General features: G+C 45.0%; 4 protein-coding genes and 2 long non-coding RNA genes across 6 annotated transcripts in view; 1 reads left to right on the plus strand and 5 right to left on the minus strand.

Moving 5' to 3' along the window:
* The window catches only part of LOC108614444 (protein phosphatase 1 regulatory subunit 36-like), a 1787-nt gene extending 186 nt beyond the window's left edge, over positions 1-1601 (minus strand). The window contains exon 1 of the mRNA XM_018008573.2: positions 1-1601. This exon is cut by the window's left edge and continues 186 nt beyond it. Within this exon, the coding sequence (XP_017864062.1) occupies positions 1-1432 (1432 nt within the window). The 5' untranslated portion in view covers positions 1433-1601.
* A 2834-nt stretch (positions 1602-4435) lies between these two features.
* LOC149269098 (uncharacterized) lies at positions 4436-5140 on the minus strand. Its single transcript, XR_016269811.1, has 2 exons — positions 4843-5140; positions 4436-4765 (listed from the first exon to the last, which is right to left on the minus strand). It is a non-coding gene; the product is annotated as an uncharacterized LOC149269098 (long non-coding RNA).
* A 28164-nt stretch (positions 5141-33304) lies between these two features.
* On the minus strand, positions 33305-35608 carry Best4 (Bestrophin 4). The gene is made up of 6 exons (XM_018008578.2): positions 35450-35608; positions 35266-35376; positions 34447-35197; positions 34199-34388; positions 33983-34135; positions 33305-33922 (listed from the first exon to the last, which is right to left on the minus strand). The coding sequence occupies exons 1-6, from the start codon at positions 35518-35520 to the stop codon at positions 33666-33668; spliced, it is 1533 nt and encodes a 510-aa protein (XP_017864067.1). The 5' UTR covers positions 35521-35608; the 3' UTR covers positions 33305-33665.
* A 186-nt stretch (positions 35609-35794) lies between these two features.
* On the minus strand, positions 35795-37890 carry Best3 (Bestrophin 3). Its single transcript, XM_018008577.2, has 3 exons — positions 37573-37890; positions 37401-37511; positions 35795-37336 (listed from the first exon to the last, which is right to left on the minus strand). The coding sequence occupies exons 1-3, from the start codon at positions 37641-37643 to the stop codon at positions 35902-35904; spliced, it is 1617 nt and encodes a 538-aa protein (XP_017864066.1). The 5' UTR covers positions 37644-37890; the 3' UTR covers positions 35795-35901.
* Positions 37891-39018: 1128 nt separating this feature from the next.
* On the minus strand, positions 39019-40551 carry LOC149269099 (uncharacterized). Its single transcript, XR_016269685.1, has 2 exons — positions 39633-40551; positions 39019-39573 (listed from the first exon to the last, which is right to left on the minus strand). It is a non-coding gene; the product is annotated as an uncharacterized LOC149269099 (long non-coding RNA).
* On the plus strand, positions 40515-46450 carry LOC108614445 (cationic amino acid transporter 3). The gene is made up of 7 exons (XM_018008575.2): positions 40515-41306; positions 42013-42263; positions 42332-42616; positions 42688-42792; positions 42854-43669; positions 43734-44009; positions 44101-46450. Exons 2-7 carry the CDS (start codon positions 42023-42025, stop codon positions 45585-45587), a joined length of 3210 nt encoding a protein of 1069 aa, XP_017864064.1. The 5' UTR covers positions 40515-41306; positions 42013-42022; the 3' UTR covers positions 45588-46450.
* Positions 46451-70744: the final 24294 nt, after the last annotated feature.

Below are 70744 nucleotides of genomic sequence, written 5' to 3' on the forward strand. Positions count from 1 at the left end.
AGCAGAAGAACTCAGCCCCTTGCTTCCTATGGCCAGTATCGGATGTCATAATTGTTGTGGCCTTCTGCTTGCGCAGCTTGAGCATGACATCGAAATAGTTGGCCACAATCTTGTTAATGTCGGAGCGGTCCTCCTCCGTGACCAGCTGCTCCTCGCCGCGCATGAAGACGTTCTTGAGTATTCCGCCGCTACTATAGTATTGGACTATCTTGTCGCGGTTGAACCAATTGCTTAGCATTTTCTTGCTGCAGGACTCGTAGATGCGAAATACCCTGTAGAAATGATCGTACTGCTTGGCCATCCGACGCATCTGCATCTCATCGATGTTGGGCAGCTGCAGGCCCGGCTGCCGTAAGAGATTGTAGGGATCGTACTGCTTCGAGAAGTTGGCAAAGCGCACCGAGGGCCAGTCCAGCGAGAGAATCGTGTCGTACAGATTCTTTGGGTGGCCGAGAATACCGTGCGAAAGGTCCGCCAGATTCAACTGGGATCCCGGTATCAGATACTCCATCTCGACCTGCGCTATACGTAGATCGGTTCCACGATACTGGCGCTCGCCGATCCACAGAATGGGCATGTCCTCGTCGGCCACGTGCTGCAGCTCCTGAATCATGGGCGAGTTCTGGACGCGGCAATTGAAGATCTTGTTGTTGCGACCATAGAGCAGAGATCGCTCGACCGTCGTAAAGTTCAGATAGTGTATGTTATTCATGAGAAAGTGCTCGGAGCGAAAGAGCCGGTTCATTTCCATCTCAATGATGAAATAGGCGCGCCTGTGCATAGTTATCCAAATGATCTGAGTGGCGACCGCCAGGAACTGCTCGTGAAATGCCCGATCCCTGATCGTGGACGAAATGTTAACCACCTCCTTGGTGTGGTAGAACTCCTGCATGTCGCCCTCGCCTTTTATGATGACGCTGTAGTTGCGGGCCACCAGCATGCGGAAGTGGCTCAGATGGGAGGAGAATATGCGCTTCACCTCGTTCGTCTGCTCGCTCTGCACCTGGGCCATATCGCCCGACAGCTCGTCGCGCCGTATCAGAATGAACTCGACCAAGCGCAGAAAGTACTCAAAGTAGATGACGAGCGCATGCAGAAGCCGGTGCACGGCCGGCCTGTGCATAAAGTCAACGAACTTGATCGACAGGAACTCCTTTGGCATCATGAAGAGCACCAGGTCGCGCACATCATTGACCACCACGACGTCCCCATCGAACGTGTTTTCGGGTCGCGCAAACACCTGACGGTAGATCAGCTCCTCCTCCTGGTTGATGGTGCGCAGGAACTTGAAGCCATTCGTCATGATGAAACGTTCATTAGCATCCTCCAAGTCCGAGTAGGGGTGGAAGCGCAAGCTCTCACTGCCCTCATCCCAGGTCCACTTGCCGCTGTGGTACTTCGGAGCGGTAGTGCCAACGTGAACGCGTTTCATTGTGCCAATATTCAATCAATCAATTAACTAAAGGTAAATACTATTTTAAATATTGTAAATGAGTAAATGTTTTGTTTTGTGGATGAATATTATATGTATCTCTGTACGATCGTATGTATAAGGTGTGAATGATGTTTGCAATTGAACTTTCCTACTGCCTTGGCAGAGCCAAGTCAGCCAGGCCTACTTAGAATCTCTACTCTACTTATTGTAAGCTGTGCTGCGGACAGCTGCTTGAACTGAGTGCTGGGTGCTCCTTAGACACTGCCAAGTGGCCACAGTAGTTGAGCTGGATGCTGTCAGCCCACCTGGCAAGTCGTGAGAACCGAGAACTCCCGGGCCTCGAGGCAATCAGCCTTGTCAAATGTTCACACAAATGGTGTGTGGACATGTGCAATTTCAGGAACTATTTGTGGGGTATATTCAGTGAATGGAAAGCGACCAAAATTAAGATTATAAATAAACAGGCGAAGAATAGAGAAGGTCGAGAAAGTGAATGAAAGAGAGGGAGGGAGAGAGAGAAAGAGTCTTACAGAGCTAAGCCAAAAAGAAAACGATCGATCAAAATAAATCAGAAATGGACAAAAACATTGGATCGAAGAGGAAAACGCTAAGCCAGCAATTGTGCGCACAATTTTCCAATTTTCCGTCTGTGTTTTGGGTAAACAAACGTTTTGCGTAACAAAAGGGCAAAAGGGAAAAGCAAGACAAAACTGCCCGCCAGGCACAACGAATATGCCCAAAAGGACTCGGAGCCAAAGAGGCAGCAGCAGCAGCAGCAGCAGCTGTCAATGGTACAAGACATACGCAAAGAAAAGGTAGACAGATCGAAAGGTAAGAAAATGAGTAACAGTGAGGCATAGGTAGAACGGAATCGAAGTGCACAATCGAAATTACTTTGCTCCGCTGTGCTGGCTAAACAAACTGGGCCCAAAAACAACAAGGATAAAGGACAACGGGACAACAGCTGGCGTGCTGGGCTCTGCGACATGTTTCGAAACGCTCCGCAGGACCCTTGCCTAGCCAAAGACGCCCGACTGAGGTGCCCTTTTCATTTTTTGTTAGGCACGGCCAATTGCTTGGAAATTTGGATGCATCCTTGGCCCAGGTAGTTGGACGGCCGAAATTGTGTGGTCTGTGCTCGCGGTCACTGCGGGCCATATATCAATCCCGACTGTGGTTGACCCAAACACTGACACTAATCATAGCTCAAGCGTAAAGGCGTTGATGGCTCAGCCGAGCCATAGTCGAAAATTCTTTGACTTTTCGCTTCTAGAAACTCATTAGAGTTTTCCTTTAACATGTTTGGAATCTCCATTTCGGCGATGAGCCACAACAGCCGAAAAGCCAAATGCAAAATGCAGAATGCAAAAAAAAAAAAAAAAAGCAAAAAGCAAAAGGCCAGCTACAACAAAAATCTTAATAAATTCATCAAAAATCAGCGGCAAGCATCTCACGACCGAGCAACACTAGAGTTTGCACTAGGGCACCAGGGGGAGGGGCTGGGTGGCCCGAGCCGAGGGTGGCGTGCGGGCGTGTGTCAGGCGTTGGCTCTGGAAATCAATGCCAGGCGATCGTCAGCAACATATTTCAAAACACAAACTTACAAATATATTTCGCCAGTTTGTCGCTGCGCAGACAGCGCGAGGGGCGGACAGACATAGCAGTAAAAGAGCCAAAAAGCTGTTGCTGCTGCCGCTGCTGCTGCTGCAATCGGACACGTTTCGGGCCGCAGCCAGTTAGCCGGTTTCGGACTTGCAACATGCGACTTGCAACCTCGGCGGTGGAGGCGTCTTTACACATTTGCATGCTCAAACAGCAATCGATCACAGGCAGCAGCAGCAGCAACCCAGAAGACAGCGTTCGTATAGCACAATATGAGGAGCAGCAACAGGAGCAGGAGTAGGAGTAGGAGCAGGAGCAGAAGTTGCATGTAAACTGGTTTATGCATGCCAACTTTGCTTACTATTGTGAGTGAGAGAGAGTGAGAGAGGAAGAGCCAGCAAGACTTGAGCTGAGATTTTTGTTGATCGCTGGCTACGTTTTTTACTTTTTTTTTTTTTTTTTTGGTGTGCCAGGAGCAACAACAACACAAACAACAACATGAAACGACGAGCTGCAAAGTGGAGGTTAAAAAAATTTGCAAAAATATTAACGAAACGTAGGCAGCAGCAACAGTTGCTGTTGCGTCTGTTGCTGTTACTGTTGCTGCTCGCCTTTTTCCACTGCAATCTGCAATTATAGCGCATGGTTAAGCAGAGCAAAGGAAGCCAGCGAGCGAGGAGGCTGGGCGAAGGGTTAGGGATGCAGATAGGGAGAGGGATAGGGATAGGAGGCTTTTGACTGGGCGGTTTGTTGAACTTTGACAGGAAGTTGAGAGCCCAGCGAACAGACAGCAGAAGACTGAGGCTAAAACTAAAGCTGTAGTTGAAGCCTGCTGCCTGTTGCTGCTGCCTGCTGCTGCTGCTGCTGCTGAAGTTGAAGCTTTTTCTTCTCGTCTTTTTTGATGATGTGACTTGGCTTTTGTTTGTTGCTGGCTGCTGCTGTGGCTGCTGCTGCTGCTGCTGCTGTTGATGGGTGAAGGTTGTGGAGGACATGGACATGCAGAGTGCTGCAGACAATTGACAATGTGAAAACGATGTCGATTAAGTTGCTGCCGTTGCTTGCATACGACAGACGAACGGACAGACGGACAGGCGGGCAGACGGACAGACAGATGGACAGAAAAGGGCAACACAAAATGCTCTTAACGATCAGCCGTAGCCACAACGCAAAGTTATGCGAAATTCGATTGTTGCCCACCTCACTTTGTCTCTCTCTCTCTCTCTCTGTCTCTCTCTCTCTCTCTGTCTGCCTGGCCTTCGCCTAACTGACTTTGACTCGAGCTGGTGTAAATTGTTTTAACAGCCTTGAAGGATAAGCAGCCACCGAATTGCGGTTGCCGAGCAGCGTTCTCGATTCTCAGGCTTTGCTGTTGATAATGTTATTTGACCTCAGAGCAAAAGAGGAGGAAGAAGAAGAAGAAGAGGCTTTAATTCGAGACGAATTCCAGAACTTATTATCTCATTAAAAGTGCATTGTTTTCAGGCAGCTTCAATGGGGCAGAGAATCGAATGAGAAGATTTCCATTTCAAAGAAAGTTTAACACTTGGAACACTCACTTAGAGTACCTTTAGTTTTAGCTCAACTGGATCTCTTTGATTATGTTTTGCGTGTCCCATGCAGATGGAGCTCATAGATTATCCACGCGCAAGTTCACAATCTGGTGCGAGTTCGCATCTTGTGTCTTATCGCTCGCAATCAGATTTTGCCACATAGTCAAGCGATGTAGCGCTGCACACGGAAAGAGAGAGAGGGCGAGAGTGAGAGAGAGAGGGACAGCAAGATGTTCGGCTTAATTTTGTAATTACTATAATATATCCCTTGTGCCATGACTTGAAGCTTCCAGGCAGGCAGGCAGGCAGTCTCACATTCTCCCCGACGCTGACGCTGGCATCCTTAACGGCCTGCAATGCTCAAACAACTGCGGGGCACAAGCTGAACGCACCGTGCCCCACGCCGCATGCCGCATGCAACCATTTGCAGCAAGTGTAAAAGCAGAAAAAAAATTGAAAACTAACTGCTCCCTGTTTATATTTATATTATATTACGCTTCGTGCCAAGTCAGCAACAACAGCAACAGCAGCAACTGCGACGCCAACTGCGACTGCGACTGCGACAGCAACAAGTGAATGCCGATCTTCTGGGGGGTGTGTGTCTTGGCTAAAGAGCAGCGTTTATGCCGCGCAGCCACTTGAGCTCTTCCCTCACTCCCCTCTCTCTCTTGCTCTTTCTCACTCTCTCCCTCACTCTTTCTCTGTGTTGCTTTGCGCAGGCGCGCGCGCGCACTCGCGTCTTCACCCCAAACAACTCTCGAAATAATTATGGAAAATGCGTTGGTCTGTGGCGCGAAGGGGTGAAGGCGCTGAGCGGGGCACGGCATGTTTCCTTTGCATGGGCATGGGCAATGAGCTATGATGAAAAACAACAAGCTCATAATAAATAATAACCAGGCAGGCAAGCAAGCAAGCAGGCAGGCAGGCAGGCTGGCAGGCAACACGCGGCCAGCGGAGCGCGGGGTAACAAGCGCTAATTATCGACAACAAGCTAAAACAGTGGCCTACAATTACGCAGCGACGTCGCGCCGTCAGCTGAGGCAGCGCAGCCAGCTGAAGGCGCCCTACGCACTGAACGGACTGGCCCAGCCAAGCACAACGAGCCGAGCCTCATTCGAGACTTTACCTGTTGAAAGCTGCTTGCCTGACGACTGACGTTCGTCTTGGAATGGGGCATGAGTGTGTGGATGCTGCTGCGACAGCGACCGTTGCTGCTGCTGCTGCTGCGACTGCTGCTGCGGATGCAACTGCAGCCATTAAAATTTACACAGCTCTTTTTAAGCGATCGTCAGAGACCCAAAGCCTCACAGCCTCACAGCCTCGAAGGCCTCATCATCATCATCGTCGTCGTCGTCGTCGTCGCCGTCGTCATCGTCGTTGTCGTCGACGTCGACGGCCTTTCTCCCATTGGTGGCGACGGCGCAAACTTGTTAACTTCTTGGCATGATGGTCATCATGCAAGCCAAATTCAAGCGAGAGAGAACGCGAATTCAACGCAAACAACATGCAACGGCCACGAGAGGATGCCCGGACTTACAGATAACGAATTGTCAATGCTCTAGAGGAAGTGATATGCGATATGTGATATGTGTGCAAGAGATCATAGCTGAGGTCCAGTTTACTCGCGGGCATAAGTTGATTAACATTTCGTTATGAGTTCATTATGAGGTATGGAAAGTTGGGCATATGCATAATGAATAAAGTATGCATCATATGAGGTATCATATTATTATCATATTGACATGACGACTCTACTTAGTCAAGCTGGTAACTCTAGACATCTTATTTTATAAGCTAAATATTCCATTTACTGTAAAGCAGGAAAAACTAAAAATGAGAAAGAAACTAAGCTAAATATTCGAGAAATCATATCAATATCATATATGATTTCAAATCAAGGGTATGACTATTTATATTGTATATTATTGCTTTAAGATATCATAGCCAAACAGATAATTTTCTCAGATCTTCTCCTATTCACGGCTTCTCAAATTGCTTGACTTAGCGCAAGCTCCTTTGGCATTCGCAGCAGTCAAAGTGTATAACAAGCAGCCGCGGGTATGGGCCGCCGTGTGTATTGGTTGCAATTTATAGGCGCAGGATCGGTTACAAGGCAACGAGCTGGTAACACAAACCGGCGGCAGTTGCCATTCGGCAGCAGCAGCCGCAGCAGCAGCAGCAGCAGCGACGGCGACGGCGACTCCAACTGCAACTGCAACTGCGGACTCGACGACCGTGCGGAGATTTGCAACGCATCTCGTGGCATCTCGACTGCGGTCGAGGCTCTTGCTGCGGCTGGGCGTTAACTGCGAAGTAATTGCGTTTCGGCTATGCAAGTACATAAATTGGATTTGAAATATGTACACATGTTGATGGATTCCTCCAAGCAAAAGCGGTGCGGGTAACTCCGACTCGTAGCTGCCACCGCCTCTATCTGTGGCTGCTATCTGGCAGCGGACGGTCGGACTGCCGCTGAGTGTTGCATTTCTAAACGGATTCGATGCCGATGAAGAAGCGCCGCACCAGCCAAACACAACAGGCACCCAAGCAGGCAGAGAGGTAGCCGACCAGCAAGCCACAGCCAGCCAGCCAGCCAGCCAGCCAGCCAGCACCGTACCATTTGTCTTTTGATAATTATCATTTCACTCTGATAGCATCAATTTCAAAACAGTTGATGATTTTTGCTGCGTGTGTCGCTCGTTAACAAGCCAAGGCGGAGGCAGCTGCCAGCGAGTCGATAACTAAAATACCTATACAAAACGGTAGCCCAACCAGCCGCGCCCTGCCGCCAGAGTCCTAAACAAGTGGCCGGCCCACAAAGTGCTGCATCATGTTCGATTAAACAGCTGCTGCAGCGGCTTCTCGGACAGCAGAATATAGCCAATATTGCATTAATACTAATTATCGGCTTAAATTCGATATCATTATACATGGAATTATTTAAAATGAATTAAAACATTTGAAATCGTTTTCAAATTCGTTTGAAGTGCTATCAAATATAGTAACCAAAAGTATTGCATACTTTCGAGAGCAACACAAAATCAAATAAAAATGTAGCATACTTTTAGCTGCTGCTAGATCAACGCTCTTGGCAAATGTTTGTGTCTTGGGTAAGTGACAGTAGATGGCGCCACACAGCGAGTGAAGAGAAGCAAGGCAAAGCAGCTTATCGTGCACAGTGCTCATTCAACTGTCAATGCCAGTTGGAGAGGCATTGTGAAAGTAATGAAATGTGTAGAAGACATTTAAATGGATTTGATTTTATTTTAATGAACATATACAAATTTCATTCTATTGCTTCAACTGCTTAGGCACGTCCCTTCACTTTCACATGCTCACTTCACCCCATTCACGTGCATTCACGTACTCACATTGTCCAACCACAATGCTCATACGCACAGTAAACTCCAGGCAATGCCAATTGCTAATTAGGTAATTGTAGTCCCTAGCAAGCTGCCAGCTCTGGCGCTCGGCTGGCAGCGTGTGGCATGCATTCAGGGCCGCACGTGGTGTGCGCTGCATCTCAGCCCAAGCATCGACGCCAAGGCGCAGATCAGTGCTGGCGCTTAGGGTTCAGTTTTCAGCTGCCTGCTGGGCGCCATATCATGGGCAACATCAGGTGAATGCGTCCATTGTGCAAATTGCTCGTCACGCGGTGGTTGGGCAGCTGAACAGCTCGCACAGAGCCTGGGGCCGGGTCAATGCGTGCAGTGGCAGTGGAAGTGGCAGTGGAAAATGCCGCAGCAAACCAATTGCCACATGCTGCAAATACCAATCGAAGGACTTGAAATCCGATTTCCTCACAAACTGCTGCAGCTCGCTAACGTTGATTATGTTCGCCTGTGTGCATGATTATTAACCAAGAAGCTTGTGCTTCAATCAAATCATCGTTAGGCGCTTATGGTATTAGAAAAGTTGAATTGTTAAATATGAGAATTGGCCCACACTGCTCAAGCAACGATCAACTCGCTTAAAGCTCAGATCGTGGGGCAGTGGAAGAATGGATTCATCTCGTCTTACTGCTACTTTTATATTCCATTGGCTCAACTGTTGATACTCTGCCAAAAGTAAGCTAAAAAGCCACAAGTCTGATGTCAAAGGCCAGGCCAAAGGGTTACTAAAAGAGTTTCCAGTGAAAGGGCTTATCCATTCATTCTAGCATTGAGAAGCAACTGAAGTGAAGCCAGACGGAGTTTGAGTTAGACTAATCCCGTTGTTGCCTCGAGTCCATGGCCATGGCCAATTTGGGCGTGCTAATTGTAATGTCAGAGCCAATAAACCAATGCACCAAGGGCTCAAGGTATTTGCACAAAAGTGTAAGCCATCCAGGAGTATGTTAAATATTCTAATATATTTCAATTAAAGAATTGTTGCTGAAAGTGTTTTGTAAGGATTAAGCCATTGTCAAATGCAAACATGTCTAAATAACCCTTGCGAGGGGTTTTTGGCAATTTGAATTATGACAACAAAGAAAATCTGAAAGGGAGCGAGAGAGAGCGAGAGAAACAGAGAGCGAGAGAGAGAGAGAAATTTATGACAAAAGCCTAAAATGAACGACTTTTCCCCATTGCCCCAGCAAACAACAGTGAAAAGCCAACAGCAACAGGAACACAAACAGCAAAAGCAACAATAACAAATAACAGCAATAATAACAACAATAACAAGTACAATTTCCCACGGTACAACGTTACGTATACGCCATGTGTTTGCCAACCTGAACATGTGTAGCTATCTGTAAATGTGTGTGGGTGAGCATAGGGACGGAGGAGGGGGAGCGAGAGGGTGAGTTCAGGTGGAAATGTAGTAACAACACATGCAAAACAAAACAGACTGAAATAGCAGCGGCAGCCGTAGACTCGTATGTAGATATCGAGATACGTTTATACGACCGTCAGAGTGGCAGCTGCGAAGGCAGAGGTAGGGGCGTGGCACACACAGTCACACACACACACGCACAGAGATAGTCACAAAGATAGCGAGAAATGTACATTTCAAAAATTTATTTATTTACATTGACATTTTGTGCTACTTGTGCACTTTTTTCCCTCTCCCTCTCCCTCTCCCTCTCCCACTCGCACTCTCAGTCGGTATCTCTCAATCTTTGCTCACTTGAAAAACTGCTAACAAAGCTCTAAACGCTTGTTTAGATGCCACCAGTTAGCAGTCCCAGTCCCAGCCCCAGTCCCGGCCTCCTCGCCAACGAGAGACAGAGAAACGACAATGTATAATATATTGACTCAACTACAATACGGACATTGTCATAGCGAACGGAAGCGAGAGAGAGAGAGAGAGAGAGAGAGAGAGGGAGAGAGAGAGGGAGAGAGAGGGGAGAGAGCCAAGCACCAAGCGGAAGACAGGTCAAGGGAGAGTCTATTTCCGCACCTGGAGTAACTCTCACAAGCCAAGCCAAGCCAAGCCAAACCAAGCCAAGGCAACAGACAGCAGCCACTGGGCTAGGGAAATCAGCACAAATTTATGAGCCACATGGAACGAACAGTTTATACACTAACTGAAACAGAATGTATAATGGAAATTAATAAAGCTCACATATATGAGGCTAGCTTAAAGTTTATGTTTGTATAAATATCATTTAATCAGCATTTACCAACACATTTGATTCGTATGCTACAAGGTTCATAATAGGTCCATTAGAATTCCCAACTGGTTGCAGCTGCTGTGCTTGTTGTTTACAGCGTTGCCACCTGACGAAATTGAAGTACCCACAAGAGTGTGTAACATGCTTGGCCTGCGGATCTGTGCGACTGTCTGTGTGTGCGGGTGAGTGTGGGTTGAGGCTGAAAGCTTAGAAAATGTTTGCAAATGCTAAACATGCCCGTATTTCATGCATATTTACAAATTTCGATAGTATTTACAACCCCATTGCCCTCATACAACAAGGGGGCGGGGAGGGGGGCAGCCTGACAGTCAGCCCTGTCAGGACGTTAGCCAGCAACAAACTGAAGAGTTCACTTAACAGTTTTATTTGTCTTTGGAAAACTTTTGTCTACACACACACACACACACCAACACACATAGACACACAGGCAGGACATTCACAGGACGCACACTTGAATGATTTGTGTGGCATGGGCACAGAGCATAAGAGTTGGGTGGGTTTGTCTGCTGCCGCCGCTGCTTCAGCTTCTGCTGCTGGCTTTGCCTTTGCTTCTGCTTCTGCTTCTGCTTCTGCCTCTGCTCCTGCTCCTGCAGTGTGGTCAAAGACAAGCCAAACGTGGACCAAGTCAAAGTCGTTTGCCTGTTTGTTGCTGTTGTTCCAATATCTTGGCGCACTTGAGCAATTTGTAACATGATAGAGATAAATGCCAAACCAGCTCATTGCATGGGTGTGTGAGTGCGTGCGTGTGTGGGTAGCTGGCTGGGTGGCTCCATCTGCGTGTGTGTCTTTTTATTGTTGTTTTGTTTATGTTTTACTTTGCTTTGCATTGACTTGCTGCTCGGACTCTTTGCCAGCCTCACAGCGTATTCTTTTCCAGCTCAGCTGTTTGTCTAAAATATTTGCACTCAAGTGACAGCAAAGGGATGCCAATGCCATGTCATAGGACAAATGCACCCCCTATTCGTATATATATGCATATGAGCAGGGTAGCTCGAATCTTAAATAATTTACCTGAAAATCGAGAGCAATGCTATAAGCCTGATGAACTACATATATCCTATGCGGGCCTTCGCACACAAATCTCACATCCAACTCTGCAGCGAGCCGAAACTATGACAAAACTATGAATTGCACAGCGCGCAATAAACAATAAATTTTGATGTGGCCTCAAAAAAATTAACCTATACAGAGAGGATAAGGGTGGAAGAGGCAGAGAGGAAAAATATTGGCCTGGAAGTTATAGTGAATTGGCAATGCTCTATTTTAATTGCTTGATCTTCTCAATTTGCAGTAAATATATATTACATTTCAACGATCTGGTAGCACTGTTTTTCTAGAGTGAATTGTTAACTGGACTGCGGCAGTTATTTATATAAAAGGAAAGAGATTAAAGACTTTGTTTCCATTTCGAGAGAGGACTATTTTAATAAATTAAATGAGTATCGATTATAGCTTGATAATATATTTAAAAAAAGGAAAATGATATATTTTAATAATTAATATTTATTCCAAGTATTTAGATATATAACACATAAACAAATCAATGTCATATTTATATAAATTATTATTAAATTATTAAATTCGAACATTTTTCTTTACACTCTCAGATTGTTGATTAGGTTTAAATACCGTAATCGAATATAGGACTTCATATTAAATAAAACATTTATTTATATAATTTATATAAATATCGTAAGCAACCGATATTTCAAATCTCTAGGCAAAGAAGGCAGCTGACAAAGTCGAGATGGTTGCTTTCTTTCTAGCTAAAACGAGTGAGGGTGTGCGTGTGTGTGTGTGTGTATGTCAGTGGGCCATAAAACAAATTGGGTAGGTTGACAACAACAACAACAGCCGCATCAGTAATCCTAGTGTGAGAGGCAGAGTGAGTAAGAGAGGGAGACGCGATGGAGCACAGCCTCTATGCATGCATTTATGCCAAAATCAGGAACAAAACTAGGCCTAGTCCTGACTCGGGCGTTGGACATTCGGCAGCGACATTGGCAGCCATGCAAACGTCAGCGCAGGGACAGGCGGGCAGGGCAGCCGGGGAGGGGGCTGTGCTGCTGCTGTCAAATGCAGTGAAGCTGCGAGCGAAACCAAACAACGATTCGCATTGGAAGTTGTTGTGTAGATTTGTGGCTAAAAGAGTTAACAGATGAAATCAAATATGCACTGTGTGCGGTGGCAGCGACGCCCAAAGCGATTTCGGGCGTCATGCCGTGCCCCGTAGGCTGCCACGCCCACCGCCGCCTGCCACCTCGCCTCGTCCTGGCCAGCGAGCAAGTGGCCAAGCACGAATTTTTAGTTTTTGGGCAAACGCATGCGAATTTATTGTGCGAGACGTTTGCATGCAGCGCACACAGAGGGGGCAATGGACGAGAGAGAGAGAGAGAGAGAGAGAGAGAGAGAGAGAGAGGGAGGGTGAGGAGTGCAATGCATTTGGCAGGACAACTGTGGTAGGCGTGGCAGCCGGCACGCCCCCTGTCACAATCACATATCCAGCAACGGGCGCCCCAGTGACGCATCTGCGTGCGCTCGCCGCTGAGCAAAGCCGAGCCGAAAAGAAAGAAAAACTCTGCGTTTGACCTACAAAATCCCAGCCTGGCAGGAGCAGCAGCAGGAGCGGGTGCAGGGCGGGCTGCTGCTGTGATTCAAGTCCTGTAGGTGGCAGCAGTCGGACAGGCACACAAATCACAAAACTGCTGCAGCTAGCGCCGAGACGAGCAAATCACATGCCCAAAAGTGTTCGCAGCGCAAATACCAGAGCCACGCGAATCATGGAAGCGTGGAGGACGGGTTGACTGGCCTGCGGAATGGAAATTGGATGGCGGCCGGAGAAGGCGATTGTAATGAAAGCGCCAAAGAAGTGAAATCGATTGGCGATTTCTATGGCACAAAGCAGAACCAAAAAGCTAACACTCCAAAAAAGAAAAGCAGCGGCACAATGAAGAAGCAGAGGTTGGCCAAATGAAAATTTGAGCTGTGTGGCAAGCAACGGTATTTGAGTTGTTGTTGTTGTTGTTGCTGTTGCTATTGCCATTGAATTGCTGTTTTTGGTAGAAACTAGAAAGCCTCAACTGAAGGTTAACAGCTCGAAATTCGCATAAAGAGAGCCTCGTTAGGGCGAAACTTAAGTTTTGAATCGGTATTGATTGAAAGTCGCCTGAAAGGGAAAGTTATGAATACAGGACACAGGACTTTGGGTTTACTTATTTACAATATTTATTTGCCTTACTTTAATTTACTTTATTTATTTTATTATGCTTACTTTATCTATTATTTATTTTCGTTAGCTCAAATTCTTAATGTATTTTATTTATTTACTTTACTTTATATTATTTATTTCTATACTTTTATTTTTCATTATATAAATTTAATTTTATTTAATTATTTAATAGCAGACTCAGCATAATGATAAACCAAACCAACCTGAATAACAACTGGCAAATATTTTCAATATTCTCTTCAAACAAACACACAAATAAATGGAAAGAGTTAATGGAAACTTACAAAATTAATTATAAAGAATCTTGAGTGAAATTGATATATAAACACTTTAATAAAATAAAAAGTAATAATTAATAAAACACTAAGGAAAATATGAATAAGCAGCAACAACAGACTGACAAATAGAGGGAAAACCTAATTTATATTATACATATATTTATAACTATATATGTATATTTGTTTGCATTGTCAACTAAGTTGTTTGACACACCCTCAGTCCTTGGCCACCTGCCCTGCCCCCAAGTCCAATAACAATTATACACTCGGCTCTAATGCTGTCTTTTCTATGAGACGTTAATTGCAGTGCATGGGTCAAATATTATAACTAATGCTTACTTCTCCCTGAACACGCCTACCCTTCATTGTGATGCGTGTGTGTGAGTGTGTGTGAGTGTATTTGTGTGCAATTTAGCACCGTTGGCCAAACAATTTAAGAATGAATACTCTCTGCACGCACATACACACACGCACACCCACACCCACACCCACATCCACATCCTCAGCCACATCTACTGCCACATCCATTGGCAATCCCATAAAAGGAACAGCCCAGACCCAAGCGCAGCGGGTTGCATTTATGGAAAAGAGCGTGCAAATTGGGGTTGGGTTTGCCCCAACAACAACAACAGCGACAACAACTCGCAGCAGTAGCAGCAACAATAGCAACAACAACAACAATAAATGACAATAAGAGCGCAGTTCAAGTGTCAGCCGTGGCCTCTTATTGTCACGCGTTGTCGTGGCCCTGGCCCCTGCCCCGGCTCCAGTCGATGCCCAAAGGAATGCCTCCGCATACACATACTCACACTCACACACACACCGACACATGCAGGCACACAAATATGGTGGCATTTCCGGTGCTGCGGATGGGCGCCCCAATGTGCTGCTGGCATAAATTATGAATAAGGCAAGAGGCGCGTGTTGTGTATATTGTGTGTGTGTGGGAGTGCGGGTGTGTGAGTGTGTATTGTGAGTGCGTTTGTGGTGAGCAAAATGAAGTAAAAGCAGCGACCAGAATGAAATGAAAGCAAGTGCTGTAAAGAGGCCGTAGGCCAAGGGAGGCATGAGACAGCTCACTATTCTCCTGCAAGCTAGTCGAACTCTTAATACACTGCAAAAGCTTATAAGAAGAGAGCAGGATAGTGAGCCATATGTTTAAGATAAGGGATCTTATCAAGTATATATTAAGATGACTATCAGCTGGCAAGAAAAAAATGAGGCGCTGCTGAGTTGAGCTCGAGCTACTTTAAGCGCAAAAATTGTCCACTTTCGGCAGGGCGCAGCTGCCGATGGAGACGAGATGGAGTTGGGGTGGGGTGAGTAGGGGCAGGAGGAGCAGTAGGCCGCAGGACATGGACGGGGGTCAGAGGGAGGCGGCCCAGACGGCGCGGCGGGCGGTGCGTTGGCAAAGCAAATGTGCCTGGGCTGTAGGCAACCGCAAACGAGCTTGACTTCGTTTGGCTGGCTGCGGTGCGAGCGAGCGCTTCAGGTTCAGCTTCAGCTCCGGCTACAGCTCCAGCTTCAGTTTGTTTATAGTATCTCAATAATTAATGAGCTCTTAGGAATTTTTGTGGCGTACGCGAAGGATGCTGGCTGCTGGCTGCTGACTGCCGACTGCTGAATGCTGAGAGCAGCCGCAGAAAGGAAGCGAAAGGAACAAAGTCAACTGCCGTCGTATGCTGAGTTTCGCCTTTGGCTGTCGCTGCGAAAACTTAATGTACAAATATAATTTGCCGCACACACAAACACTTATGTGGCCACGCGAAAGCGCAGTGGCTGCGGCAGCCAGTACCCCTAATGGCAACCAATGCGACCAGCATTCTGCCGGCTCCAGGCCCACCCCCCCTAGTGTAGGGCAGGGCTACAAAGCTACTATTAGTTAGTAGCCAGCCAAAAAGGAAACTGTCTCCTGTCTGCCACTTGTCAGAGAGAGTTCATATTTTATGAATATAACCATATTATAGGGCGCGATGCTCGACAGACAGTGAATGTACAGCACAAGAGAGAGAGAGAGGGAGAGAGAGAATGGGAGAGAGAGAATGGGAGAGAGTGGGAGAATGCGAAAGCAAATGGCATTTCAGTTAGAGAAACACATCAAAGCGCTTGACAGACAACATACAATTCAACATGTCCGGCTGATGACCGTCTCCATAGCTAAGTGGATTAAGATGACTTCTTGATACCCTGTAAATTCAATTAACCTACACAGAGCGTAAAAGCTTTATAGCTAAAGAGACATCCCTATTATCTATGCAATATTCATGAGATTTTCTACTCCTGCAGCTTATACACTTTCAACTTATACACAGAACTTCTTAATAGTCGGCCTATATAATGTATACATATACACTGTATTTCATCAATTAAATATTCTTTCTCTCTCTCTCTCTCTCTCTCTCTCTCTCTCTCTTACTCCCTCTATTTCCTTCGCTCTCTCTCTCTCTCTCTTTCACTCAATCTATTTCTTTCTCTCTCTCTATCTTTCACTCCCTCTACTTCTCTCTCTCTCTCTCTCTCTCTCTCTATTTCTACATACGCAACCTCCCATCACGTCAGCTCTACTCTCTATTCACCTATCTTTTTCATACTCGTATTTCGATTTATTTCTTTAACTCATATTATCTTCAGCTCACATTCCCTTCAAATCTCCCCGTTTACAGGGTATTTCAAACAGCTTTACAAAAATAAATGAAATAGAGGGGGCACAACGCTAACATCTCATTATTTATGCATTTGCGACGCTTTTAGCGCAAAACTCTGCTACACTATGCGACCTCTGCCACGCCCACTGGCCCGTTTCGTCCCATGCCGGCCTCTCGCTAATTTGAGCTTTGCCTTTGATTTGCTTAATTTGTAAATGGTCAGGCTGATGCAGCGCTGAGGCGATCCCTTTACATGGCTTTTAAACGCTTTCGCTGGGCAACAAAATGGCCAAAAGGATGCGCCACATAAAATGCGCATAGTCCGAAAAGGACATTAAATGTAAGAGGCATGCAATATTAATGTCTGTGTGTGTGTGTGTGAGTGTGGCTACATATGTATTAGTATAATAAAAATAACAATGCATAACAACAACCGACACACACACACACACACTCAGGGTATACATATTTTATAGCATATTTTATAATCTAATTACCGCGCAATATCGTCCAAAAATAAATGATCGCACAGCTGGGACTGCTGGGCGCAACGCGAAACTTCCGTGTGGGCGTGGCAGGCACGGCAGGCGGTAGAGGCGACGGCGGCGGGGGTGGCATAAAAATGCCACAAAATTAGCTCGACGCGTTTGGCATTAAAAGCGACGCCCGAAGCGTGCGGCATTAAAATAAATTGCACAATACACGCAAGCACACACACATACACACACACACAAACCTACACACACACACACTCACATCGCACACCTCACCAAATCGGCCCGAGGAGCTCGCATCCAGCCTTACCCAATCGAGCGCAGGTGTCGGCGCTTTCAACGCCTTTTATGTGAATCCACCCCTAGCACCGCCTCTCCCCTCCCCTCTCCACTCTCCTCACACCACCCACCGGCACAGCAAAAAGTGTCATATGGAACCACAGCCACAGAGACTCGGCAGCGCCTTCGCTGATAATAACAAAATACAATTTAACGCATTGGCGGCTACTTAAAAAGCGTCGCATGGCCAAGCGATAAGGCTGGCCTGAAGCCGGCGAATATTGCCAGCACGGGACAGGACAGCAGAGGCTAGAACGGGCCAGCCCAGGGCAGGAGGAACAGTGGGCTGGCTCGTGGCTGTGACCAAATGAATGCTAAGCAGCGGCGTCCACCGAGCTGCTAATGTATGTATTATTATTATAAGGAAGGGCACGTGTTGGCCAGGCGAGGCGGTTTAACTGCCAGTTGACAGGCAAAGGACCAAATAACAAAGGAATTTCAGTGCAGCACAGTTTGACAGGCACTGTGAACAGTTGCCAGTGTTGAATTTTTAGGTTTATATTAAATAATTGTAAATAAATCCAACAGCTGCTTCAAGTAGTTGCTGTCTCTCTCTAGCTATCTATCTATAACCTAACTAATATATCTGGCCATTTATCACCCTACTTACCCGTCACTCCTATAATGATCTGCTAAACGCTAGAGACGCCGCTAATAAATGCAGTTTCTATTTTTAAAGGGTTTACACATCATCTGCTTGACTGCGCGCTCGCGCTCTACAAAGGTCGAAGTTCAGCTGAATTGAGGGGTTGGGCTATTTACAATTCATAGCGTCTATGGCATTGCCATTGTCGATATCTACTTAATATGCATTTTCAATTGTTGTTCTAGCTCACACACACACGCACACACGCACATCTGCTTACAGATGAAATAAGTGAAGCGCGTGCACCTTCAAGCATTCAATGCAAACAATACAAAGGCACACAAACACACACACGTACACACACGCGCACACATTTGCATATATTTATTTATTTTATGTCTCTTCTATTATACTATAGAAGAACTAGAGAGGCAGAGAGAGGGGCAGATAGAGAGGCGAAAGGTACAGAGAGAGAGAGAGAGAGAGAGAGAGAGAGAGAGAGAGAGAGAGAGAGAGAGAGAGAGAGAGAGTGGGATAGGCCATCACAAGTAGGCATCAAGTAGAAAACTGCACAATAAAACTCAATGCGGTTGATGACTGCTTTTTATGCCAATGACAAACAAGCACACACGCACACACACACACACATACATAGTGTACTAGCTCTCCCTCTCTCTCTCTCTCTCACTCCTTCTCGCTGCTAGTCTTCGTCTTTCGCATTCAACATTTATTGGTCTATTTTATGATCCTTTTTGATATGTACTTAAAGAAAATTTTACATTTATTGGTTTGACAAGCGCAAACAACGACAACAGCAGCAACAACAATGGCAACAACAACAACCTTGGGCTATAGTTTGCCAGGAATATGATGGGTCAAATTGTGGTCAATGTCTTGTGCCATTTTCGGTTTGTAATCTGCTCATTTGCTTATAAAATTATTCACCTCATTTGTTGCCCCTTTTCTGCTTGCTTGCATCGCTGCCCAAGATTCGACCCGAGATTCGACCCGACCCGACGCGACGCCACGGCCCCAATTCCTGCTGCCTTTGACAACGTTGGTCATTTGATGAATTATGAAAGTGGCTTGGGTTGGGCGGGGGGCGGTGGGCGGGGGCATCTGTTTATGGCCATTTGGTTGTTTTGTTGCCAAGTGGCAACGCACGTAAATTGTGGCCCATAAAAGTTGAAGTGTGTGCGCAAGTGTAGAGTCAACCCAACCCAGCCCAGCCGAGACCAGCCTCCCCCGCCTCGCCACGCCTCTCCTGCCAGGCCTCCTTCAGCCCGGAAACGTTTAATGGCCAATGGCAATTACAATTTGAGGCTGTGGCAAGTGCCTCGGCAGGCAGTTGCAAAGGATTCGCAGCACACTTGAGCTGTAGCAGCAGCAGGAGTCGGAGCTGGAGCCGGAGCACTCAAGTGTCAATTAGATGCACTTCTCTTCATCATATGGCAATGCCAGCCAAAACCAGCCAAGTCACAAGTCTTACGCGCTCTGCGTACCGTCCCCCCTCCTCCGCCACCGCCTCTGACCTTGGAGTTGCCCCAAGTTCGAGCGCTCGCTTTCAAATGCCGTCGCTTTGAAGTGTAGTTGACGTCATGATGAAGCAACTTCCTGTCGTTAAAACCGACACCGCCCTTCATTTGCTTTCCCTTGCTTTTGCCTCATTCTTCTGTTCCCTCTCTTATTTTCTCGTCGTCTTCTTTTTGCTGCTTCGACAACAATTTGCAAACGTTGCGACGTGCGAGGTGGGCGTGGCCGGGCCATGCATACATATTGAGCTGGTTAACGTCTTCGTCCTCGTCTTGGCTGTAGTTTGTTACTCTTGTTGTTGTTGTAGTTGTTGTTATTGTTGTTGCGGCTGCTTTCTTCTATTTAGCTAGCAAATTAAATCAGCGCCATGATTTTCGACATTCAGCTCATTTGTTACGAGGGAACGTAACGTATACGTAACGTATGCGTATGCGTTTGCCCAATGCGGCGTATGAGTAATGAGCGTGTGATGACGATTGGGCGACTCAGTTAAGTGGGTCAGGCAGACTTAATAGTTGTTTAATTAATATATTATACAAATACATATACATATATCTGTATATAAGAGACAGCAGAAGGTCAAGTAGCTTACATAGAAGTAAATCACAATATCAGCTCTCTCACTCTCTCTTTCACTAAATCTCCCTAGCATTTCCTTTTGCTTTTCTATTTGTTATTAATTGACGAGAAGCAAAAACATTTTGGTTTTTGTAAAGTGACTAAACAAAAAACATTAAATAAAAATAAATGAAAAGACAAATATTTTTTTTTATTGCTGCTCTTGTGTTCGCCTAGAGCAAAAGTTTTGTGTGTGTCTCTGTGTGTGTATGTCCTGTATATCCTGCCATATCACTTTGTATGCAACCGTCGCCCCGAAGCGTATCAAATTGACGCATTGATGCGGAAGCGGCGATTGCCACGGCAAATGGCGGCCGCTGCTGTGTGGCAAATGCGGATGCGGATGCGCCTAGCGGGCCACGGAAGAGACAGTCACATACACACACACAGACAGATAGATAGTGAGCTGGAGGAGAGGAGAGGAGAGGAGCGCGGCTCCAGCTGGCTGGCGAGCAAGTCACATGACTTAGACGCCAATTTTTGTTAGCTCAATGGCCTAAACACAAAACGCCTTATAAATTAGCTTGTTGTTGCATGCTGCGTGAGCTGGCAACATTTGCTGCCACTGCTGCTGCTGCTGCTGCTGCTGCTGCTGCTGCTTGCTGCCTGTGGTCGAGTAAATTGTTCAATAGATTTAGTAAAGCTGAGAGGGAGCAACTATGTGGGGAATGACTGACAAAAACGGGCATCATTTTATACAAGCATACAAGAATGAGCTGGCTTAAATTCACTTGAAGCAGGTTTTATGCTTCAACAATTTTGTGAAATTCAATTTATGTTACCCAAGGACATAAAACATATACCGAATCATTACACAGAGACAGAAAGCAACTCAGAGAGAGCGAGAGAGAGAGAGAGAGAGAGAGAGAGAGAGAGAGAGAGAGATGGGCGGGGCTAGAGCGTGAGTTACATGTGTGCTTAGTTGGAGCACGTAAAATATCAGTTATAGTCATGCATACAGCCCTGTGTGTGTGTGTGTGGGTGTGCGTGTGTGTGTGTGGGTGTATGGATACTCCCTTATAACAGACGTGCAATGACGTAGTCAAAGCGTCAAATGCAGCAGCGAGAGCAGTCTGTCAGTCGAAGTCTGGCTGAGTTGCTTTCGTTTTCCATGGCATTGGATACGGCTACACTCCTGCTGCACACTCCAGCTCCTGCCGCTGCACCAGACTCCTGCTGCCGACGATACAACTTCAAAGTCCAAATGCGCAACGATGCCAAGTTTAATGATAACCTCTAAATAAAAAGGCCAACCGAACTGTTTGAGCTCTCGGATTGCAGGTCGACTCTGTAGGGCGAATCCTCGTCGTCCACGTCCTCGCCGTTGTAGTGACACTCACACGTAGCAAACATAAATTTCACTTTATGGTTTGTTAACGAGTTAAATTCGAATACAGTGCAAAACGCACAAAGTTTGTCATTTGCTGGAAGCCGGAAGAAAGCCTCGAGCCGCATCGAGGAAGGATTCGGGCCAGGACTACGACTGCTTGTGCTAGTCGCAAAACGTGCCAGACTGTGGAGCGTGATAAGTATTATTGTTAATGGTGCTAGGGACCGAAACGTTTTAGTGGAAAACTTACTTTGCATTCACAGTCGCTTTATGAAGAGCTTTAACTGGAAACTCTATCTATTTTATTTCAATTAGTTTCAAATTTCAGAGCTGCTCGCTGCGTAGTCTGTTCTGTTGCCTTAGCTAATTAAAGTCTGTTGCAGCATTTGCTCAGCTGCTCCACAATCGTGTTGTGAGGCGCTCTCATATACATATCTCTTTGTTTATGGCTCTCAAACTCGTTTCGCTGCTTGTCAAGTATTTTCCCCAAGGCCTTGCCGTTTCATTTTTTGATACAATGACAGATTACAGCTACCCCCGAGCTGCAAATAATGCTAAGCTCCTGTTTGGGGTATTATATGGCTATAATCTACACAGTTCTCTTACTCTCCATCCCTCTCTCTCACTCTCTCTGTTTGTTTCTCGCTTTCATCTGCATTGATTAGCCTTGGCGAGCCACGATTGCATTTGAAGTTCTCATTCCTTGACGACTTTGCTCATTAGCGTTTCATAAATTTGATTAAGACAATCCCCTGAGTATTTGTTGTGTCTGGCCTGTCTCTTTATTTGTTTGCAACCAGCAGTTGTTGCTGTTGTTGTTGCTGTTGGGGTACAAAGCAACCCTGCAACATCTGTCAAATTAGCACAGAGCCAACCACCAACTGCAATATATGTAGTCGGCCGTTGGCTTATGGAGTGGGGGTAGGGGTAGGGCGATGCAGACTCGGTACCGTCATACATATCATAAGGTCTTTTACAATTTTGACGCCAGTTAAATTGGATTAATTTGCATTAATATTTATTAGACGCAAATGCTGAAGGCAGTCGACAGACATGAGACGACATCACAGGGATTCGGAATCCGGCTGGATGGATGGAGAGCGGGCTACCCTCTGGCCATTTAAGTGGCCATTTTCATATCAGGCAAGGCGGAGGACATAAGGACTGAATGAAGCATTTGCAATGCAGAAAAAGGCGCACACAAAATGGCAAAAAGGATGTAGTATAAGCAGCAGCAGGAGCAGCAGCAGCAGCAGCAGGAGCAGCAGTAGCGACGGCGGCAGCAGCAAAAGATGCAGAAGCTGAAGGAGCGCCAACAACGTGGCTAAAATGTGCACTTGGAACTGTCAAAGCAAATATGTCAAACATCGTCGACGTTTGTCCTTCGTCCTCTCGAGCTGCAGCAAATTTTTCTATTTGCTTTGCTTTCCAACGTTGTTTGCGCACATATTGAATGCGCGTATATATATATGTGTGTGTGTGTGTGTGTGCGTGCATGTCTCCTGGCGCGACTCCTGCTCCTGATGTGTGCATTTGTTTGTTAGCAAACATGTAAGTTGCCTTTGGCCAGCTACGGGTAGCGCACAGCCCTCCAGGGGCTAGGCCATAGAGTGAGTGAGAGAGACAGAGAGAGAGAGAGAGAGAGAGAGGGAGAGAGGCAGAGAGGAGCCAGACAACAGAGTCAGTGTACGACAGGCAGCTTGCTTCAATCATGTGGCACTTGGCTCGCCCCGAAATCGAAAATTCTCCTTTGCTGCTACATCTTCTGCTACGGCTGTTGCTGCTTCTTCTCCTACTTCTTGTTATTCTTCTTCTGCTTCTGTTACAATGCAGGGAAATTCCATTCAGTAGCTTTTCTTGCTGCCGACTCCATTTTTGCGACTGCATTGTGCCCGTTTCGTAGCGTATCTTTTTCCCTCATTCTATACCAATTTTTCTGTATTTTGGCAAATACTTCATACTTTGGGGCCCCGTCTAAGCCCCGCTCCCCCCACACACCGTCGCCTGTCAACTCGCTTTTGGCCGTTGCTGTATTTGATTTCTCAAAGTGCGCGTTTGGAAATTTGATTTTGGCCGTTGCTGCTTCTGCTGCTGTTGTTGTTGTTGTTGCTGCTGTTGCTGCTGCTGCACTCGCAACTGCTGCTTTAGATGCCATCTGTCAACTCATCTCAACTCAACAGCAATCACAGACACACTTCTCAGGCGTCCGCACACACAGCGCACTCCAGACGCCATTCATTGTCATATGAGTGTTGAACTCAAAGCTCCAAACTGCGACAGGATGCAAGCAAATGGCGAATTCCGCTCACATACGCACTCTCTCTCTATCTCTATCTCTCTCTTTCTCTAATAGTCAAGAAAAAATACTTTATATTCATGTAAATAATCTAAATACTAATGCAAGCTTAAGCTATCTCTATAAACTCTCTCTCTCTCTCTCTCTCTCTCTCTCTCTCTCTATGTCTCTCTTTCTGCTCTACACTTAGGCATCTCTGACCAAGTCAAACATTTCTCTATAATGACGTTTCGCAGGTTAAATCTCAGACTCTCCATTCGATATTCATTTGAATAATCTAAGCTCTAATTGCCATACATACCTATAACAATCCATACCTACCTCTCTCTCTCTCTCTCTCTCTCTCTCTCCCTCTGCATTTCATTTAGCCTCGCACCAACCAAAAGCAACTCGTAAGCCAATAATTTCAGCTCCATCAGCAACAATTCCCTGTGTAAGTCCGAGCTGCAGCATTTGAGGTAACAAATGACAGTCCGTTTATGAGGAGCTGAGCAACAAATGAGGCATTCATCATTCCAGGAGCCACCCAATCAATTATACAAGTTCTTTGTTCCACTCTCGCTTCCTCCAACCTTCCCTCAACCACCCTCTCTCTCTCTCTCTCTCTCTCTTCCTCCCTCTCGCTTCCACACAATTAGAGGCATTCAGAGAACTGCCCTTTATGGCAATTAGGAGCTCTTGAATGCTGGCTATGTAAGTGGACGAGTATATCAACATAAATCTCAAGTCCTCGTTTGCCCTGTTGAACTCTAAATATGAGCGCCGGCAGCCAAAAGGCAAATGCCAATCGTCGTGCCTTCAACTGCATTAATAAGCCATGGCCCAAAAATGAAGAGAAAACTTCTTAACTCACTCGCCTCACTCGCTTCTCCCCGGGCCACAGCAACGCAGCTCGTAAACATAATAGAAAACAATCAGGCTAAAGCAAACTCTAAAGATGATACTCTTCCAAAAAGGACATTATGCCTCGGAGTATCTCTGAGTTTTAAGGGCGAAAAGCAGATAAGGAGAATAGTTTATAATATGACTATGAATAGCTTCTCGTTTTCCTATTAGCTTCAGAGTCGGATTATATTTTTTATCAATATAATATTTGCCTCATCAGCTTTTCAGTTTCTCTAGTGAACTGCTTCACTTAGCTGTTGTTCCCGGCTTGTTAGTAAAATAGAAATCCGAGCAGCTCTTCTCTCTTTCTCTGTCTGTCTCTCTCGCTCCACTCTCAGAGTTGGCAGCAAATCATCATTAATATTCCAAAAGTTGTGGGCGAAGCTTTCAGCACAAAAAGTTTTCTCTTTTTTTTTTTTTTTTGGCAAAAACGTAAAATTTTTTACCGTGTTTAACTTGGCGTAAATTGCGCGCTATAATAAGAGGTGCTAGAGGTGCGAGCAGGTGGTTGGGCAGGTGGTTGGGCGCGCTGTACAAGGTTTAAGTCCATCTTCAATTAATAATGAAGGTGTTAAATTGTCGAAATCTGTGCGGTGGCGCCACCTAGCGACCTACATTGAGCACACACTACGAAGCAAAAGCAACAACAGCAACAGCAACAGCAACAACAGCAAGAGCATCAACTATAACAACAGCAACATCGTCGGCTAATTAATGAAAATGCTTTGAAATAATTATGCATAATTTTTAGTGTATACATTGAGCAGTTTATGGCTGAGTTATTACAACAGCTGCTGTCGAAAGTAATTAGCATATGACCGAAGGGCCATATTGCAGCCAGTGGGCGGGCTCGGAGGTGGGGGCGTGGCTATGCGGTAGGTGCGAAATTGTGGGCTGTGCAGGAGCTTTTGGGCCAGCATATTTATGGCATGGGAATGCATTTGTGAATGTCGAAGTCTTCTAGGCGAAAGCAGTTTGACAACTCGATTTCAAAGTAAACAAATGAGCGACACACACTCACACACAGACACTTACACACACACACACTCTCTCATCTACAAGTTGCATTGCTCAACATGTTTTCCATTTCGAGTGTAAACAAAATTCTAATACGTAGAACATATTGCTGGAAAATTGCTTTCCTTTCGGCAACAGCAACAGCTACCAGCAATGGCAACTGGCAACTGTCGATGGGCAGCGGGTAGCAGGAGGCGGAAAGCGGGAGGCGGGAGCAAAACCGAAAACCATTGTTAACAACAACAACAACAGCAGCAGCAGCAGCAGCCAGAGTAGAGCCTGCAAAGGAGAAAAGGGCGGGCAGCCCAAAGGGGAGGCGTGGCGTGTGTGGCAAAACTGAACGAAGAACGTCAAACTTTTGATGTTGCAATTTGTAATTCAAGCAGAAAACGAAGCGAGCAAATTTTTCCTTTTTCTTTTCTTTTTCACTTATTCGTTTTTCCTTTCGTCTTCTTTTTGGCTCTGCGGACGAATATGTGAATGGCTAAATGTGTGTGTGTGTGTGAACGAGTGTGGATGTGTGTGGGTGGGCGTGTATGAATTCTCTTCCAGGAACTCACAAAACACATCGAGTTGAAAAGGAAATGCTCTGCAAAAAGCAAGCTGAATAAAATGGAGAAATTATTTCATAGATATCATAAACAGATGAAGCTGAAGATAAACAAATAGCAGATCAGTTAATATATATGTTAATGTAAATGTATGTACATGTATATCTGTAAAAATGCATTAGAAATTGATTGATCTATACTTGTTGATTTAAGAGATGAAGAAAATCTGTATATATAATGTTATTGTTTAATATATATAATAGTTAATAATTATAGAAATTTATCCAGCCAAATGTATAGTTTACTGAATAGTAAATATTCATGAAAAAGGTTCAATATGATAAAGAAATGTTAACAGCTAAGCGTAATAGTTATATAGTACTTATCTATTATAGTTGTTATGATGAATGGAATATCGAAGAAAACTATTCTATATTCTTTCTATTGATCAGATTGATTGATTTATTCAGGAATTTTCTCATTTTGATATTGCAGCTGAAAGTTTGGTTTACTAAGGACTTAATATTTATATTCCTTAAGATGATAAAAAGTATTATAGCTCAACTATAGCTACAGTTATAGACACACAGTATGAGCTTTAATAAAACTTCAATGCAATTTGTTGTTGTTGCTGCTGCTGCTGTTGGTTGCTGCGGCATGCCTCGGCGAGTGCGCAGCGGAGTCTGCTTGAATTTTCTTCATCAGATTTAGCCCATGGAGTTTTCTTTTCTTTGGGCTGCAAGTGTAGCAAAATTCCCTTCGCTTTTGTTATTGCTGTTCTTGTCGTTGTTGTTGTGTGTTTCGAGCCAACCATAAGAAAACTTTGGCGCTTGAAATATTGTTAGCCCTGCTGCTTGCCTTGCCTCGCCTCGGCTCGCCTCTTTAAGAGGAAGCCGCAAATAAATAGAGACGAAGTGCGGCCCTCTGGATGGGGGGGACACAGCTGGCAGTCCGCCGAGGCATTTCGAAATGTTTTTGCAAGTTTTCAATTTGGCCATAATCCGGGGCACTTGTTTAGCGGTTCAGTGTCCAAATACGACCGGTCCGACCGTGTCTGGCAGTAAGTAAGTATTTTTCATATTTCTGGGATTATCATTGTTAGGCTCTGCCGCCTCAGACCCGCCCCTGTCATTAGACCCGTCCGGGCATTAATTGCTTAAAGATTAAGACTGTTGCCTTTCAGCGTTTCACCTTCTTCTTCTTCTTCCTTCTGCTGCTCTCCTCTCATATTTTGCGCAAACTCAATTGCTGTTTACTTAGGCCGCGTACCTAGCCAGAAGTGGGGAGCGTCTCGATCAAAGGCTTCACGCTTCGGCTGCGCTCTAAGAGCTGCAGCGCAGCTGTCGACGACGTCTTCAACCCTTTTGTGAGAGCGCAGCACAAAGGAGCCTAAATTTCTATTTATTGGCAATTTAAGTGCGATATAAATAATTTGCTATTCAGGTAGCAAAACTTCGCCTGACTTTGATGAAGCATGTGAACGATCCGGCGTAGATCCTGCCAGCGTAGATAATGTTTTTATCATTCTCAATTTGCTAGGGTTGAATTAGCTCGATTTAAATGTTTGCCTCGCCCTCTGAATGGAGCGAAGAATTCACTTTTGTTTGCGGCCAGGCCCTGACGATTGGCTTTAATTGATTACGCGTTATTTTTCATTAAGCATTTAGGGGCGGGTCTGCGCTGTGGCTCACTTACCGCTCCGGCGGTGCAGGGTGGTGCGTAATTCAAGCAATTGATTCTCGTGTGTGCTCATTATGTATTCCCTGTATTTTGCACTGCTCTCTGAGTGATTATGTTCAAGCAAAGCCCGTTGTGGTTGAGTGTAAAGCTTCATTGCCTAGCAACGTCTAAATTGTATAATTAATTAAATTATTTAATTTGGCTTTGTACTACAAATAGATGCGTTCACCCAAGAACTGAAAAAACAAATACAAGGAAAATCCCTCAAAAGCGCCACATCATGCCCGCCCATGCAGCCCAGCCACGCCCCCACCTGGCCGCAGTCAACAAAAACCTTGTTAGTAATTGCGGTAAATGTGATTAGAAACTTTGGTGCAACGTCCTTCTCCTTGGCAATGCTTTCCCCCATTTGATTTTTAGCACCAGAAAAACCAAAAACTTTTAACCTAGACACCCACGCATACACACACTTAGACACTCACCCACGCACACACACACACACACACACACACACATATATAGAGCCGTAAATAGTTGGCCTTTTACGTGCGTTAATGATGTTTTCTCAATCAAAAAGTTAAATCTCTCAGAGCGCAAGAACAAATTTCTCTAGCTGCCGAGGCACGCAAAAATGTGTTGCCACAAGTAAAAAGAGGGGGGAGTGGGGAGGGGCGCTGGCGGTTACCACAAGGCCTGCGTGTTAAGCGTTTTAGGAACTGTCGCTCCAAGGACCGTGGGGTTCGAGCTCTCGCTGCTGCCAGCGAATCGAACAAGAAAAGCTAATTACAAGTAGCGAAAAAGTTGTGCGTGTTGTGCGCCTCAATGGTGGACCAAGGGCTCAGGTAAGTGCGGCACAGACGAGGTGTGAGGAGCGAGCAGCAGACGTCTGATTTAGCACTGAAAGTATATGGAGTACAGGGTGTTTGCTTTGGCTAAAACACCTGTTCGAAACTGTTTGAAACTTTGATTGGTTTTTATATGATGGTGATTTTTTTTCTCGTTCTCCTGGCTCTTCTTCTTGCTCGCAGACAACTTGGCCAAATGTGTCAATAATTGGCCTAGAATGATTTTCGGGGGCCAAAAGTTTGCCAAAAGCAGAAAACTCTTAACACAAACACTGATTAGAGAGCCAAACAAATTTTACAATTTGATAAATATTTCTCACTGAAGCAGCGTAAATAGGGCTCATTAAAGCCCAGCAAAAAAAAAAAAAAAAAAATTAAATTATAATAATATATATATATATATATATATATATATATATATATATATATATATGTAGTCTTCAGCAACTTCTGCTCATGCATAGAGATTCAGTCGCTCAGCTGCAGCAGCAATTATGAATTCCTTTCTAGCTGGTCAACTTTAGTGTGTTTGCCTTCCTCCCGGCCAACTCTCATTCAGTCAGCTATCCACTCACTCATTTATTCATTCATTTTGTGTCCTAAGCTTATGCTGTTACTGCTGCTGCTCCTGCTACTCCTGCTGCTGCTCCTGCTGCAGCATTCCAGCGCTTTGGAGTATCCCCAGTTTGGAAACTCTTCGACTTTGCCATAAAGTTGTGCGCCAAGCAGTTGTGGATCCTTGCTAAAGCCGAGTCGAACACTTACTTAAAATTTGAACCCTTTTTTGCTGGCTGCTCAAAAATCGTTTTCAGCTCAGTTTTCAGTTAGCTTCACTTTTAGTTCACTTGCACTCATTTTGCGCTCTCTCTCTCTCCCCCTCTCTTTCTCTTTGGCTTTTTGGGAATTTTAATATAAGTAAACGCAGCTCGAACTGGAATTTGTGTTGTGCTCCAACTTGGAATTGGGCTAGGGCGGGGGAGGGCAAAAAGTTTTTTATCTACGACCAAATAGTTTCTGACTATTTCTCCATCAATTTTATTGGTATTACTTAGACAAAAGTTTGCCCACATTACAGAGCGATGATATTTGGTCGAAGGGAAAACAAATCTAGCTGTTTTAATTTAAAGGATTTAAGAGGCTCCAACTTTCTTGGCCCAACTGAATGTGAATGTGCCGAATGCTTGAGCCTGATCAAATCTGGCCCGCAAACACACACACACACATACATTTGACAATGCTGAAAGCGAGCAGCTTTAACTAAAGAACTTCAGACTGCAATTTTGTTTGGCTGTGCTCTAATTGCCATTACATTTGGGCCACCGCCTGCTCGTCTTGGCTGCGGCCCTGTAATTGTGACAATTGACTGTAAAAGTTGCTAACTGTAATTATCACCCGCACACCCCTCCCCCACACTAAAAGAGGAGCTTAATTAATAGACAGAACACACGTCTCGTGAACCAAAATCCGCACACAATCCGCCTCTAGCTGGCTTTGGCTTTGGCTTTGGCTCTGGCTGTGGCTTCCTGCCTCATGACGCACGCAACTCTCCGTCCGCAATAATAATTTACATTTTAAGCCAATTCTGAAAATGTAAAACAACACAACGAGCTGGTGAATGCTGTAAAAAAAATTCCATTTTCACAGTTAAATAAAAATTAATTACAACAATTTATCGTTCGCACAACAACTAAAATGGGGCGAGCACAAAAAAAAAAAAAAAAAAAAGCGAAATAAATACAAACGCAACGTAACGAATGAATTACAAGGCATACAAGCCCTCAGGACACACGGCCACGCCCCCCGCTGCCTGGCGCCCATAATGTGCGGCTTGTTGTTGTTAAACGTTGCCGGACGTCGCTTTCGGTTGAAACTGGCTAAAACGCCAAATGTTAAACCCTTTTGTTAATGCAGAATAATTGCTACGGGTCCGAGCTTCCAGTTCCGAGCTGCGATGTTGCACGGCAAAAGCCAAAAAACAACAAAACGTCAGAGTATGCTCTGACGGTATTTTTTTTTTTTTTTTTTTTTTTTTTTTTGGCGTTTTTTCCTGTCTCTTGAAATTAGAGCGACTGGCGACTGGCGACTGGCGACCGGGCAAAGTGGGCGTATGCCCAGTTCCGTTTCATTTAGTTTTCAGTTTCCACCTAATTTACCCAATTGGGTAAAAGTGCTTTGTCATAATCAGCCCGGGAGCTGGGTTCGCATATCTAATGAATGGGGCTCAGGCCCGGGCCACCCTTCCCCCTCCCCCTCCTTCCCAGCGGCCAACCAACGGGGGCCAAAGAGTAGGCGCCATAAAGCAAACTTTTCGCTCGGCTTAGAGAACGATGCTGCCCCATTGGAATGGGTCTATTTGCCTCTCTCCACTCTCCTCCCTCTCGACTCACTCGTTGGGCACATATTTATCGAGTTGCTAATAGGCTGTCACATAATTAGCCTGCTAACAACAAAATCGGTTGCCCAAAAAGGTACGGACACAGAGAGAGAGAGAGAGAGGGAGAGATGGAACGAAAGGACATTAGCATTAGCCGGGCTGAAAAGTCAAAGATCTTTGCGATAATGTCCCACGGTGTCGTTGCCAGCGACTAATGCGCTCAGCCTGCCTTTGGGTTTGGATTCCTTTGAACGGACTATGGCAATGCGCTGTAAACGGATTTATCTCAGATTCACGATAGCCGGCCACAACAAAGTTTCTACCTTGACAGAGCTTCAGATGTTTTTGTAGCCACGTGCCACACAGTTGACAAGCAAATAGTCCTGACAGCCTTATCTCTATTCTGAATTACAATAATCAAAAGGCTTAAAACTATTCGAAAAGTCACAAATATCTCTACTTGGCTCACAGCAAACCTCTTTGGCTAGCGCAGCTACCCGCAGTGCTGAGTGTAGTGGGCAATGGCTTCCCAAAGGTGTCATTAAATTACCAAAGTGACTTTGAAAAATGGTGTGAAAAATGAGTTCAAATCGAATCATGGCCGTGCCCTCTCTCCCTCTGTCTCCCCTTCTCTCTCTCTCTCTGTCTCTCTGTCTCTTTTTGTCTTTGTTGAGCATTAAACGCATTTTGCATGGCTGTTGCAATTAACATCGCCGAACAGCAGCTGCAATCAGGCAATAAATATTCGATGTGGGGCGATGCGAGGCGATGATTATTGTTTCAACGCCTCAATAATTCGAACCATTTTTAAAAAATCGCTCACAAAAAAGGCAGCACACACACACACACACACACGCATCAAGGATACAGGACGAACAGGCAGACAAATATTTGTTGCCGTTGGCCAAATGCAAAATGCAAACGCAGACCGCGCTGTAAGTTGTGCGTGTCTGTGTGTGTGTGTGCGTGTGTGTGCGTGTATGTGTTGCTGGCTATGCCAATGGCCAGTGCTAATTGCCAATTATGGACAAATGCGTTCGTGCGCGAAATTAAATTAACCCCTTTTTTGTTTGACACTAGCCGAACAAACGCCACGCCCCGACTCGCCCCCCGCCCCGTCCCCTTCGCACACACCACAGCTCCAACCTGGACGCACACATCCTGCTCATGATCCTTCGGCAAGTGCAGTCCTCAATCGCTTGTTACCAAGTGCCCCGGCATGTCATCAATCAGCCCAGCCACGTGACGCGAACAGAACATAACTACGCGATGCGCAAATATGAAATATATTTATGTGCCTTAATTGATCCGCGCTAATTGGGGTATATGCGAGCGTCCACTGAAGATGCGACAGTAATGGAAAGAGATGGGAGATGTTGAGAAGAGAGAAATGGGCTAGTGGAAGTGGATGTTGAGCTACTCTTGGTAAATGCTGAACTACTCGCAGTCTATGCTGAGCTACTCTTAGTCAATGTTACTCTCCGTTTATGCTGAGCCACTCTAAGTCTCTGCTTTAGAGTATTGATATTTTTTTGTTACCTTTACTACAATACTTATGTTTGTATAGGCATAAGGCCTAGAGATCTCTGCTCAAAGCTTATCAAGTTGCTCATCTGAAAACAATATTCATGAATTTCAATATTGATTTTATATGTAAAGTATATTTAATATGTTTATGTATAATATTCATTTTCTTCCTAGTTTATATATATTTATATATAGTGCTATTATATACATATGTTATTATAGTATATTAGCATATACAGTAGAATCCGATTATAGCAAGGCTCAAGGCATCGTCGTTATACCCGGAAGACGCTTTAGGTATATAAGTTTGCTTATATAAGTTTGTTAGCCGTTTTCTACTGTATATTTAAAGCATATAAATATATACTTTTAAATGCAGTGAAAGTCTCAATGATTCACACCCTACTAAATCAAAAATCACTATAAATAAAAAAATTATTCTCTCCCTTTAAAAATTTTCTTCTTAATAATGCTCAATAATTTTCATATCTGTATAGATAAATAAAACTGATCCCCTTGCCATTTCGAATTATCGGTACTCGACTGTATGTATATTTTTATATAGAGCATCTGTAGTTTGGCTTTTGTAAAAGTTGCCTGTCAGAAATATCTTTGTCGTTTTGCGCTGTGGTCAACTGACAATGTACACATCGTTGTGCAATTATTAAAAATTGACTGATTGGCACAGGGTATATGCACACACACACACACGCACACTCACACTCAACAAAGTACATGTGAAAAACAACAGCAACAACGATGACAACAACAGCAGCAGCAAAGTCAACACCCAAATGAGTTAAATGGCAAACTGAATCGAACCGCATTCAACCACATTACAAGCGCGCATTAAAAATAATACAATTTTGAAAGTTTCATAAATAGCGGCTGTCATTACAATTTATTTAATATTTATATTTTTTTTTACCCAAGCACCGCTCACTCCCAGCAGCAGCTGCTTGTAAAATGGGAAATGGAAAAACTGGAAAAAAAAATAAGATAATAACACGCGTCGTGTCAGATTTTCAGATGTTCAGGTTCAGATATGTTAATGCAAACAATGAGCCATTTCATGTGTTATTTTTGTCAGATGCCAGAGCCGAGGCAAAGAGTTAATAAATTATTGTATAGAGCACATCAACAACAGCAATAACTACAACAACAATAACAATTAGTGCAGTAGCAGCTGTGCCTGCTTTGATACGATTTAATTTGCATCGCCTGGGCTTACGTTTCACTCGTATTTATCTGGCTTCTTGTTGGCCGCATCGGAGTCTGGCTCCTTGGTCTGTTCCTCCTCGCCTTGCTCCTCCTCTGCCTCGTTCTCCTCCTCGATGAGGGAGCGCTGGCTGGTGCGCGGCGTGGGCGGACGCAGTACCGTAACCACATAGCCACGCCCAGTCGACGAAGGCTTGTTCATGTTGAGGAATCGATGACGCAGTCGCTCGCGCTTCTCCCTATGGCGCTGCTCGATCAACTCCTCCAGATTCACTGCGTGGGCGGATATACACCATTATATATGCCTTATAGGTATATCCAATTGATACTCACTGCTGGTGCTGCTCTGCTTGTCCTCGGACTCATTCTGCCTCTTGAGGATCTCTCGCAGCCTCTGCAGCGAGGTCGTCATGTCCATCTGCGATGAAGTGTTCTGACTCAAAAGACTGTGCGATGACTGCGGCATATAGAAGCCCAGTTTGTTATCTGAGTGCAGAGGCCAGAGAGTCAATAGAGAAGACTAACCTCAATAACCTAATCGGGACTTACCCAGGGATGGAATCAGTTTGGCTGTGGAATGTACTGGAGGTGCAGTGCGTTTGGATTCGTCTATGTAGGGCAGCTCGTTGGGGAACACCTCGTCCCAGTATTGATCCTTGAGCAGCTCAGGATGCTCCTGGTGCATTTCGTCCACAATCAGGTAAGAAACCGTCAAATTGCGATCGATCATCCAATTGACCTGTAAGATAAGGTCCATAAATCCTTGCACATATATGCAGACTCTTCGGCTTAGTCACCTCGAAGTCATCATCGTCTTCTCCGAAGGGATTTATCAGCGACTCGGCCACCTTCAGCCAGCCCATGTAGAAGAAGAAGCGCAGTATGCTCAGTATCGGAAAGTATTTCACGACCAGATTGTTGGCCGTGGGACTCTGCGGATTATCTATCCACTGCGAGCCAATGACGCTGCACAGGAAGAACGTGTAGGTGGCCAGGGTGACCACCTGGGTGTAGACCAACGGCACGCTCACCCAGTCGTAGTACAGCAGGAAGCCGCACAGGCCGCGAAAGCGATTCAGCTCATCGATGATCGTCTTCACGGCGTAGTCGTCCCGGATCTTGTTCTCCCTGCGGGCGCGCATCACAATGCTAGCAGCCCACACGATCGGCATCCAGTGCTTGGGATAGTGGGGAAAGGCCAGATCCAGCGTCTCTATGATTTGCTTCTCGTTCTCCTGCAGCAGGCCTGCCTCGATGATTTGATTGTAGCTGGGGAAGCGCTTCTTGACGCTGGGCGAGATCATCGTGAAGACGATTGTCTGGCAGAGGCAGACATAGCGCATGATTGTGCGCCGCATGGCCCGGGCACGATCGTCAAAGCCGTGCACGCTGCAGCTGATCAGCGTGGCTATTGAGTCCGGCCACGGAATCGTCGTATACTGCTGCCACCAGCGCGTCATCACAATGGCCACAAAGTAGCCCATCACAAAAGACAGCGGTATCAGATTCAACTGGCTGTTGCAGTACATCACAGCATACTCGAAGCCCCTGAAAGATTGACAATCGCTGAGCAAAGTCTGCTGGCTAATAGACTGGCTAATAGAATGATAGCTTACTTGCGCAATGTACTGTTGAGACAAACTCGATAAATGAACGCCAGGAGCACATAAATGCATACAAACACAAGCAAGTCAACCCACATCAGCTTGTAGATGCTGCCGCGCCATCTGCAAGTAATCGTAGGCAATGTTGGGCCGCACTCACAGTTGCCTTACCTCACAGGATACACAGGATACTTACCTAAACAATACGCGCAAAAAGTTGCTTATAAACCTTCTGGAACTGACGTCCGCCGTATAGGTAACAGTCATGATTAAAGCGCTTCAAATTACAAACTTACAGTAGAGGCAATAATAAAGCAAAGCAGAAACTTTTTGAAGGCCTACTCTGTTAAAAATATTTTTATAAATTGCTTCTTGATTTTGCAAGGATAGCTTCAATGGTCAAAAAGTATGAAAATTTGGAACTTCCTTTATTTCCTCCGATCGAGAAAAGGCTAGGAAAAGCTGCTTTATTTATTAATGCATTTCTTAAACTTTTCTCCATTTCTTTCTAGAGCTAGCTAGCTCTAGTAAAATATAAATATTATTTTAGTTTTCAATTCATAATTCAATTATTATTATCATATGTAGAATGAGATTTAATTATAATATAATATAAATATTATACAAGTCTCTAATGTTTGCTTATTATTACTGATCCTTCATTTTGTGCATATAGCTCTTCTCAGTTTGAGCTTCGTGCTCAGCAGAGGGATATGGAATGTTGTCGCTGGGTGGACTATCGGGGGGCAGCTCAACCTCCGATGGAGTGGCTGAGTCGGGCAGGTGTTTCAGTTCACCCTTCAGCAGGTCAAAGGTCATGGCTGCATGCTGCAATTGCCGGGCATGGCGTTCGCGCTCGCGCTCCTCGCGCAGCCGGTCGAAGTCGTCTTTGCTCGTGCCACGCGACAGCAAGTGATCCGACTCGTAAAAAGTCTCCTCCTCTTCGCCTTCGCCCTCCGCCTCCGGTTGATCAATGCTCGGCTCATTGTCGAGCATGGAAATGGAAGACGAGCTGCGATGAATGTTGAAACGGAGCGATGCGAACTTAATGCGCAGCTCGCTGCTTTTGACCCACTCATCCTCGGCATCGAACTCCGTAAAGTCGCGCTCGCTCGTATCGCTCTCAGTGCGCTTGCGCAGCTGTGAAGATGTGATCTTGGAGAGGTCCAGCTTGGCGGTGGATGCCTCGGGCGGATTCTGGCGTTGCGACTCATCGGCATATGGCAGCTCGTTGGGGAAGACCTCGTCCCAGTATTGATCGCGCACTAGGGTCGGATGATCGTTGTGCATTTCGTCCACAATTAGATAGCTGACCTGCAGATTGCGATCGATCACCCAGTTGAGCTCGAAGTCGTCGTCGTCGTCGCCGAACGGGCAAATCAGCGTCTCGGCCACCTTTAGCCAGCCCATGAAGAAGAAAAACTCCAGCGTGCTAAGCAAAGGAAAATAATAGTTAACAATATTACTATCCCTTTTGCCGATGTACTGATTCCCGAAAATGGCAGCCACGAAATACGCGTAGACAGCCAGAGTCACCACCTGGGTGTAGACCAGCGGCACACTGATCATGTCGTAGTGGGTGAGCATATTGCAGCCCGCCCGGAACTTGTTCAGCTCGTCGATCATGGACTTGAGCGAGAAGTCATCCCAGATGCGGCCCTCCTTGCGGGCGCGCGTCATGACGCTGGAGGCCCACATGAGGGGCATCCAGTACTTGGAATGCTTCGGAAACTTTTCGTCCATTTTGGTGATGATGAGTGCCTCGTTATGGTTGAGCAGGCCCGTGGTTATGAAGAAGTCGTAGGTGGGAAAGCGGCGCTTGATGCCCGGCGATATCATGGTGAGCACCATGGTCAGCGAGAGGCACACGTAGCGCATGATGGTGCGACGCATCAGTCGGCCATGCTCGTCCTGGCCACGCACCAAGGCGCTCACATAGACGGCCAGTGGATCCGGCCAGGGCACGGTGATGTACTGATTCCACCAGCGCTCCACAATGATGGCCACGTAGAAGCCCAGCACAAAGGAGAGCGGTATCAGGGCTGCGTAGCTGCGACAATAGTCCACAATATCTTCAAAAATGCTAAATGGTTGAGGTTGGATTAAAAGCGTTATGTAAAGGACTGGGAGTGGAGAGTTCTGCTAACCGTTTGCCCTGTCCACAAAGGCCGTAACGATACAAGAAAGCCGTGGCATAGAAGGCAATCAGGAACGCTAGCAGATCAGCCCAAATTAGCTTGTAAATGCTTGCACGCCACCTAAGCGATTGTTAGCTAGAGATTTTACACTGCCTGCGATATGTAGTCAGCTGCGACCTACCTGCCCAGCAGCTTCCAGAAGCAGCCAAAGCGACGGCACGTTGCTACCTCGGCGGTATAGGAAACAGTCATGTTTGAACACGCTCGGAAAACGGATTAAGTCGACTGAGGCAGCTGCAAATGATTTGAGCTAAATTTCAGGCACAGAATAAAAGGCCAACTAAGGTTAGTCGATAGAGCTACACAAGGCTGGGAATTAAGTTAGTTGGTTTTGAGAATCACATAGAGTGAAAAGCCAACTAAGGTTAGTCGATAGAGGCGAGCAAGTTGGCTTTGAGAATCGCATAGAAAGGCAATACTTTTCACCTTATTATTATCCTAATTCGATAGATTGCTACATTAGCTATTACATTATTATTACAATGGATGAATTCAGATTTCCTTTCTGGCAGTCAAATTCTTCAAATTCTCTTCATATTTGTTGTCGACAATTGCAAATTGGCAATTCGCAATCTCAGCCACATGTGCCAAGAATTTCCGGCACCTGCGTAACCCAAATCTGTTGCTTATGTGTGTGTGTGGGGGGAGGGGAATTTACTTAGCAGGTAGCTACGTTGGGGTAATAAAATTTTAATGCCCCTCATCTACGACGTGAGTTGCGTGATTTAGAATCCCCCCCTTAAGCGCCCGGCCCTGATCCGATCGTATCATGTGCTTTGAGTGAAAGTGTGAAGAGCATTGCGAGTGCCTTATCAGCAAGGTACAAATGTATTGTTCGATTGTGATTACGATTACGATTGTGACGCTGACTTGAAGTGTGAGTACTCATACTCTGTGTATATATGTATTAAATATATATACGTATATATCTGTATGCGGAACGGCTGAGCTACTTCTGATTGTTTAGCCTGTGACTGTTGACTGTGACTGCCTTAACGTGACGCATGCACTGAGCAAAGTGCGACAGATGAAACTAAACATTTTCTTTAAATAATAATACATTTTACTAAAATAAATCAAAATAAAATAATTATACACATTTCACTTAAACATGAACTTTGATTTATTTAATTTTTTCGTTCATCTCCAGCTTATTTCTTTCAGTGTATAATCCCATGTGACGAATAGCTATAAAAGCCAGGGCGTAGATCGCCTCGCTTTATTAATGCGCGTAATCAGTTTATAGATAATTTAATTGTTGCTATTAGCGAAGCGTTTATCAAGCATATGAGAAATAACAGTATTTCACAAACAACAATAACAAGTGCCAAGGGTGGGCGGGGCGGAGCGGATAGGGGGTTGTGGGTAGTGCTGCAAAATAATCGATATTCCGTAATATCGATATTCGCGATATTTTCAGAGAAAAAGATCGATAAAAACGATATATCGAACACTTCTTTTAAATGTTAATTTTCTTGCTTAGAATCTATTATAATATTTATATTAATTATGACTTCTTAATGGATAAAATGGCAACCATTTCAAGATTAAAATAAAAGCAACAGCATCAAACAAAAACAAATTTATTCAACCGAACAAAGTCGTATAACAAATTATTTTTCATTAACTTAAACCTAAAACAGCAATTCATTAAAGCTTAAATTCACTATGCTCCTTAAAATTATATTATAATAATAACAAAAACAATTGCCTCCATGGCAGTTTGAAAAAAAAAGAAATTAAAACAAAACCCATTGGTTTTTATTTAAAAAAATTAGTTTGTTTACTGTTTCCGGTTTTAATGACGCCCTTCTGGAATTAGCAATCATTCCAGCTTTGCTAAACATCCTCTCGCTCTCAGAGAACGTTGCCTCATATTTTTTATTTACGAAGTGCAAAATGCTACCGGACTTGGGTGCCAATTCACTCTCTTGCAGCGATGGATGCATGCGTGTTAAGTGATTTTTAAGGCTTGTGGTATTTCCACTTGTTTTGCAGACCTTAAAGCAATTTCTGCACACCGCACAACCATCCTTTCCTTTTTCAAAATATTTCCACACTTCGGATTTTTTTGGGGCTCCCACGGTCTTATTTTCTTCATCGGAGTCAACCCTCGCCGCGCCTAAAACACACAAGCTATGATTCCAAGCTTTTCCAATAGTATATATCAATTGTACTTACGTTTTCTTCCCAATAACTGATCCATTTTTTTCTTTCTATTGCAATTAAATTAAATCAATCAATTTGTATACAATTTAGCAAAATTAAATAAATGCGCTTCTTACACAGTTAAAACCAACGCCAAGAATAACCATTTTTTCGATATATCGATACTAAGAAAGCCATATCGATCTTTTGCCAAAATTCGAAAATATCGATTATAACGATTCCGATCCGATATTTTTGCAGCACTAGTTGTGGGCGCTGCCATTGTAAAATATGTTGCATCACTTTTGAGACAACTCAATTGAATTTGTGTTTTCGTAAATCTGCGATAAAATCCAAATAATCAATGCCTCGATTTGACGGACCAATGTCTGTCCACGTATCTCATCAGCATTATCAGCATTCATAAATTAAGCATTTTATTACAATATAAATGTTAATTAAAATCACTTATTGTGCATGAGTTTGACACTTGAGAATGCGAAGATTGCATTTGGCAGCTCAACAAATCTAATCTGCGCCAATGACAGAATTTTAGTCGAACTCCCATATAGATGGCTGAATTATGATATAATTAAATTTCGGAAATGTCTAGTCGATCTAGAGCTGGAAGAGCTTTGGCTATTTTTGGAAGTGCATTAAGGGAATTAATGCTCCATCTATAAATATCGCTCAACTCGTTTTTAGCTGACCCATAAAATAAAGTAAAGCAAATATTTATGACCAGGCTGAAGTGCTATTTAAGAGCTGACATGAGAACTGCTTAGTCTCACGCCCACTCTCTCGTTCTCTCCCTCTCTCCCACTCTCTCTCGCTCTCTCTGTTGACTGATATTGTAGTTGTTGTTGTTGCTGCTGCTGCGGCTGGAGTGGGCGATATAGGCAACTGTTTATTATCACCTAGTTTCAGTTAACGTTATTCGCTGAGCGCGTCAATAGCCGCCGTCAACAGCAACGGGCGCTGAGGCCTCGACTCATCAGATCGGAAATAAAGCAGCAAATCAATACGAGACATACAACACAACAATCTTATCTCAACAACATAAATAACAATACGCGTACATGAGTTTCGGACTCGGCTGCCAGCGAGGGGCGAGGCGCTGCACCTGCTGCCACAGCTGAGAGGCTGACTCGAGTCGAGACAATCGAGATCGTTCGAAGACGTCACAGCATCCGCATCGTTTATACCTGCTAATTTACTAACTCCCCGTCGCTATTACTGCCGACTCCTCTCTCCCTCTCTCTTTCTCTCTCGCTCTGTTTATCAACGAGTTACCTGCAGCATTTGTAGTTTTAAATGTTGTTTACCGTTGCTTTGCTCTCATTCGGCTGCTCTGGCGGTGCTTTTGCATCTCTTATCAGTATCTGATGCTCGAGGCGCACTCTACCCATCTCTCCCAATCTCTCTCACTCTCTCTCTCTCTCTCACACACACGCACGCTCGCTCGCTCGCTCTATTTGCCGTCTTCTTATCTTAAAGAACAATACAAATTCGCGGCTGTAACTCGACGTCCGCTCGGCAGACGCATTCAGAGCACGGACTCTGCCAGTTGTGTTGTCGCGAATTTCGAATCAACTGTGAATACGCTTCGAATACACTCGAGAATACGAGCTCTCAATCCGGCCAACTCAAATATTTGCACAGAGTTTGCAGCAATTGCAGCAACAGTCGGCAACTGTTTCCAAGTTGGTAAGTCAACTAATTATCCATGTACTAGATAATTGGCAAATACTTAAAATATGATTAATTATTATATAAAACGCACACACAGAGATACATTTGCCTATATATAACTCTACATTCGACACAGTAGAGCCTGCACTCACCTAGACCCACATCATTATCTTTATAAGCAGCAGCATGAAGAGGAAGCAGCAGTGTAAATAGACCGCAGCAAAGTGGCCTTAGAGCCAAATAGTTGAGCATCTATGCTTATCAGTTAGCTACCTTAGTCATTGGATAAGCCAAAAGCAGACGAAGACTAACTCAAGAAACGACGATTTTCTTATCACAAAAAGCCAGGGGAGAGAAACAACTTTAACTCAAGGAAAACTATAGACAACAAGACAAACTTTGCGCTGTTTGCCTAAGAAGTCGGAGAAGAAGTCTAAGTAATTTTCCCTCTGCGTCATATTCAAATGATTTGAATCTAGTATCGCCAGGCTGAGCTCTGCTGGCTGAGCTGCAGCACAAAGGCGATTTGATTGCAATTTGAGCTCAATAATTTGTATAATTAAATAATGAATTGATAAGCGACTGGGACAATGCAAGATGTGGGTCCGAGTCCGAGTCGCTTCATGCACATGATCTTGGCAGCTGGGGCTGCACGACTTGAACCCTAAGACAAGACTTAGATAGATGGAATATTTGTGGTTTAATGAACTTTCGTTCGCAGAGATACCAGCATGGTTCAGCAATATTCGGCGTGGAAGGTTCTAACACGCCGCAAGCACCTGGCACCGGATGGCAACGAGGGCGAGAGCAAGCTGAATCGCGTCCTGGGCCTGTGGGATCTCACGGCACTGGGCGTGGGCTCGACCCTGGGCGCGGGCGTCTATGTGCTGGCCGGCCAAATAGCCAAGGATCAGGCGGGCCCCTCGGTGATGCTGTCCTTTGCCATAGCCGCACTGGCCTCCCTTCTAGCAGGTGAGCAAACAGCTGAGCAAATCTCTGGCAAATCATCGACTGACGCAAGTAAATCCCTTCAATTCTAGGCATCTGCTATGCGGAATTCGGAGCGCGCGTGCCCAAGGCGGGCTCCGCCTACGTCTACAGCTATGTGTGCATTGGCGAGTTTGTGGCCTTTGTCATTGGCTGGAATCTGATGCTGGAGTATGTGATTGGCACGGCGAGCGTGTGTCGCGGCATCAGCCTCTACCTGGACACGCTGCTCAATGATACGCTGAAGCAGAGCTTCGCCGAGGCGGCGCCCATGCACGTCAGCTTTCTGGGCAGCTACTTTGATTTCCTCGCCTTTGGCCTGGTCGTCGTCTTTGGCGGTGAGTTGCCTCTAGATTCTGGCATGGAATATTTTGTGAATGAGAATCATTCTGATTCGAACTCTTTGCAGTTGCCCTGGCCTTTGGCGTGGAGACCTCTGCGATGGCCAACAACTTTGTCACGTGCGTGAATATCTTCATCTTAGGCTTCGTCATCATCGCTGGCGCCATCAAAGGTAGCTCGACTGACTCGACCCTTGACCCTGTCAGCTAATTGGAATTTGATTTTTCTTGTAGCCGACTTCAGCAACTGGACCGTGGATGCATCGACGCCGCCCGAGAATGCCACCAACATAGGCAATGGCGGCTTCTTTCCGTTTGGCTTTGAGGGCACATTGCGAGGCGCCGCCACCTGCTTCTTTGGCTTCGTGGGCTTCGACTGCATTGCCACCACGGGCGAGGAGGTGCGTCATCCGCGCAAGAACATACCGCGCTCCATTCTGCTCTCGCTGCTCATCATCTTCCTCTGCTACTTTGGCGTCTCCACTGTGTTGACCCTGATGCTGCCTTACTACGAGCAGGACGTCAACGCCCCGCTGCCCTACGCCTTCGAGTATGTCGGCTGGCCGGTGGCCATGTGGATCGTTACAATCGGTGGTTTGGTTGGCCTGCTGGCCAGTCTGTTTGGCGCGCTCTTCCCCCTGCCCAGAGTCATGTACTCCATGGCCCAGGATGGCCTGCTGTTTCGCTTTCTGGGCAAGGTCAGTCCGCGCTTCCAGGTGCCCGTGACGGGCTCCATTGTGGCAGCGCTCTTCACGGCCCTCATTGCGGGCCTGTTCGACCTGGCGCAGCTGGTCAACCTTCTCTCCATTGGCACTCTGCTGGCCTACAGCGTCGTGGCCATCTCCATCACCATTTTGCGCTACATGGAGTACTGCGACGCCGAGGAGCAGACGTCGCCCACGGCGCCCATCTCCGAGACGACGTCGCTGACAACGCGCAGCACGCGCTTCACCTGGAGCTCGATGTGCACTCAGCTCTTCAATGTGCACCGCGTGCCGGAGCCCAATCAGATCTCCACGCGCATCGTGGGCGTGCTGACAACTCTGTTCTGTAGGTGCACTCAGCGAGCAGGAGGCGGCAACAGCTTTACTCTAATCTCTTGTCTACTCCCCAGGTCTGCTTTCCCTGGGTCTAGGAGTGCTGCTCATGCAGGCTTATCCCGCCATCAAGTCCCAGAAGCCCTGGGCTTTGACTCTGCTTATTCTGCTCATCCTGCTGATTGCCGTGGTGCTCCTGCTCATCTGCCTGCAGCCACGCGAGGCGCACAGTCGCCTCTTCCGGGTGCCCTTCGTGCCCGTGGTGCCGGCGATTAGCATCTTTATTAATATTTATCTCATGCTGCAGCTGGATAGCTGGACCTGGATACGCTTCGGCGTCTGGATGATTGTGGGTGAGTCGCTAGCTCAGCTCCCAATTCATTGTTGCATGTTAATCTGCGTAGCCTTTGACTAATGCATGTTCCACTAACCGTAATGCCTTAGGTATTCCCATATATCTTGCATGCTGGTGTCTCTATGACATCAAAGATCCCACCAAACGTAATCCCGAACGCCTTGCGTTCTACAGGGCACTGAAAATGCCCAATGAGCAACCCCCAGTGCCCTGCAATGCCAATGCCAATGGCAATGGCAATGGGTTTGGGCATCCATCCAAGCAGAGCACGATTACAAATGAAACGCAGATTAAGCGAAATTCGAGCAGCTTGGATGAAATCCAGAATCTAAGCGAGGTGGTCGATGAACTGAAGGAGCACAAAAATGCCAATGGCAAAATATTTTTCGTTGAGGACACGAAGAGTGTCCATTCGAGCACCAGCACCCAGAGCACCAACGAGGCCGAGGACGAGCGCTCAGTGATAGCCATGCTGGACGATGTGCTCGACGCAGAGGACTCGCAGCAGCAGCAGCTGGACGAGCAGCAGATCTTTGAGCGCAACTTCAGCATCGACTCGGAGCTGCTGCCCAGTGTCATAGAGACCACCATTGTGGCCACTGTGCACAGCAGCAGCAGCGATGACGACGATGTGAGCAGCCAGAGATCCGGGGAGCGGCCCACGGTGGAGGAGTGCAGGCAGGCGGCTGGCGATATGTTGCGTGAGCTATTCGATAGTTCGGCATTCTATGAGCAGCTGCAGGCAGCCAGGGCTAGCCGAGAGGCCAGCAGGGAGCAGGCAGTGGCAGTGGTGGCTCGTCCAACTCCCGTTGAGCTCAGAGCTCAGCTCAGGCGCGTTCCCTCAGTCAGCTCAGTTGCCTCGCAAGCCTCGATTGCCTCCTCGGTGGAGGATCCGTTGCATTCGGAGAAGTTTAAGGATCGCCTGAGCCATATTATAATGAATCCCAATGCCAATAAGCACAGGCGCAACGAGGAGCCTGCGCCGCTGGAGGAGGCAGATGAGGCCAAGCCCAGCAGGCCGCAGCTCAAGCAATCGAAAAGTGAAACCGATGTCCGTCTGCTGCTGCTGAAGGCCATACGCGAGCTGAAAACGGACGACGATGAGGCTGATAATAAAAGTAACGGTAATGGCAACGGTAATGCAAATGCCAATGCCAATGCCAGTGCCAGCGCCCGCGCCATTGCCAATGAGCCAGCCGTGGCAGCGCCCGGAGCTGCCCATATACCGCGCGCTCCGAAATTCGATCCGGTTTTGTACAAGACCATAAACAGCATTAGTTTGCACAAACAGCGACCCAGTTTGAATCGCGAGCTGGTCGTGGATGCCAAGAATACGAAGCTTCTGGTTCCGTCAACGCTCATGCCCACATCCGGATTCGCAGAGCCAAAGCCAGTGCCAGAGCCAGAACCAGAGCCCGAATCCGAGTCAGAGCCGGTGCCATTCAAAGCGAAATTGGAGGCCATATTACAGCGGGGACCCTCGCATCGTCTGCAACAGCGTCCGGGAGCGGACGGTGGTGCGGTGGTGCGCCGTAGGCCGCAGTCGGTGTACGTCGAGGAAGCGGCAATTGAATGAGCCGAGCCAGGCTAGAGAGGATTGCAATTCAATTCTCAATTTTGTAGCATACTGTAAGAGTAGCTACACACACACACACACACACACACACTCCATCTACTAATCTGTTGTAATCAAATGTTGTTATAGTAGCGAGTAGCTGTTCCCATGAGTCAGTGCAATGGAGGCAATACTAGATGTTAAGTGCTTAGGGTTACAGAGCACAGCAATTCGATTGCGAAATTTTGAAATTACAAAATGACGAGTTAGACGTGTGCTCTACGCCAATTAATAGCAGCGGATGTCGGTCGAAATATGTTGAAATGGAAATGAAATGAAAATGTAAATGAAAATCCCAATCGAGCTACGAATATCAGAGTTAGAATTTAGTTTTGTTAGAGAATGAAAATGGTTTCTATTATGCCTATTGAACCTTGTGATATTAACCAAACCCTAAGTGAGGCAATTGCTCCAAGTTAGCCCTGATTGCATATCAGGAGCTATGTAACTATAAATTAAGATCTTACAGTGGTATTACCTTTCGCATGTGCATGATGTGTGCCAAGTATTATAACGTTTAACTAATCCAGTCAGTTCGATTTCCCATCCATTCAGGTCTCTCCATATACTTTTTCTATGGACTGCCCAATAGCTATAGGGAGATGCGAAGACAGCGCGCCGGCTGGCAGAAGCTCAAGTATAGCGAACAGTTCTAGGCGTCTAAGCACCAAAGATCAAAGCGGATGGAGAGAACTGAATCAAAGCTTGATTCATTAATGAATAGGTCTATCGATGCGTATTTACATATGTATGTGTCCTAAGCCAATTTGATAAATGTGAACAATTTGTTGTTATAAATAAAAATCTAGTTGTAATTAATAAAAGTCAAACTGCATTTTGGATATGTCGAGAGCAACTGCAGCAGCCGCTTCCGGGCGACGAGCCCAAGACGATCGTTAGTTTATTAATAACTCATGAATGGATCGTCATTGTCGTTTAATTCCCGAAGGCCTTGTCTGCGCACTGACTTTGATAAATGAATTGATGTTTGCCTGATCGTCCAAGACAAAACGAGAACCGAAATCGAGGCGGGGCTGGGGGTTGGAGTGTGCCAAGAGAGTTGTGCAGCAGTTGTCCATGCCCCTTTGGTCTAGCATTGATTTTGATTAGACTGAAAAACATCCCCTGGGCCCCTTGCCACTTGCCCTTTCCCCTTTTTCCTCTTCCCTTTCGGCTTTCCCGTTTACCCAATCGATTGGAGGCTGTGCTGCCTGATTTATGCCCTCGTTTTCTGGGCATTTCTCTGGTCAGGTTGATGAGACCAGATTCCGGACTCCAGATTTGTATAACCGCAACTGGCGACTCTGCGGCATTGTTTCCTTGCCTACGTCTCCGTCTCTGTCTTCGTTCAGGGGGTTGGTCGCACTTTTTGTGCTGTGTAAGTGTAACAAATTGTAATCGCATTTGCTGCCAGCACTGCCTGCCGCTGTATCCACCGACATCTCTGTGTGGGGGCGTGCCAGCGATCCCACTCCGCTCATCCTACGTCACCCCAGTCAGCCCAGCTCCCTTTTGCTCTGCTTTATTATTATTAACTTTGTTATGGTGCACAGTAGTCTCAGAAGTCTACGCAATTCCCCTTGCGCTCCACTCCAACTGGCGTCCCGGTGGTTGGTTCGCCACACTTGCTGCTGTCCGCGTCGGCCCAACCCCCCCTTCCCCTTTTATCTAGTCAGGGCAACCAAATAGTTTTATGGCATATTTATGGGCGCCAAAACTTAAAGTCAGTCTCCCGGGCTAAGACTTTAAGACAGCCACACGACTTACTGACAAATTGCAGAAGCCAAAACTAATTAACAAAGCAGCCAGCGCATTAGATTCAACGGACGACGCTGCGCAATACACTAACCAACCCGGGGGGAATTGTTCGGTATTTCGAGGTCGATTCTATACTACATGGAAAGTGCGTGTAAGAGAACTATAAATACATTCAAGTATATGGAAATTAAGAGACACATATGATGTGATCTATGCTGAGGCTGACTGTTAGAGTATCTAAGTTGAGCGTAAGCCTTTTGGACTGAGCTCTAATAACATTCCTGGACTTATTTCTCTCTTCATCTCTTTTGCTTTTTGTATGTGTGTCTGTGTGTGTGTGTGTGTGTGTGCGTTTGTAATGTTTTGTTTGAAGTTAGTTAGTTCTGCTGGCCAAAGCGGCTTTTCATATTCATAAAAATTGCGAGTTTCCATTTCCATTTCCTCTGCATGCACGGAAAACATAATCCGCTTATGGTCGCTACAAATGCGTATTGGACTTCACTTGGACGCAACTTTCCCGTTTTCCTCTCTGCTCTTCCAAATACATATATAGAAATGATGTTGTTTTTCGTCTTGCTTTGAAAATTAAAGAGACAGCTAACCAAGAGCGGAAATTGTCAACGTCGCAGAGGCTCAGGTAAATTATAAATATGAATGTGAATGCGCCCGCATTGTTTGTCTATGCAACCTGCATGAGCAAATAGAGCGCAGGAGACGCATGAGGCAGCTCTGGCCGGCCGGCAGGGTCTGGCTATGGCCCTGGCCAGAGTCAATGGGCACTCAACAAAAACATTTTGTCAAAACATAAAGGCGGCTGCTACTGTACGCAAAGTGGATCAGTGGATTTGTCCGCCCTATGCGGAGCAAAAACAAAAATCCAGTCAGTGGCAACAGCTGCTCGACGCGGTGCGGCTGGCAGGTGGTGAGTGCGGCACTGGGATTGGACTACCGAAAAAAAGGATTAGCAATTGGTTTAGCATTTTGTTCAATCGGCCATGGCCAGCGACGACTGAGCGAGTGCGACAATGAATGCATCTCTCTCTCTCTTTCTCTCTCTCTATCTCTCTCTCTCTGTGTGTTCCTGTCAAGGTCTGGGCGAGCATGCAACTGGCTGTTGGATTAGTACGCTACATATGAGATTATGCGGTTGGCTTACGGCTCTAACTCTTTGGGCATTATCAACAGAGTAAGAGTTGAAAGACTTCCGCTTCAGCTAAAAAGCCATTCATGAAATATTTTTACCCGCAAATGAACTTCTGATAGAGCCTCGCAAAAATTCTGTTGCCAGAAAAGTTACAATTCACTCTCATATTTCTCTAGTTCATCTGGGAACTTCTTCTGTTATTTAATTTGTGTGCTGAAGACGGCAAATTGTTAATCCCAATTTGTTTGAATTAGATTATAATACGCTTGATTTCCCAGGCACTTTCGAGGCATTCTTTGTATGGCAGGACCTCGACATAATTGCTTCTTTGTCATTTACCACTGAGGAGAACGAGAACAAGGAGAAGAACAAGAACAAGAACAAGAACCAGGCCCAGAACAACGACAACGACAACAGCAACGAGCACAACAATGCAACTAGAATAAAAAATAATACGCTTCTGATTTTGAACTCGACTTCAATTGATTTTTATGGCCAGCTCCTCGTTCTTGGCCCGTTTCTGTTCATTCTCATCGCATTCTGTGGGATTGTGCTCTCATCACGGAGCTCGGAGCTCGGAGCTCTGAGGATTGCTGCCTTTGCCCATTTATCTTTCATTCCCTTGGCTTGGCTTGGCGTTAGACTATTTACGACAAATGGTTTGCTTGTCATAACCTTTCCTTTCTTTTTAATTTTTTCGTATCTTGTATCCTAGCTGGCTGCTTCTACAATTTTGAAGAAGAATAATATTTACAGAGCACGCACAATAGAGCCAGGCACCCAACCAGCAGAACTCCTACGACTCGCGCATTGTTTTCACACTGAATTCCTTGACAATGAGCACATTATTGAGCTCAAGCTGCAGTTGGGTAAAGGAAGTGTGAGTGTGTGTGTGTGTGTGTGTGTGTGTGTGTGTGTGCATAGAATGCCAAGCAGTCGAGCTGCCAAGCAGGAGAGCAGCCGAGCAGTCAACCAATTCAAATTCAATTTGCCCCATTATTTGAGGCCCATTGTTCAAGCGAAATTCTGGTTACAATGCACTCGACTCGATGCGACTCGCAGAGACTGGGCTGCAGTCCAAGTTAAGTGCAATACAAAAGGGCGGCAGATTAAAAATAGCAAAGAGCTGAGCACAAGATGAGAGTTGCTTGCCATTCCCCTACACTCCACGCACCCCACACCCCATTTGCCAAATGAGGAAATGTGGTACAGAGTGCGTCAGTCGCACATAAAGGAAAGTGAGAGCAAGTGAGAGAGCCAGGGCTGAGCTGGAGTATGCTCGACTAAATGAATGCAATAAGTAAATAACAAAATGTCGTTAGCATTTGTGACTGACACTCGCAGCAACAACAACAACAGCAACAACTACACAAACAACTACAGCAACATCCTGGCATAGAAGACACTGAAGCTGAGAAACGGGACAATGGCAAACGGCAAATGCCTGCAATGGGCCGTTGCCGTTCTTGACGTTCTCTGCCCCTATTTGCCTCGTACTTTAACCCGATTGCAGCAACAGCAGCAGCAGCAACAGCAACAACATCAACAGCAACAGCAACAATCTCTCACAGCTGTCAACAGCAACAAATTGCGCGCTAAGCTGACATTAGATTTTGCGCTATGCAGAACCGCATGGCACCAATGGGTCTACACTCTGAAGCACGGCCCACAAACAAAAAACGGCGCAAAACTAGAACGAATGCCAAATATGCTTTCCTTCAACAGGACTGTGAGAGCTATGCATATGTTTATGTGGAACAGAACTCTTATGCTTGACTATGAATATGTGTATGTATATATTTTTCATAGGGGTGAGAGACAATGCCAGCTGTGAGATGTTATACAGAACTTGATTGATTACAATATTTTTTTTTTATTAATTTTTATTTTTATTTTTTATATATGAGTAAGGGTTAGTCTATGCTATGCAAATTTACTATAGTGATGATATGCTAAAAATATATTATACAATTCACTCCATAAATTTTAGAAATCCTATAATATGACTAATTTTGCATAAATTCTATTCTATTCCAATCTATAAATTCTATAAGAGTAGTATGGCATAGTTCTCTCAATTCTAATATGGCTAAAGTTCTTCCAATTCTAGACATCCTATACTCTGACTACAATGGCATAATTCTCTTTATACTAGAAATTCTATGATACAGATATTATAGCATATTTCCCTCAATTCTTAAATCCTATAATATAAGTAATATGGCATACTTCTACGAATTCAATTATTCCTATATTCAGACGAATACGACATAGCTCTCTCATTTCTAATATAGCTGATATAGCTTAGTTCTCTCAATTCATAAATATTCATTTCAGTTCATTTCAGTTCAGTTAATTCTCGCTTTTAGAGCATTTCCGACTGCGCCTAAGCATTATGGACGTTGACGTTTTAGTGGCACATTGTGCCAGTTTTATGGAGTTGGTCCATCTGGACACCAAGTGGCAATCATATTAACTGAGACTAATTGTCAGCAAACTGGCGCAAGGCAAGAGTCAATGGCAATTCCTGAATGTCCAACGGCTTGCTTGCTGCGGGTGCCAGCTTGTTAACAAGTTGCCAGCGGGCAATTCTCCCACCTTCCCTCTCTCTCTCTCTCTCTTGCTTCCTCCTCTCTTGCGTGCGTATTTGAAATGCTCATTAGCCACAATTTTTGGACACAAAAATTGCGTTAGTTGCCAATGGCGATGTTGGCAATTGTCAGATCTGTCAGTTGTTGAGTTGGCACGTGAGTTTCTGGCAAAGTTGTTCCTGATTGCCTGCCACACAGTTGCAAGAGCTCATCCGCCTCTCTCTCTCTCCCGCACTCCCTCCCACTGTGCGCCTATCAGCCTAATGTGTGAGCGTTAACTAACTAACTGAGCGACTAACGTGCTGCTAACAAGGCGTACACACATCAAGCACACTCACACACTCACACACACACACACCTCGCTCACCCACCCATATATCGCATCAGCGAGCATCACACCGTATAGCCACGCCCACTTACAAGCACAATTACAACAAAAGCCGCCCGAAATTCGCATTGTTCCGCATTATCAATTCCTTTAGTATTCAAATGCTCATTTCGCTTGTTGCTGTTGTTGTTGTTGTTGTCGCTGTTGTCGCTGTCTATTGTTGTTGTCAGTTGTTGAAGTAGTTAGGAATGGAATTACGCGCTCTAAGCGTGAAACCGCGAAATTAAGCACTGACGATGATGACGAGAACAAGGACGACTACGACTGCGACTGCGACTGCGACTGAGAGTACGAGTACGAGCACCACGCTGCCTGCCAGCCACTTGTCAACAAGGCTTCACTCTCATCCACAAGCTCATCCAATCTCGTCTTCATAGCAGCACATCCAATGCCTCAACATCTGCCACCCACGCAGCCCGCCCAACAAATTGTATGCAAACTAATCACACGCAAGCATTTGATGCGTTTAAAACACACAGAGAGAGAGGGAGATAGAGAGAGGGACAGGGAGAAAAAGAGAATCAAATAGGATGAAATTCTGCGTGTGAATGAGCGAGGGCTGTACAATAAGTAAAACAGTATGCTGGCAAGACGTAGAAGAGGGAGAGAGAGATAGACGTAGATATACTTATATACACATAGAGCGAGAGAGAGAGAGAGAGAGAGAGAGAGAGAGAGAGAAATAGATGATATATAAAGAAACGAGAGCTGAAGGGATAAAGAAATAGTTAATTACAGTATTAAGATAGTTATATAGAGAGACAAACATATATATAGGAAGAAAACAGATAGAGAGATACAGATCGATTAAATACAAAGTGAAACAGATGAAATGAAATAGATTTAAAAGTAAGAGAGATATTAATATGATACAGAGTAACGAGTCATATGGGAGTGAAAAAGATAGATAGGGAGTAATAAATAGACAGACCGACAAATATTTCAAGAAGGAGGATGAAGGATAAAATATGCTGTTTAAGAAGAAATCTGCGAGATGTAGATGAAAGGGAGAGAGAAAGGCAGCCAGAAGGAGAATAAGAGTAGAAACAAGAAGAAGGAGAAATAAATGATTTATAAAGTACCAAGATCATCAACTGAGAATCACATAGTAAGGTCATACTTGACATAATTTATAATTATTCATGTCATTATATCCTTTATTTATTGTCATAAGTGTACTTCAGGTGCAGAGCTGGATTAACCTACATTTGCTATTCACAATATCACATTGAGCATCATTGAACTTGATTAGGAGCACTCGAAACTCTTGAAACCGTCCACCTTTTAACTACTGTCTAAGCTAGGAGCAGTTGAGTCGAGAGCTAACGCTGTTCATCTTTTATAATGTTGGTAATTTGAACATTTCAAATCAAATCTAAATGTCACTTGGTTAGCAGCTGCGGTTCACTTCGGCTCCTGGATGCGAGGCTGATGAGGAGGGTGGCGGGAAGCTGGCGCCAAATGGAAATTGTCAACGGGCATTGAAATGAAAGTGCAGATTGGAAAATGGCAGCAGCAGCGACGGCAGCCGGAGCAGAGTGGAACCCGCAGGCACTTTTGATGAGAAGCAGCCACCGCAATGCCACGACTCGCATATCCTTGTACTCCCGCTCCTGCTCCTGCTCCGAGTGGGCGGCCAGCAGTGTTGACTTGCATAATAAATCGACTTGTAAATGCAATAAATTTTCAATTGGTGCCACAAAGGGGGCGCGCATTGAATTTAAAACGCTTTAAACTTGCAACATAATGAAGAGCAGTCAGACAAACAGACAGACAGTCGGACAGGCGGACAGCGGGACAGACGGTCGGACTCAGGATTTTGGAGCTGCAAGTGGAACGCCAAAAATGTGCGAGCTGCTGAATGAAGCAGTAGAAAATAGAAAGTGGAGAGCGCCAGGCGAAAACAAGAAAACAAATCACGTTTTAATTTTGTTTAACTAAATACGAAAATCGCACAGAGCGAGGCGTCTGCTCAACGGTCGGCAGCGGGAGGCGGGTTTGGTTGGAGGGCGTGGCGGAGTGGGGCTGTGTGCCTGATGACGTGCAACTCTCGTCGCCATTTTGTGCCTTGTCATGCCGCACACAATTAAAGCGCCCGGACTTGAGTCAAAGCAGGCCTCCCCACTCTCTCACCCACCCACTCCCTCCTCCCTCTCCCTAACGCTTCCTGGTTTCTGGCTTCGGGTTGAGCTCTGAGCCGGCGCACACGTCTGTCTCGAGCGTCTAGTTCTAGGGAAATTAAATTAAAATTCACTTGTACGCAAAAGTCGAGGGGCAAGTCGGTAAGTCAGCCTGCGATTGGAAAGCAGCGCAAATTTTTCGCTTTTCATTTTCATTCTCCTCTGCTTTCTCATCTTCAATTTTATTCATTTTGTTTTTAATTTTTTCATTTTTTGGCAAGCAACAAATTAATTCGTTGCACTGTCTTTTTGGCCGAGGCGAGCCAAAAACTATGCTAATGATATACGAAATTGAAAATTTCAAGAATATGCTAAAATCTCGCTAAGTAATTTTCCTGCTTTGAATTTGGACCGTTTTAATAATTTAATGAAAATGATGAGAAGAATATTAAATATGAAGTGAAAGCAAGAACTAATTGAATGCAAAATAAAAAATTAAATAAAATAAAATAAAATAAAATAAATGAATAATAATAAAAAATATTACAAAAACTATAAATAAATAAATAATCAAAAAATTATAATAAACAAAAAAGAAATGTATAATAAATAAACAGTTCTAATGAGTTTTCCCTTATCATCGATGGCATAATCTGTTTTCTTTTTTAGCGCTTCATTTATGAAGTCTCGACGCGGCTATATTTAGTGCAACTGCAGCAGAAGGTCTTGATAAATGACACCGAAAGTATCAGAATACACAGAGCGCTCTGCCAGGGCAGACAGAGAGTTCGACGGGAGAGACTCAGCTGCAAGTTGAGACGCAAAGTGTCCTTAGATGGAACACTTAAACTGTGTAGCGCCAAGGATATGACAGCTGCTGCTAAGTACCCATTGGCAAGGGCGTCAGATTTAGTGCCTCGCTATCGGAAAGATGCTCTACATATATGCATGTTTACATATATAAATGTATATGTATATGTATATGGATATGTAGATGTGGCTGTGATGAGCTATGCAGCAGAAAGTTTTATGACGACTACAAGAAAAACCTTTTGCCGAACACAAAAAATATTGTGGTGCAACAGACATGGCGCAGACCTTGCCCCCGCCCGCCACACCCTTTCGCCGGACCAAATGCCTGTCAGCGTCTTATTGAGCGTACATAAGCGCATTAGCTGCGGTTTTATGTGCTGCGCAGCCAACGGACAGCTACAACAGTTGCTCTTGCTGTTGCTGTTGCTGTTGCAGTTGCAGTTGTAGCGGCGTCCCTTTGGTCTAGCATACCAAAAACCAAACCGAAACTGAGACTAATTTCCAAAATGCCAATGCACCAGAGACCCGAAAGAGCGAGCGAGAGAGGGAGAGCAGAACGGAAAAGGATAATTGCCGAGCAAGAGTCGAACATATGGCAGTCGAGCGGGCGTGGTCCCGACTTCCATCTATCTATGCTTGCCATATGGCTCAACCGTCAAGAATCGACAACAGCAGGCAAAAGAGTTTCTTTGAGAGTCTGGGCCAGTCTGAGAGAGTAGAGACTGCGACTTGGGAGTCGTTAGTCAGCCAGCCGGCACGGATTTGTCATGATCTCGTTTATTTTCGAGCTGCTCGTGATAAATAGATGCGCTCGCTCGCCCATCTCGTTTTTTATGGCCTCTGTTTCTTGGGCATCAAATTAAGAAGGGGCAGAGCCCAACATCGAACTTGTTAAGACAATACAAGCAAGGGTCGCGTCCCATGAAAACTGCTGGCTCATTTCCGATCAGCGATCGTTGCGATCGTTGCGATCTTGTAAAGGCATTCAAATGTCTCTCTCTCCGATAAGCAATGTTGTTTGTGTTTGGGTTTAATCTGTGGATAGATAGGCTACCAGAGCATAGTTTCTCATTTAGATTCGATTCTGTTGCTGTTGTTCGCTGCGAGGTGTGAAGATCGACAATGGCTTGTTATGGATCGATGGAACGATAACGATAATGGCATCGATGTGGGCTGCGACAAGCATTAGCTTTTATTTTCACATTAAACTTGCGCGCTTGAGAAACTATCAGAAACTATAACAAGCGTTGCACCTATGTAGAATTATGTAAGAGCCGTGTCTGAGCAGAGGGATGAACTGCATCGGGATTAGGCTACCTTCTGCCTGATGCTCGTTGACAGCATCAATTGTCGCAATTGAGCTAAAGCCGATTATAGTTTCTTGGTTCCTCGACAAAGGCGAGCGGATTTCTCCTTGCAGCCGCCACATGTTGCAGGATCTAATAGGATTTACGACCCTGCCAAGGGTCGCTCGCCGCACTTGAGGGCATGCCGGCTGTTGTGACAACAAGAAATTTGAGACTCGTAGATCCTTGTTACAAAGTCGGTTAAGAAGTTAACGTGAATTTCGAAGATTTCACAATGCAGTTTCGTTTAATTTCAGTTATTCGGCTACCAGTTCTCATCAATTGGCATTTCCTGGTATCAGGTAAATTGATATGAGCCATGCTTCACACCATATTGTTGGGCTATGAGGAAATGGGAAGAGCAGAAAATCAAGTTTGAGCTGGCTAGATTTTTTGCTCTCTATTATATATTATATATATTATTATATTATATATATTATTTTATTATTCATATCAACAGCTTACTTCTATGAAAAAGTAAAACTGCCAATGAAAAAAATATTTAGTTATATGAGAGTTTATATGATTTTGGCACGCATTAATTGATCATTCCTATGGTAGCTACTATATGAAATAGGTTAGGATATGGCCTAGGACATCTGATTAATAAAAACGCTCATTTAAATTAAATTCAATTTGCTGAATAAAAACAGAAAAGAAACAAAAGTTTTAAGCCTCCAAAAATATGAATTCAGATAATTAAATTATTTTAAAAAATGTATATAATAAAATGTGTTTAATTTCAGCTGTCGTTCAAGCACAATCATCATCATCATTTATAGTCATTTATAACTCTCTTTGCAATTCTTTGCAACAGCAACACAGCTGAAGTCCAATATACTCTTCATAAATAATGAACAGGCTTATCCAAACAACATTCATTCAAACAACATTCCCACAAAGAGTAAAGAGCTGCCTGGGTGCCTTAGTTGCTCGAAATGAATCGCATAGTTGGGTCAAGTTAACTTTCAACTGCTGCAACATTGGAAATGCAAAGTGCAAAATGCAAAATTCGTCTGCCAATATAATCGAGGCAACCTAAATACTTGACTTATCAATGCCAAATTGCTTGAATGCCAAATTGTAGAACAATTGCGTGCACTTTGGTCAAATATTTGGATTTGGCTTCGTATTGTGTTATATAAATTTGATTATCGAATGCATGAAATTTGCAACTTGATGTCTCTCTGAGTGTCCATGTATGTGCGTGTGTGTGGGTGTGTGTGTGTGTGTGTCGCTCACTCGTGTCAAAATGTTTGTTGGCCAAAAACCGAAATGTGTCAAATCGATAATTGCCAAAAATATGGACAATCAACTGGTCAAGAGTTTGGCTAGAAATCAGAGTCAAATTTTGTCAGCTGCGTGACAGAAGTTGATGCTGATGATGAAGATGATGATGTTGTTGTTTGTAATGTAGTTGATGCAGATGATGATGAGCAATGGGAGAAACACACAAAAATTGTTTCATTATTGCCAGCAGGCGCACTTGAGCTACGTATATGAAAATTACAAGGCAGGAGCAAAGGCAGGAGCAGAGGCAGACGCAATGCGACAAATGTGTGGAGAGTCTGTCACTCGGCTGAGGTGGCTGAGTATACAGATTCGACCTGCGACTTCAAGCAACAACAACAACAACAACTACAACAACCACAACAACAACAACAACTAGTACTATGATGGCAACTACATAAATCGAATTATGTGAACACAACGAGGAGGCACTTAAGTGTCCTTCTTGCCTTCCTCTTGTGCACTTTAAACTCGAGTGTGTGGGTGTGCGAGTGTGCGTGTGTGTGTGTGTGTGTGTGCTACATACAAAATTCTACTTCATTTGTCTAATTCTCGTTGTCGTGTAGAGCCCTCAACAAACACACTTGCACTCACACACACTCACACTCACACACACGCACAACTCGAATACAAATGAAAGTAAATCCTTGGACTAAGCCTAGGCGAGTGTAGTTGTGCGTGTGTATGTGTGTGAGTGTGTGTGTGGGTGCGGCAAAGGATAATCTGCATTTGAATAAGAGCATTTTAGTGTTTTTTCCAACTATATGTTTGTGTGTATGTATGTCGGCCACGCCCCTGCGCCCATGTGTTGGCAAACTGACAAAAAGACAGACTGGCAGATCGTCGGCCTTTTTGCTGTCTCTGAATACCCTTTTAGGATAGACCATTAAAGCTTTGCCTCGCCGTTGGTTAAGCAACAAAATGATTTCATTATTATCCCAGTACATGTAAGGTGTGACAGCTGATAAGAAAGAAATTAAAATGGAAATTACAATTATTAACTTAATTATAATGTTATGAACAAGAAAAATAGAATTCGGAAAATAAGTTTCTGTTTAAAGAGAGTGAACAAGGGCTTATATTAAAGATGGAATAAAGATGGAATGAGAGAGGGAGACAGAGAGAGAGACAGAGAGAGAAAGAGATTGAGGCAGAACTTGCATATCTTAACTTTGCCAAATGGAATTCGATTTTTATATTTCTTCAGATCCAAATCTACTGGATTGGCACTCTATTGCAGCTCTATAGATTCCAGTTATTCAAATAGAGAATCTACTCATAAATAAACCCAATTGCTGAGCTATAAGGACATCTGCTAGTCGATCAACTGGCGCAGCTGCACTTATAGGTGTGTGCGTGTCTGTTTTTTTTTTTTTGCCATCTCCTTCTTTTATTTCATTTGGTTGCTGGCATTTTTGGTCCATTTTGAAGAAGTTTTTTTTTTTTTTCGTCTGGGCTTGGCTAATGTCCCAAGTTGGAATCCGTTTGTCTCCTTCTCCCTCTCCTTCGCCCGCTCCCTCCCACTCACTATCCATCTCGCTTTCTCTATCTATGTGCTTTAAAATAATCGATTTTCTAATTTTCTTGTCTGGAGCGAAGCATTTGGCTTGGATTTCTTGTGATTTGGCATTTGGTATTTGTGTCAAAGCAGCTGACAATGTGGAAATTAATATAATTTGCCTGATTTGGGGGCTGTCTCGATGTCTCGCCGTGAGATTTGTTTGGCACAAATCGAAAATCAAAATCAATTTTAAGGATTTTCATCTGCCAAACAAGAAATAGAGAAATGGAAAAGAGAAAAGCGATGAAGCGAAGAAGGGAGAGGGAAGAGGGGAGAGGGAAAAGCATAAGCAACCGCAAAGCGAGTTCTTTTTCTTTTCGGGGAGGAGGAGGCTGTCAGCTGCTGCTGTTGATAAGGCGTGGCAACCTGCTCCCTGCTGCCTCCCCTGTCCCACTCTCTCTCTCTCTCCCACTCTCCCCATCTCCCTCATGGCTGGCAGATTAAACTAATTGATAAAAATGTCGCCCGTTTTCTGCACGTTGGCAACGTACGTGGCATGCCACAGGCTCGGCTCTCTGTTGCTTGTTTTTGTAATTTATGTAAAATAGCAAACGTGTAAGTCGCAATTTGTTTGTGCCCGGGTCAACACTGTCGCCCTCCCACTCTGCCCACTCTCTCTCTCTCTCTTCCTCTCTCCTGCCTGACAACGTCGCAGCCGAACAACATGTCTTGACTTTTAAATCCAAATGTATTAAATTTCCATGGCAAGTTCCAAGTTCTCGAGAGCGAGACACAAAGTCCATGGCCCTAGCTGCCGACTGCTGTTATTTGTTTGCCAGCCATGGCAGCAGCAGCAGCAGCAGCAGCAGGAGGCAGGAAGGTGGGGCAGGTAAGGAAGCGGTGGATGCTGCAGCAAGTGCCCCTGGCATTGCCATATATCTGTATGTGCATGTGTGCGTGTGTGTGTGTGTGTTCTGCTCATCTGGCTTGGCTCCCCGGCATTCGACATTGGGCATGGCAGCAATTATTCAACAAAAGCTACTGACAATTATGGCACACCAGCCATACAACATGCCAAGCATCAAAGGCGGGCGCAGAGCAAGTGCGGAAGTGGTTGGTGGACTGGGGGCAGGGGGCGGGGGCTGGGTGCGCATAAGAAGTAGAAAATTCTGCGCTGGGATGTAGACTAGGGTTACCACACGTTATGCCAAAGGGGTGGCCCAAGCAGTTGTGGAAAAAGCGAAAGAGTAGAAAAGGTAACTGAAGAAGCTCTGATTGGTATTAGAGCTTAGCTTAGGGAGTACAGCTCTCTCTAATTATTTACTGAATGTCAAGCAAAGGTAAATAATTTCTAGGAACAACTTATAAATCAGCTTTGCTTAACGATGTCTGTGCTAAGAGAGAAGTTGAAAGAGCTCTGAGTGAAATACTAGAAAAGTTTAGGAGTTTGCCCCGCCTTATATCATTTCTAGCATATCAACAACCTTTGCTCTACATATTAGGAACTACATTTATGTTCTCTGTCTCTCTGAGAGACACAACTGCTGAGTAGACCCTCTGCTGAGTGCACCCACACTGGCTCACTCGCCCCACCTGGCAGGTAAAAACCAGAGTAACAACAACTGGAGCAACCACAGAGCACAGCTGCTGCTCCTGCTGGCTCCTGCTGCCTCCTCCTGCTGGCAGAGCTGCTATGCCTGCAGCCTGGTTGTGTGATTGTCTGCGTATGCAAAAATATAATTTAACACACATTTGCGCAATTAGATTCATTCGTGCAGCAGAAACAGGTGTGAGTGTGTGTGTGAGGGTGTATGTGTGTGGGTGTGGGTGCGAGTGTGTGGCAACTGACATACAAATGAATATCTATGACTGTGGGAAACTGGAACATGTGTAAGAGTATGCGAGTGTGTGTGCCTGTGTATGCGTGTGTGTGTGTGTTTGTGTAAATGTCACAATTTGAATACATAAAATGCAAATAAAAAGCAAAACCCGCACTGAGTCCGCACACACAATCCCGGAATCTCGACGAGCAGAGTCGCAGACTCGCAGCCGCTCAGACTCCCTGACATTCTAAGAATCGTGCACATTTTCAAAAATAAATTGCTTCCAAATGCAGACATCTATTAAAAGCATATAAAACCATATAGCGGAAATGATGTATAGGCAGACTAGCAGAACCCGAGATCCAATTGCAACAGCAGCAGGAGCAGGAGCTGAAGCAGCAGCAGCCGGCGCAGCGAAAGTAAAAGCAAACCAAAATTGTCGCACACACACACACATACAGAGTGGAGTTCTTTGGACCTGTTGCCCCACATTTTGTATAGTGGCTCTTGGCTAATTTAAGCGCTGCAGGTAAAACTCCGCGTGCGACAATACATATCTACACACACACATACATAATGAAATTTACACACTTGCAAATGTTGGGCATGTCCTGGTTGAGCTGCCGCTGCTCTCTGCCCCTGCCCCCGGCAGCCCGCCTCCTGCCACGATGAAATATGCCTGGGAAAATGCTTACAAGTGTAAACCGCAGTCCGGGCACATGTAGAGCTGTCAGGGTTAACGGGGCGGGAGGGGTGTGGCCAGGCCGGGCTGCTGTGGGGGCGGACTTTGGCTATACGTAATTGTTTTTCATAAAATTTAATTTATGGCATTTTTCCACGCACACACACAGGCAAAGGGGAGCTGTGTGTGTGTGTGTGTGCGATTGCACTTGAAACTTCAGCCAGTTGCCCATTTATTTTGTTTTTGTGCATACAACATATGCATATATGTATGTATATATGTCGAGATATATATGTATGTATATATATTTTTATATATTTATATATCTGTGTGCAGCTGGCATTAAAATTTATTTGCGCATTTTCAAATATGCAGTTAAGGAAAAAGAGAAAAAATAAACCAAAAAAAAAAATGCCTAGAAATTTTTATGACATTTCTATTGAAGTAGTGCTTATGCACTTTATATTGTGTATATATGTATATAAATATATATCGGACATATCGCCGAAGCTGTCATGTTGCGCCATGACAAATTTAAAGCCCACAACTAAAAGCTGTCCATGGAGCAACTGTAATGGCCTTTTGCTGGCTCAACAAGAGCTTAACGAAGTGCAGCAAGCTCAGGTTGCATATGATACGATTATATATACCATATATATGTATATATATGATGCAAGTTTTTATTGTTCATCTGGTAGACTTTGACAATTGTAAATCCATCTATGACTCGGTCTACTCAGCTAGAAATTTTTAGCTTTGCTCGATTCTTTTTAAAGATTACTTCCTTTAGTTTTTGCCTTAGTTCGTAGGCATTCCAGGCATTTCGGTTGGGTATTTAATTGGCATTGCCTACGAAACCCATTTGCAGAAATATTTTAATTAATTCTCCCACACCATTCCAATTTCGAGTTGCGCCTCGTTTTTTGATGTTCGCCTGCTGCGCGCTGTTCGAGTCAATTATTTGCTTTGAATATGCCTGAAAGATTTCGCGTGAGGCGCCCTTCGAGTGCCCTGCCACATTTTAATTGTTTCCATGGCGCCTTTTCTCATCATTTTTCACTTTTCACTTTTCGTTTTCTTCTTCTGTTGTTTAATTTTTCGCCGGGTGGAACCCTAACCCTTTTTAGCCCTGGCTCCGCCGACAGACAATTGATGTGCAGCGCGCACCTTTGACAGAAATCAAAGCCAAACGACGTTCCACAAACTGCCGCGAGGCACTTTAATGGCAGTTGGCGGTGCCGTGTGTCGAGTTCGAGTTGTTGCCACCTGCTTGGGAGTTGCCTCATGGCTGGCAGCTCGTGCATATTTGCGGTTGCAGAGCTGCTGCTGGAGTGTTTTCAACCTCACCGCCCGTTAACGCTGCTTGCCACAGTGCGTGGCACAGCACAGCACAGCGCTCCACTCAACTATTTGCCTCAACCGAGCATAAAACTAAAACTTGCCTCAAAACTGTGTCAAAATCCGGCAGAGCTGAGAGCACAGCACACGCAGCCAACATCCTCCAGCCCAGAGCCGAGTGCACGCTGAGCGAGGAGCTGGCATAGAAGTGCGGCTGGCGACCATTGTGATTGCCAGCGAAAGTTTGTAATAAAAGGTACAGCATGGCAACCTACATGCGAGAGGCAGAGGCAGAGACAGAGGCAGAGACTTAGCCCACATATTCCTCTATCTGACTTAAAGTCTGCGTGACTGAGCCACCTGCTCGATGTGGATGCGTATGGCAAAAACGGATCAACTTTGATGTAAAGCTCAATAGGCGAGCGAGAGGACTAAAAGGAGCAGGCATCTTCTGCTCTAAACGGGCAGGAGAAGTTGGTAAATGAAGTTAATACAAGGCATTGCTGCTCAGTTAGGAATTTGATTAGTTTGAGACATAGTTCATCACATGAGAGAATATCATTTAAATAAGAAAAGTTAAAAGGCTTCCTAATAAGCATAATTTATCTTGGTGGATTGTTCAAATATAAATTTTAATGTATGTAAAAATATATTTATGTACTATTTTTAATTTGAAGCAAGCTCATTTCTATACAATAATTCCTAAGCATCTTTCATAAGAGTAAAGATATTCTATAGTGAAAGCGAAACACAAAGGAAACTTTTGCCTAAATGACTTTCTATAGGCACTATGGGCATACGTAAAGGCTGAAGATAATCAGGGCAACTTGTCTTTTCTTACCTTTTACGAGGAAGTTTCACTATTTAAAAGTAAGAGGAAGCTCAAGTGCATAGCTGAGGCTTATCATAGGAGAAACGACCTTGGGCTTAGTTAGTTAGTTTGCGTCAAGAGAAAACGGCCAGCCTCTAATTAGCAGTAAAATATCATGTTCAAGTTCTCTCATCTTTCGCCATTTTTTCATCTTGCTGACTGCGAAAGTAGCTTAAGATGGCGCCCACTGAGTCGCCCCCTCCCACTCCCACTTCCACTTCTAGTTCAACTGCCTCATCCACTCTCTCACTCTAGCTGCAATTGCAACTGTAAAAGTTCAATGGCTGTCAATAAATATGAAATTATTTGGAAACGTGCGCGCGACAAGCTGAAAGGGACGGAGTGAGCAGCGAGATGGATGAGAGGGAGAGAAAGAGAGGGAGTGCGAGGTGCGAGGACGACATTGACACCGAATTGGTGCGAAAAGTAAGTCACAGGACTTGAGCAAAAAGTGCAGCAACTGTAAAAAATTCCGCAGAAACAGAAAAAAAAAACTGTAAAAAAGGCGTTCAAACTTATTTTGTGTTCTCGCTTTACCGCTCTCACACTTGGTATCTATCTCTCTTTCGCTCTTTCGGCAACTACAGTGCACCATGTGGCAAATGCAGCTTAATCGCACTCAGAGGGAAAAATGCAAGCTACCAGCATAATTAGAATGATTATGCATCAATTAATTAAAAGTTATTTTTGCTTTTGCCAGCACGCAAAGGCAAAAGCAAAACAAAAGCCAAACAAAAACAGAAACAAAATACAAACGTGCGGCAGAAATGTGTCACCCACGCGGCAGACGAAGAGAGGCGTTCAAAAAAATTTCCCTTACTGACCCAGTGTAGCAGCAGCCCGAAGCAAACACGAGAGAGGACAGCGGGAGAGAGAGAGCGCGCCTTTCTTAATGTGAGAGCACTGAACGAGAGCGCGTTATGCCGTGGTGAGTTTCTTGTATGGGCTGCAAAGGCTGCACAGCTCAACTCACCATGCCGAACAGCTGTCGCGCTCTCAGCTTCATTTACCTAACTACACACACACACGTACACACACACGCACACATTACCAGAGGCATTGCACATGGTCTTGGTCAGAATTGAGCATCCTGCGTCGCGTAAGAAATTCTGTTCCTTCTCTTCTTATTCTTTTTGTACGAAAATGCTTCATGCGGCGCAGAGCTAAGGAAATATTTTTCGGTGCCAGAAGAACAACTGACTTTTCATTTTTCTAACGCTTTTCGTATTGTTTCATTTTCTTTCTTCATCTGGCCGGGGGAGGGGTACGCATTGATTTAATGAGTTTTTGGTGTGAAGTCCTGCGGCGCTGCGTCCAGCCTGGCCATGCTGTTAATGGCATTAGAGTAGCTGTCATACAGCGCAGTCACACTTCATGGCTTGGCCCAGCCGCGCCGGGCCGGGCCGGGCCGGGCCAACTCCTAGGCGGACAATGTCGTCGTCTCCTGATTGACAGCCAAATGTCAAGCTAAACAGTGTGAAATCTGTTGGGCCCGGGAACAAAGCACCACTGATTGCTGCCTTCGCAAATGCAGGACATTGTTTTCACGCCTTTGTTTCGATCGCGCAAAACTTGTACCTAGGAAAAACCAAATAAATGAAATACGAAAAAACCCAAATACAAGTTGGATTGAGTTCGCCTGGAAACTGACACCTTCTGCTAGTTAGGGGCATGGCTCGGCCGGGCCGGGACGAGACGGGCAGTAAATTTATGAAACCGGAGCAGGCGCTAGCAACGAGCTGCCTGCAATTGAGTTCGATATGAAAAGCATTGCGCACGATAGACCTGAAAAATAATTGTGTCTGATTGTGATTTGTTGCCGATAGTCCTGCTGTAGTCCTTGTTGTCCTCTGCTCAATTCCGTTTGCTTTGACAGCAGGCACAGAGTAGATAGCAGAGAGCAGAGAGCACAGATTCCTTTTGCTGCATTCGCATAATTCGAAAAATGTTTCTTAGTTCCAATTGCACTTGATAAATGATAGCCCTTGAAATACAGTTATTTCCAAATCGAAATGAAGTTCACAATCTCCTTGAGCGACGAGGCAAGGCTTGCATATTCCTTGAATGCGCTGTCATGTGCTTTTGATGGATAACATTCCAAATTATATGATGGATCGCCTATTGAGCGCTCCAAATTGAAATGTGCTCAAAGCGATTTACAAGAGAAACGGAAAGAAAACTTCTTTGTTATTGAAAATCTTTTCATGGGCATTAATTGAATTGGAAACCTTTCTGGACAATGCTGGGACTATCAACTGAAGGCAAATATTGAATTGATATTAATAGAGTGTGGTCCGCCTTTGTCAGGTCTCTATATATAATAGGCTAATACGTTTATAATTCTCTCGAGAATTTATGATATAGGAGCTGTGGAGGAAATTTCTATTGTGTATTTGTAATTGATATTATTCTATATATTATGATTATTTTTATATGTTGATAGTTGCAAAAATGATTTTAAATATTTTATATAATATAAGATAGAATATAATAAGTATTTATAAAAGTGACTTTTTCAAGAAGAAGAATTTCACTCAGTTCTGGAATTTGTGAGTCACTCACAGTTGAATCAGCATATCAAAACTTTTCATTCTTTTCTCTCTCTTTTCTCTCTCTCTCTCTCTCTCTCTCTCTCTCCTAGTTTCCGTAGTCAATTAGGCTTTTACTTGTGCACACACTGTTATCAAGTTTTTTATTTATTTATTATTAATTGAAAGCTGTTTTCTTAGCAAGTTTTCAAGGCAATCGATTTGGAGCGCTTAGGCAGTAGCTGCCCCACAGCTGCACCACAGCAGCTGCACCACAAGTTGGCCCACTTTCTCTCATTCTTATCTGGGCGCTGTTTGGTCGCTCGTAAGTCAAACTCCTTGGAAAGTAGGCTAAAAATTCTTGTTTGGCCTAAGCAAACAAGCGAAACACGCCGCAAATTACGTCAGCAAATGCCTCTGCCTCAGATAGCTCCTCTACCCCTGCCTCCGCCTGCCCCTCTGCCTGCTGGCTGGCTGGGCTAATGATTTGCCTAATGTTTCTAACAATTATGTGCCTGGCACCACACAAAAGAATATATTATGTAAGTTATTAAAATTATATCACCAGCAGCAGCTGAAAGCGGAGGCGAGTCCTAATAAGCCGCTGCCTCCTCCCCCGGAAGAAGGATGCCCAGACGCGCCGAGCGCCATTGTGCCAGAGGCTTTGGCTTTCAAATGTAAATGGCGTCGCCTTCGTCGTCGCCTTTTTGTGTCCACATGCGAGCAACTTTTCGGTGGTTATCAATTTGGTCTTTCAGCGAGGAGTGTGAGAGGGCGAAGCAGGAGGTGGAGCAGGAGTAGGAGCAGTAGCAGTGGCAGCAGCAGTAGCCGTAGCAGTAGCCGTAGCAGGACTAAGATTTAGTGGGCAGGACTTTATTTATGCGCTCCTGGCGCGCATTTTTATTTGCCACTTTTTTATTATTATGCGAATGACAAGATTTTCATCAACGTCATTAATATTAACTTTGGCAATAATTCTCGGCTAAGAAAAATTATGAGAAATGACCAACTAGATAAACGCCGCACAGTGCTGTCCACTTTTCGACAATGCCATAACTCTCAACCAAGGTCTCGCCAGGATCTCGGAGTCTGTATGGGTGTGTGTGTGTGTGTGTGGGACAATGGCATTAGCCAAGCGGCTTTCAAGTCAATCTTAATTGTGCGTAGGCTCCAGCTTCAGCTTCAGCTTCAGCTACAGCTCCGACTCCAACTCCTACTCCTGCTCCAACTCCTGCTGCTACCCCAACTCCTGCTGGGAGTCTGTAGAATCTACGCAGCGTCTAATGACAGCATTTCGGATTACTTTCACTCAAGACGAACGCGCTGCTACACTGTGCGAAAAAAGGCTGCATATTTTATGGCTGCCCGCCTGAGAGGCAAACCATGTGGGCTGAAGGCTGAAGGATGATGGCTAAGGGCTGAAGGCTGAAGGCTGAAAGCTGCTTTAGCACGAAGACAAAAATCACAATTAAATGTAACAATTGCGTCTCTCTGGGGGCATTAAGCGACAAACGTAGCGGGTCTCTGGCATCCTGCCATCCTGCCAGCCTCGCAGCCCCACATCCTCCACATCCTCCACATCCTTCACATCCTCCACAAGCTCTCCCGCTCTCGTTCCGCTCGACTGTCAGTTGCTTGTCCAATGCCAGCTTAAATTGCCCATACACGTCAGGACACTCCACGGCGCGCACTGCTCTGCCGATGTCCTTAAACAGGCTGCGATACAGATACGCATCCTCCGTCCGCTCCGTGCGCTCCGCTCGTCTGCGTTTCGTCCTTTTTTTCGCTCTGTGTGTTTGCGTTTATTAATTGTTGCCTTTATTTGGCCTCATTTTATTTGATTTGCTTTTCTTTTTGTCGGCCTCCTCGCACCGCCTCCCCTCTCTCACGCTCGCTCTCTTTCTGTCTCTCTCTGTCTCTCTCTCTCTCTCTCTCTGTTTCTCGTTCCGTCTGCGTCTTTGGGCTTTTGTTTTGGTCGCCATTGGCAGCTATAAAGCCAAACCTAATTGACTTATCTTTGCCGGGTTTGCTAATTTCTCGGCCATTGTATTTGGGCCGTGGTCCTTGGGCCAGGCTACAGCTACAGCTACAGCTACAGCCACGGCCACTGCATTTGCGTTTGTGTTCTGGGTTATAAAAATGGCACGATAAGTCAGCCAAAGCAGATAAAAATCTTCAGCGCACTAATTAGCAATTGACATGAATTGCTCATTAGCAGCAAACTAAAGCTGAAACTTACAGTCCAGCTAGGACTCTGCCATTAGCTGTAACTCAGAATGTAAATGGGGGTCAGTTGGCGCAGGGGGCAGGAGGGCGGAGGGAGTAAGGCAATAGACAGATTGTGAGAAGGGATAACGAAAGCTGTCTGTCCTCGATAAGACCCTTTCAAATGAGAGCAGTATTACAGATCTTGTAAATTATTGTATGTTCGAGTTGAGTTTTAGTATTGTATCATAGAAGAGCTGCTATGGGATGGGAGTACTTATGCAAAAATCGATGAACTATAGCTCTAAAATTTAGTGGGAAGAGGAGCAGTTGGGAATTATAGAATTTCTGCTGAAATAGTTATGTAATAATTGGCATGATATAAGATATGATATGATAAGAATATGATATGGTTCGATTAAAGCAGCTCTGCTGAGAGATGAGCTAAACTAAATCAGTCTGATCTGACTCAAGGAATATTCTACAACAAGTTTTACCATATTATCCAATCTTCCACAAAAATCTCTGTTAGCTGTAAAACACATCCCTACTAAATAGCTTGCTGCGCTAGCCCTTCTCAGTCTTTTACTCCATTAGATAACCCAACAGTGCAATCGGGCCACGCCCTGAGCACATCCTCAACTTGCATCAATGAAACAAGTTGAGGACAGCTGCTGCTTAACGTTTGGCCGTACAGAGTCGGCCGTAGCCAGGCCAAATTGCACAAGTCAAGGACACACACACACATGCATACCTACACATACACACAGGCCGCGCTGTAGACGGTAGCTTAGATCCTTCGACTGCAGTTGCTATTAGCCGTGCAAAGTAATTGCCTGGGCGACCTTCACGGCGATATTCCGCAGGAGTGGCCACATTTCTGTGGCTTACACAAAAAGCCAAGCAAAGAAAATTCACATACAATAAAAATAGAAGAAGGAGAAAGAAAAAAGTGAAAAGGAAGAGAGGAAATGCGACCGGAAATCGAGCCATGTGTCAACCCAAATGGTCAATAACTGTATGGCTGACATTTAATTTATAAAGTGCATGGCCCAGGACTTGGCCACTGGGTAGGCCCCGCCACCAGTTACCTCGAGCAGTTGGCTGCCTGACTGTCTACCAATTTAGTTGTCAAAATACGCCAATATGTAAACAATCAGAAGCCAAAGAATCAATAGACATTAAATGTATGGAGCGATTGAGAGATGTGTGTTATGGGAACAGGACAACAGGACAAGGCCAGACTCGAGCTGAGTGAGTTGACATCTTTAGCTGGTTGCCACAGGCGAGCCAGCTCTACTTCCTGTTTCCTTTCTAGCCAGGCAAGGACACTTTTTCGCACAATGCAGCCCTAAAAAGACATTTGGATGAGCCATTCGACAGGCATTGAGGCTGACAAACAAATTCTTTATTTTCTCAGTGCAGCCGAATCCTTCGAAGATAAATTGCTCTGAGCAGAAAGTGTCCTTTAAAGCAAACATCGATGAAGACAACTGTGGACCACCTCGCTTGCTCTCCTCTCTCATTCGCTCTCTCATTTTTTGCCTGTTATCTCTTTATAATCTTCTGCATCCGCAAGTGTTTACCTTGGACTTCCCTTTCACTGCCATTGTGAATTGTGAGTTGTGAGTTGTGAATTGTGAATTGTGCATGACTATTGGCTTTTGCATTACTCTAACTGCAAATCGGCTCCGTCTCTATCTGAGCTCTCTAGCCTCTCATCTCCTCAGCCCAGTTGCCAGCGGCTGCTCTTGGCTTAGCCTAGTCTTGGCGCATTTCTTAGCCGATTTCCGTGCATGATAAGATAAGTTTAGCAAACAGCCTGAAAGGCTTTGCCTGCTGCTGCATCTTGATTAGAGCATTAGGCCCTGTGTTTAGCAAACAGCGAGGGCAGGTGTCACTTGCACTTACCTGAGCTCATCTGAGAGATGAGATGCTTAACTGCGAGATGGCGCGAATTTTTACGAAACTGCATTAGCTCTGCCATGGCTAAGCAGAGCGTAGAACATCTTGATGGCAAAGCTGTGTGGGAAAAGTGAGCAAAGTTGTGTGGGTAGATGAGACAAGGTAATGAAATTAAGGCTGAAAAGAATATTTAGAGTGTGTGAACAATAGCCAAATATAAGGCCAAGCCTAGATCTAGGGTAAATAGATATGATACATATAGAAAGTGAGGATGTATTATAATCTGTAAACATGCGAAACAGATTTACTCCATAGAAAAAATATTAATATATCTCCTTTATCCCATGCTCCATCTTCTCAGGAACTTTACTAACACTAGGCCATACGGAGCCATAGCTATGCTGCTTAAACCCTTATACAACTCCAATTGACACCCTTTCCAATGGACATTCGCATGCTTCATACTCTCCCTCTTCTTATGCTTAGAGAGCTTGACCCGTTTACGGCCAACTGGCTAACAGCATATCCATGTTTGCCAACTTCCTGTTTGTGCCCAGAGCTTCTACAGCACCACCATCATCATCATCATCCATATCATTATCATCGTTCTATAAAGCCAAGTTAGAATGCAGCATATTGATTTTTGAGCCTATCCCAACTCAAGTGAACGACAGAAAAAAAGGGGAAGAGAGAAAATGGAGTTTTTGCTGTTGCCAATTTAGAAATTATCATAAAGCCAATGACAACAGGCCGCACAGAACAATGAGGATAATGATGATGATGGTGGTGCGGAGAGCGAGTGATAAATTGTGAAT

This window comes from Drosophila arizonae, chromosome 4, assembly GCF_054131065.1.
Source record: "Drosophila arizonae isolate 15081-1271.41 chromosome 4, UAZ_ARI_1.0, whole genome shotgun sequence".
Taxonomy (NCBI): Eukaryota; Metazoa; Arthropoda; class Insecta; order Diptera; family Drosophilidae; genus Drosophila; species Drosophila arizonae.

Coding starts and splice junctions, on each gene's coding strand:
- Best4 (XM_018008578.2), bottom strand. CDS start 35,520: ATGACTGTTACCTATACGGCGGACGTCAGTTCCAGAAGGTTTATAAGC. Junction 35,377..35,449: donor TTTTTGCGCGTATTGTTTAG/GTAAGTATCCTG, acceptor GATTACTTGCAG/ATGGCGCGGCAGCATCTACA. Junction 33,923..33,982: donor CAAGCAGAGCAGCACCAGCA/GTGAGTATCAAT, acceptor CCGCCCACGCAG/TGAATCTGGAGGAGTTGATC.
- Best3 (XM_018008577.2), bottom strand. CDS start 37,643: ATGACTGTTTCCTATACCGCCGAGGTAGCAACGTGCCGTCGCTTTGGC. Junction 37,512..37,572: donor TTCTGGAAGCTGCTGGGCAG/GTAGGTCGCAGC, acceptor ACAATCGCTTAG/GTGGCGTGCAAGCATTTACA. Junction 37,337..37,400: donor CTTTGTGGACAGGGCAAACG/GTTAGCAGAACT, acceptor TCAACCATTTAG/CATTTTTGAAGATATTGTGG.
- LOC108614445 (XM_018008575.2), top strand. CDS start 42,023: ATGGTTCAGCAATATTCGGCGTGGAAGGTTCTAACACGCCGCAAGCAC. Junction 42,264..42,331: donor ACTGGCCTCCCTTCTAGCAG/GTGAGCAAACAG, acceptor CTTCAATTCTAG/GCATCTGCTATGCGGAATTC. Junction 42,617..42,687: donor CCTGGTCGTCGTCTTTGGCG/GTGAGTTGCCTC, acceptor AACTCTTTGCAG/TTGCCCTGGCCTTTGGCGTG.